At 41.6% G+C, this 60,948-nt stretch overlaps 1 protein-coding gene across 1 annotated transcript; it reads left to right on the top strand.

Moving 5' to 3' along the window:
• The first annotated feature begins 5,771 nt into the window (after window positions 1–5,771).
• Window positions 5,772–34,388, top strand: LOC139415756 (low affinity immunoglobulin gamma Fc region receptor III-A-like). Its single transcript, XM_071163835.1, has 9 exons — window positions 5,772–5,831; window positions 14,925–14,969; window positions 19,343–19,603; window positions 24,341–24,583; window positions 25,643–25,846; window positions 26,750–26,806; window positions 29,272–29,328; window positions 32,702–32,782; window positions 32,904–34,388. Exons 1-9 carry the CDS (start codon window positions 5,792–5,794, stop codon window positions 33,029–33,031), a joined length of 1,116 nt encoding a protein of 371 aa, XP_071019936.1. The 5' UTR covers window positions 5,772–5,791; the 3' UTR covers window positions 33,032–34,388.
• Window positions 34,389–60,948: the final 26,560 nt, after the last annotated feature.

Genomic DNA, 60,948 nt, shown 5'->3' with positions numbered 1-60,948 from the left:
TATTTCTCACATGTAGGACAGTAAGTGTCTGTGCATGGACTGTGCAGATGTATTTCTCACATGTAGGACAGTATGTAAGTGTCTGTACATGGACTGTGCAGATGTATTTCTCACATGTAGGACAGTATGCAAGTGTCTGTACCTGGACTGTGCAGATGTATTTCTCACATGTAGGACAGTATGTAAGTGTCTGTACATGGACTGTGCAGATGTATTTCTCACATGTAGGACAGTATGTAAGTGTCTGTACATGGACTGTGCAGATGTATTTCTCACATGTAGGACAGTATGTAAGTGTCTGTACCTGGACTGTGCAGATGTATTTCTCACATGTAGGACAGTATGTAAGTGTCTGTACATGGACTGTGCAGATGTATTTCTCACATGTAGGACAGTATGTAAGTGTCTGTACCTGGACTGTGCAGATGTATTTCTCACATGTAGGACAGTATGTAAGTGTCTGTACATGGACTGTGCAGATGTATTTCTCACATGTAGGACAGTATGTAAGTGTCTGTACCTGGACTGTGCAGATGTATTTCTCACATGTAGGACAGTATGTAAGTGTCTGTACCTGGACTGTGCAGATGTATTTCTCACATGTAGGACAGTATGTAAGTGTCTGTACCTGGACTGTGCAGATGTATTTCTCACATGTAGGACAGTATGTAAGTGTCTGTACATGGACTGTGCAGATGTATTTCTCACATGTAGGACAGTATGTAAGTGTCTGTACATGGACTGTGCAGATGTATTTCTCACATGTAGGACAGTATGTAAGTGTCTGTACATGGACTGTGCAGATGTATTTCTCACATGTAGGACAGTATGTAAGTGTCTGTACATGGACTGTGCAGATGTATTTCTCACATGTAGGACAGTATGTAAGTGTCTGTACATGGACTGTGCAGATGTATTTCTCACATGTAGGACATAGTGTTTGTTTTACAGTCCTTAATTGGGGGCAGAATTGGCATCTCATCCTCTTGCCTTCTCCAGCTGCAGCCTCAGGTGGATCAGGACAAGATACAGCCCCCTTATCTCAGCTCACTGGTCACCATAGCAACACCCACTCCTAGTATATTTCACTGGTCATCCCCAAACCCAACACCTCCTTTCGCCGCATTTCCTTCCAGTTCTCATATCTCCCTCACTAACTTCAAGCATCGGTTGTCATCAGCAGCTAACCAATCACTGCAGCTGTACACAGCCCATCTGTAAATAACCCATCCAACTACCTACCTCATCCCCATATAATTTTTTTTGGGGGGGGTTCTGTTCTTTTGCATACCAGTATTCTTACTTGCACAAAATCATCTGCACCTCTATCACTCCAGTGTTAATTGCTCAATTGTAATTACTTCACCACTATGGCCTATTTATTGCCTTACCTCCTTACTTAATTTTCACACACTGTATACAGATTTTCTATTGTGTTATTGACTGTACGTTTGTTTATCCCATGTGTAACTCTGTGTTGTTGTTTGTGTCGCACTGCTTTGCTTTATCTTGGCCAGGTCTCAGCTGTAAATTAGATCTTGTTCTCAACTGGCCTACCTGGTTAAATAAAGGTGAAATTAATCAAATAAAAAAACAGCTTTCAAGCTTTCAAAAGCGCTGCAGAGGCTGCTGTGTTGGGGCTCCCTTATTTGAATGGGTGGAGTTACAAGGGCCTTTCCGAGCTGCTCCAGGAACACCCTCCTCTTGTTTCGCTTATCAGGCATCCAGGTAGGGTTGGTATGAGGACACATCAATGACGTAATGGAAGATGACCAGGGGCCAGCAGCAGTCATCCTCCTGCAGCTGTTATTTCCAATCACCTTGTCCAGGTTGTCCACACCTCCTTTGTTGTGGTTATAATTCAGAATGATGGCTGATTTCTTGTCCTCACGATCACTGATCTCAGCAGTTTTGTGCAGTGTGGTCAAGAGGACCACATTCTTGTTCCTCTTTGGGAGGTAAGAAACTAGAGTGGTGGTGGTGGTGAAGGCAAACTTTGATGAGACGGCCTCTTATCCCTGTTTGTGAGAAGTGCAGGGGGGAGCTCAGGCTTGTTCTTTCTAACTGTGCCAACTATGGTGGTCTTCCTCTTCTGTAGATGCTGGCTGAGTTCAATCGGTAGCACACATAATCTCAATTTGTCATTGTGTGTGTGTGTGTGTGTATTTGTGGTTTTTGTGGTGTGTAAATGATTTTATAACAGCAGGGTCAAAATGATGAACAAAGGGGGTTTTCTCTGCTGTTAAACACAGTGGCAGGTCATGTTTTCCCCTTAAGACAACACAAGAGTTAAGCACACTGTGTTTGTCTACTGTTGTGACTTAGATGTCGATCAGATCAAATGACCAATATATGCAGAAATCCAGCTAATTCCAAAGGGTTCACATACTTTTTCTTGCCACTGTTGATAGATAGATATACACAGACAATAAATATATATAAAATATATACAGTACCAGTCAGAAGTTTGGACACACCGACACATTCAATGGTTTATCTTCATATATACTATTTTCTACAATATAGAATAAAGGTGAAGACATCAAAACAATGAAACAACACATGGAATCATGTAGTAACCAAGAAAGTGTTAACAAAATATATTTTATATTTGAGATTCTTCAAATATCCACCCACCTGTCTGAGAATACTTGTCACACACTGGTCTTAGTATTTTGTGTTTTCTTTATTATTTTGGTCAGGCCAGGGTGTGACATGGGTTTATTTATGTGCTGTGTTTTGTCTGGGGTTGTTTGTAGGTATAGGATTGTGGTTTAGAGTAGTACTCTAGTTAAGTCTATGGTTGCCTAGAGTGGTTCTCAATCAGAGGCAGGTGTTTATCGGTGTCTGTGATTGGGAACCATATGTAGGCAGCCATATTCTTTAGGTCTCTTGTGGGTGATTGTTCCTGTCTCTGTGTTTTCACCAGATAGGGCTGTTTTAGGTTTTCACATTTGTTGTTTTTGTTAGTCTGTTCATGTGTAGTGTCTTTATTAAAGAACCATGAATAGAAACCACGCTGCGTTTTGGTCTGCCTCTCCTTCACCACAAGAAAACCATTACAATACTGCTCATTGACTACAGCTCAGCATTCAATACCATGTTGCCCACAAAGCTCATCACTAAGCTAAGGATCCTGGGACTAAACGCCTCCATCTGCAACTGGATCCTGGACTTCCTGACGGGCCGCCCCAGGTGGTAAGGGTAGGCAACAACACATCTGCCATGCTGATCCTCAACACTGGGGCCCCTCAGTGTTGCATGCTTAGTCCCCTACTATACTCCCTGTTCACCCACTACTGCGTGGCCAAGCACGACTCCAACACCATCATTAAGTTTGCTGACTACACAACAGTGGTAGGCCTGATCACCGACAACGATGAGACAGCATACAGGGAGGAGGTCATAGACCTTGCAGAGTGGTGCCAGGACAGCAACCTCTCCCTCAATGTGAGCAAGACAAATGAGATGATCGTAGCCTTAGAGAAATGGAGGGCCGAACAGGCTCCCATTAACATTGATGGGGCTGCAGTGGAGCGGATCGAGAGCTTCAAGTTCCATGGTATCCACATCACCAACAAACTATCATGGTTCAAACACACCAAGACAGTCATGAAGAGAGCACGACAACACCTTTTCCCCCTCAGAAGACTGAAAAGATTTGTCATGGGTCCCCAGATCCTCAAAAAGTTCTACAGCTGCACCATCGAGAGCCTCCTGACCAGTTTCATCACCACCTGGTATGGCAACTGCTCGGCATCTCGACAGTATGGCACTACAGAGGGACCTATATACTAGGCGGTGTCAGAGGACAGCCCAAAAAATTGTTAAAGACTCCAGTCACCCAGTCATAAACTGTTCTCTCTGCTACCGCACGGCAAGAGGTACCGGAGTGCCAAGTCTAGGAAGAAAAGGCTCCTCGACAGCCTCCTACCCCCAAGCCTTAAGGCAGCTGAACAATTAATCAAATGGCCACCCAGACTATTTATATTACCATCCCACCCCCCCTTGTTTTTACACTGCTGCTACTCGCTGTATATTATCTATGCATAGTCACTTTACAAATGACCTTGACTAACCTGTACCCCCGCACATTGACTCGGTACCGGTACCCCCTGTATATAGCCTCCACATTGACTCTGTACTGGTACCCCCTGTATATAGCCTCCACATTGACTCGGTACCGGTACCCCCTGTATATAGCCTCCACATTGACTCTGTACCGGTACCCCCTGTATATAGCCTCCACATTGACTCTGTACCAGTACCCCCTGTATATAGCCTCCACATTGACTCTGTACCGGTACCCCCTGTATATAGCCTCCACATTGACTCTGTACCGGTACCCCCTGTATATCGCCTTGTTATTGTTGTCATTTTATTGTGTTACTTTTTGATTTGATTTGTTTTCACATTAGTTTATTTATTAAATATTTTCTTCACTCTATTTCTTGAACTGCATTGTTGGTTAAGGGCTTGTCAGTAAGCATTTCACAGTAAGGTCTTCAACTGTTGTATTCAGTGTATGTGACAAATAACATTTGAAGGGCTTGTCAGCATTTTACAGTAAGGTGTTGTATTGAGTATTCAGCGCACGTGACAAATACGATTTGATTTGATTTTGCCTTGATGTCAGCTTTGCACACTCTTGGCATTCTCTCAACCAGCTTCAACTGGAATGCTTTTCACTTTGCGATCCAACTCATCCTAAACCATCTCAATTGGGTTGAGGTTGGGTGATTGTGGAGGCCAGGTCATCTGATGCAGCAATCCATCACTCTCCGTCTTGGTTAAATAGCCCTTACACAGACTGGAGGAGTGTTGGGTCATTGTCCTATTGATAAACAAATGATAGTCCCAGTAAGTGCAAACCAGACAGTGTCACCAGCACAGCACCCCCACACCATCACACCTCCTCCTCCATGCTTCATGGTGGGAACCACACATACGGAGTAGGGATTAGAGGTCAATCCTCTCAGATCTACAGTAGTGACTGATAGTAGGGGTTAGGAGTCAATCCTCTCAGATCTACAGTAGTGACTGAAAGTAGGGGATAGAGGTCAATCCTCTCAGATCTACAGTAGTGACTGAAAGTAGGGGTTAGGAGTCAATCCTCTCAGATCTACAGTAGTGACTGATAGTAGGGGTTAGGAGTCAATCCTCTCAGATCTACAGTAGTGACTGAAAGTAGGGGATAGAGGTCAATCCTCTCAGATCTACAGTAGTGACTGATAGTAGGGGTTAGGAGTCAATCCTCTCAGATCTACAGTAGTGACTGAAAGTAGGGGATAGAGGTCAATCCTCTCAGATCTATAGTAGTGGCTGATAGTAGGGGACAGAGGTCAACCCTCTCAGATCTACAGTAGTGACTGATAGTAGGGGATAGAGGTCAATCCGCTCAGATCTACAGTAGTGTCTGATAGTAGGGGATAGAGGTCAATCCTCTCAGATCTACAGTAGTGTCTGACAGTAGGGGTTAGAGGTCAGTCCTCTCAGATCTACAGTAGTGTCTGACAGTAGGGGTTAGAGGTCAGTCCTCTCAGAATAACACAGTTGAGCACATGGAAATGGTTGGCATTAACGGATATGATTCTAGTCCAGGGGTGGGAGAAGTGGCAATGAAGAAATATACAGTGGTAGAGGAGGTATAGACAAAATAATCTACTCTCTCTTCCTCTGTTTCACCACGTCGTCAGCAGGGTCTTGTGTGTGTGGTCAAAACAGGAAAGAGGAGGATGGTCTATAAGTCTGTAACTGGAGATCACAGAGTCTCATTGAGAAGCAAGACAGGATGGAACAGGATGAACTCACACCACTCTGCTGGCAGATTTGTAAGTACTCTGTGTGTGTGTGTGTGTGTGTGTGTGTGTAGGTGTGTGTGTGTGTGTACGTGTGTGTGTGTGTACGTGTGTGTGTGTGTGTGTGTGTGTGTGTGTGTGTGTGTGTGTGTGTGTGTGTGCGTGTGTGCGTGTGTGTGTGTCGGCAGGTGAGATGGAACACATCTATCTTATGATTATCTGTATGGTTTAATACGTGCTAAAATCTGTTTAATATCTACAGTTGAAGTCAAAAGTTTATTTACACATGTTGGAGTCATTAAAACTTGTTTTTCAATCACACCACATTTCTTGTTAACAAACTATAGTTTTGGAAAGTCGGTTAGGACATCTGCTTTGTGCATGACACAAGTCATTTTCCCAACAATTGTTTGCAGTCAGATTATTTCACTTACAATTCACTGTATCACAAGTCCAGTGGGTCAGAAGTTTACATACACTAAGTTGAATGTGCCTTTAAACAGCTTGGACATTTCCAGAAAATTATGTCATGGCTTTACAGGCTTCTGACAGGCTAATTGACATCATTTGAGTCAATTTGACAGTGTACCTGTGGATGTATTTCAAGGCCTACCTTCAAACTCAGTGCCTCTTTGCTTGACATCATGGGAAAATCAAAAGAAATCAGCCAAGACCTCAGAAAAAATTGCAGACCTCCACACGTCTGGTTTATCCTTGGGAGCAATTTCCAAACCCCTGAAGGTACCACGTTCATCTGTACTAACAATAGCACACAAGTATAAATGTAACAGGATAGACTTTACGTCCGTCCCCTCGCCCCGACCTGGGCGCGAACCAGGGATGCTCTGCACACGTCAACAGTCACCCTCGAAGCATCGTTACCCATCGCTCCACAAAAGCCTTGGAATTTTTGTCTGCGTTGTCGTGACCGCTCTTTCCGGTGGATTCCTACGCACCAAACTAACAGAGGTTTTTGGAAATAAAATATATCTTTATGGAACAAAAGGAAATTTGTTGTCTAACTAGCTAGCCATTTCACATCTGTTACATAAACACCATGGGACCACCCAGCCGTCATACCGACTCGTTCTGTCTCCTAGAGATGAACGTACTTTAGTGCAAAAAGTGCAAATCAATCCCAGAACATCAGCAAAGGACCTTGTGAAGATGCTGGAGGAGACAGGAACAAAAGTATATATTTCCACAGAGTCCAATATCGACATCACCTGAAAGGCAATTCAGCAAGGAAGAAGCCACTTCTCCAAAAACGCCATAAAAAAAACAGACTACGGTCTGCAACTGCACATGGGGACGAAGATGGTCATTTTTAGAGAAATGGTCTGATGAAACAAAAATTGAAATGTTTCGCCATAATGACCATAGTTATGTTTGGAGGAAAAAGGTGGATGCTTGCAAGTCGAAGAGCAGCACCCCAACCGTGAGGCATGGGGGTGGCAGTATCATGTTGTGGGGGTGCTTTGCTCCAGGAGGGACTGTTCCACTTCACAAAATAGATGGCATCATGAGGCAGGAAAATGATGTGGATATTATTGAAGCACCATCTCCAGACATCAGTCAGGAAGTTAAAGCTTGGTCGCAAATGGGTCTTCCAAAAGGACATTGACTTCCAAAGTTGTGGCAAAATGGCTTAGGGACAACAAAGTCAAGGTATTGGAGTGGCCATAACAAAGCCCTGACCTCAATCCTATAGAAAATTTGTGGGCAGAACTGAAAAAGCGCTTGTGAGCACGGAGGCCTACAAACCTGACTGTCAGGAGGAATGGGCCAAAATTCACCCAACTTAATGTGGGAAGCTTGTGAAGGCTACCTGATAGATTTGACCCAAGTTAAACAATTTAAAGGCAACACCACCAAGTACAAATTGCGTGTATGTAAATTTCGGACCTATTGGGAATGTGAAGCTGAAAAAAATTATTCTCTCTTCTATTATTCTGACATTTCACATTCTTAAAGTAAAGTGGTGATCCTAACTGACCTAAAACAGGGCATTTTTTACTAGGATTAAATGTCAGGAATTGTGAAAAACTGAGTTTATATGTATTTGGCTAAGGTGTATGTAAACATCCGACTTCAAATGTATATAGTTTAATATCTATATAGTTTAATATCTATATAGTTTAATATCTATATAGTTTAATATCTATATAGTTGAAAATCTATATAGTTTAATATCTATATAGTTTAATATCTATATCGTTTAATATGTATATGTTTTATGTATATGTTTTAATATCTATATGTTTAAATATCTATATAGGTTAATATCTGCATGGTTTAATATCTAGATAGTTTAATATCTATATAGTTTAATAACTTGACGATCTTGGCTCTAACTAGAACAGCAAACGGCCCTGGGAAATGAATAATAACTTCAGCTAGGGAGCCAGCCAGTTAACGTTAGCTAGCTAGCTAGCTAACAGTACACTTTAGCTTAAGACATATAGCTAGCTAACAGTACACTTTAGCTTGAAATGAACCACTGTCTGTCAAAATTAGACACGTGTATAGTTGTCACGCCTGCTCCCTCGAGGGTGCCAGGCTGCCCAGCACTGCGCACTCCTGCCACCATCATTACGCACACCTGCTTCCCTCGTCACGTGCATCAGCGATTTTTTGCACTCACCTGGACTCAATCACCTGTGTCATTACCGCCCCTATATCTGTCTGTTCCCCAGAGCTGTTCCCTGCTTCAGCATTAATTGTTGTATGTCAAATCAAATCAAATGAAATTTTATTTGTCATATACACATGGTTAGCAGATGTTAATGCGAGTGTAGCGAAATGCTTGTGATTCTAGTTCCGACAATGCAGTAATAACCAACGAGTAATCTAGCTAACAATTCCAAAACTACTACCTTATACACACAAGTGTAAAGGGATAAAGAATATGTACATAAAGATATATGAATGAGTGATGGTACAGAGCGGCATAGGCAAGATGCAGTAAATGGTATCGAGTACAGTATATACATATGAGATGAGTATGTAAACAAAGTGGCATAGTTTAAAGTGGCTAGTGATACATGTTTTACAAAAAGATGCAGTAGATGATATAGAGTACAGTATATACGTATACATATGAGATAAATAATGTAGGGTATGTAAACATTATATTAAGTAGAATTGTTTAAAGTGGCTAGTGATATATTTTACATAAATTCCCATTATTAAAGTGGCTGGAGTTGAGTCAGTGTGTTGGCAGCAGCCACTCAATGTTAGTGGTGGCTGTTTAACAGTCTGATGGCCTTGAGATAGAAGCTGTTTTTCAGTCTCTCGGTCCCAGCTTTGATGCACCTGTACTGACCTCGCCTTCTGGATGATAGCGTGGTGAACAGGCAGTGGCTCGGGTGGTTGTTGTCCTTGATGATCTTTATGGCCTTCCTGTGACATCGGGTGGTGTAGGTGTCCTGGAGGGCAGGTAGTTTGCCCCCGGTGATGCGTTGTGCAGACCTCACTACCCTCTGGAGAGCCTTACGGTTGTAGGTGGAGCAGTTGCCGTACCAGGCGGTGATACGGCCCGACAGGATGCTCTCGATTGTGCATCTGTAGAAGTTTGTGAGTGCTTTTGGTGACAAGCCGAATTTCTTCAGCCTCCTGAGGTTGAAGAGGCGCTGCTGCGCCTTCTTCACGATGCTGTCTGTGTGGGTGGACCAATTCAGTTTGTCTGTGATGTGTACGCCGAGGAACTTAAAACTTGCTACCCTCTCCACTACTGTTCCATCGATGTGGATAGGGGGGTGTTCCCTCTGCTGTTTCCTGAAGTCCACAATCATCTCCTTAGTTTTGCTGACGTTGAGTGTGAGGTTATGTCTTTGTATTACCCAGTTCTGATGCTGTTCCTGTCCCATCCCTTATCTGTGGAAAATTAAACGTTCACTCTCCATACCTGCTTCTCATCTCCAGCATCGGTTCTTACAGATTGCTGAAGTCCATTACCCTCAGTGTAGTTATCCCCGTGTTCTGTGTTTGACTTTTGCCAGTTTGTTTTGTTCGTCAAGCCTATCAGCGTTTTCCCCCTTGCTTCTGTCTTGTCTAAGTTCCTGTTTTCTAGATTTCCCAGTTTTGACCATTCTGCCTGCCCTGACCCTGACCCTGAGCCTGCCTGCCTAGCGTCCTGTACCTTTGCCCCACTACTCTGGATTACTGAACTCTGCCTGCCTGCCATCCTGAACCTTTGCCCCACTACTCTAGATTACTGACCTCTGCCTTACTGACCTCTGCCTGCCTGCCATCCTGAACCTTTGCCCCACTACTCTGGATTACTGAGCTCTGCCTGCCTGCCATCCTGTACCTTTGTCCCACTACTCTGGATTACTGAGCTCTGCCTGCCTGCCATCCTGTACCTTTGCCCCACTACTCTGGATTACTGAGCTCTGCCTACCTGCCGTCCTGTACCTTTGCCACACTACTCTGGATTACTGCCCTCTTTCTGCCTGCCATCCTGTAACCTTTGCCCCACTACTATGGATTACTACCCTCTGCCTGCCTGCCATCCTGTACCTTTGCCACACTACTCTGGATTACTGCCCTCTGTCTGCCTGCCATCCTGTAGCTTTGTCCCACCACTCTGGATTACTGCCCTCTGTCTGCCTGCCATCCTGTACCTTTTCCCCACCACTCTGGATTTACTGCCCTCTGCCTGCCTGCCATCCTGTACCTTTGCCACACTACTCTGGATTACTGCCCTCTGTCTGCCCTTGACCTGTCCTTTTTCCTGCCCTTGTTCAAATATTAAACTTGTATTACTTCGTCACGGTCTGCACATGGGTCTTACCTTAAAACGTGATTAATAGTTAGCTAACAATCTTTTGTACATCTCGTTGTAATGTAAAATGTACCTTATTTTAGCGCCCCCAAAAAAACGTAATACTTCCAGGTCAACTGTAATACGAATACCATTGTAAAGCACAATTTCTTCCCTTTCCAGCAAAATCAATGACAAGACCACCATGATTGAAGAAGGCAATGAACTCCATCGGTTGTTTTTAAAAATGGCGGGTGTGACACTTCACAATTTAACATACAGCGTCAGAGGAGTCCGTTTTTTTCTATATTTCTCCAATACTATCGGGCCATTAACATATCAATCAATGCTTGAATAGAAACGCAGTTCACACCCCAGATTTCGATGCCAACACAGTCGCTACAGTCCAATTAGTTTTTATTGCAGCCTTGTTTGAATGCCGCGGTTGTGCAAATTTGAATGGAATAGGTTTAGTCAACAGTAATATCTGAAAATGTAGCGAGCTAACGCTAGACTATCTTATCATCATCGTGCATGGTGGACACGTCTCCCTATCAGGAATGTCATACCACGGTTGCCCTTAGTTTGAAGATGTAATCCGGAGACAGGTGTTTTCTCCATCTCCTTAGATATCATACTCAAATTCCACTGATTTCAAAACTTGATCCTCCAGAAAGTGGAAATCAACACTTATGCAGCTCCACTACACAATACTTTTTTTCCCTGCATTCGACAGGATTACCAACACAGACTGACGAGCTGAAATAGATAGAAGCCTTCTATATAGCAGACTAATCTGAACTCTTCTCTCGGCATGTACAGACCACTCATTATCCCAGCCAATCATGGCTAGTGGGAAGGCTGCTAACTTTTTCTGTTGCTTAACCAACTAGGCTCATAATTTAACAATTGTATTCATATTTCCAGACAGCATACACGTTTGTTAATAAGGCACATGAAAGTTCACATGTTCAAGAAGGCGTTTCTGCCAAAAAAAACGCATTTTCATAAAAACCATTTTTACAGTCCTGTGAAGTTGTGACCTGCGACATTTCCTGAATCGGGTCTGTTGAGGAAATTTCCTTTATTACCAAATAATGAGAGAGCAAACCACACACAAGTCAAATATATATTATAAAGTCCATCTTTAATTATATGAGCTTCACCATAGCCATGTGACTCTCAGATCAATTCAGCGTCTATAAATGAATTCTCTGAGAGTGCTTACAAAACAGTTCTTAGTATCATTTATAGCCAAGACTCACACCCATCTCAACTCACATGACGAAACACAGATCTCAGGAACAGTTCACAAAGAACCTTTTACTTGACAGAGGAGTATCCCATAGCCAGATAGCATTAGCTATAAATTATCGTTCAGTTTGGTCTCCTAAACGAAGTTCCTATCTCGTTCTTGGTACCACTTAGGACCAAACCATTACCTCATCCAATGGCATATATCAATTGTCAATTCTAGATACTCCCATCTCAAATACATCTCCTCCTGGACAAGATCACCGAGACAGTGAGCCTCTTAGGTCATATATTAGATCAAGATAAGGGCAACCTCAGAGGGGACATACAATAGTTACAGACACATTCCCATAAGAAGACAAGCCTCCATTCTGTCCTCCTCCCCTTCTGATATTCTTCATAGCATCACATGGTTTAATGCAGATACATTGACGTATGAAGACAAGCTTGACCTCTCCCCTCTCTGGGCTCGTAGTGACTAAGCCCTAGCAGAGAAGGGATAACTGCAAACTGCCAACAGTATTATCCAAAAGAAGACACCCTAATGACAAATATCTCACATAAGCAGTATTATGTAAATAAAACATCTCATTTATCAATGTTACCTAACTAATTCTGATTCATCCCCAACGGGATGAGAAAGCTCAGGACACATTTCATATAAGAAAGCTCAGGACACATTTTAGTTTTTGGGACAGATATTTAACCCCTTATTTTTGTTGGCACAAAACGATATTTGCAAAAATCGCTGAAGTTGGAGACTTGTATCTCCCTCACCAACTTCAAACATCTGCTATCTGAGCAGCTAACCGATCGCTGCAGCTGTACATAGTCTATCGGTAAACAGCCCACCCAATTTACCTACCTCATCCCCATACTGTTTATATTTATTTACTTTTCTGCTCTTTTGCACACCAATATCTCTACCTGTACATGACCATCTGATCATTTATCACTCCAGTGTTAATCTGCTAAATTGTAATTATTCGCCTACCTCCTCATGCCTTTTGCACACAATGTATATAGACTCTTTTTTTTCTACTGTGTTATTGACTTGTTAATTGTTTACTCCATGTGTAACTCTGTGTTGTCTGTTCACACTGCTATGCCTTATCTTGGCCAGGTCGCAGTTGTAAATGAGAACTTGTTCTCAACTAGCCTACCTGGTTAAATAAAGGTGAAATAAAAATAAATAAAAAAATATCCATGCTTCCATTAATTTGTATAGGTTACCTTCAGATGAAGGTTTAATATCTATATATATCTCCATACTACCATTCATTTGTATGAGTCTCCCCTTTCCATAGTGGGGTCATATTAGTTTGTAGCTGAGAGTCTCCTCTTTCCATGGTGGGGTCATATTAGTTTGTATCTGAGAGTCTCCTCTTTCCACAGTGGGGTCATATTAGTTTGTAGCTGAGAGTCTCCTCTTTCCATGGTGGGGTCATATTAGTTTGTAACTGAGTCTCCTCTTTCCATAGTGGGGTCATATTAGTTTGTAGCTGAGTCTCCTCTTTCCATGGTGGGGTCATATTAGTTTGTAGCTGAGTCTCCTCTTTCCATAGGGGGTCATATTAGTTTGTAGCTGAGATTCTCCCCTTTCCATAGTTGGGATAGTTGGTCATATTAGTCTGTAACTGAGTCTCCCCTTTCCACGAGACTTGTGGGAGTTGTAGAGTGCCATTCCACACAGATGTGGAAGTCCAACATAGTCTGATGCTGAGGATTGCAACACAGCCGATGCAAAAACACAGATCTCTTAAATTTACGGATTTTGATGGGAATTTTTGCAGTATGTTAATAAGATTCACACAAGAATGTGTTAATAGACTATTAAGGAAATTAATATCTGTGGTGCAGCTCAGTGTTTCCATTATGTACCATAGTGATAGTTCTCTCTGTGTGTTTCAGTGTTTCCATCATGAACCATAGTGATAGTTCTCTCTGTGTGTTTCAGTGTTTACATCATGTACCATAGTGATAGTTCTCTCTGTGTGTTTCAGTGTTTACATCATGTACCATGGTGATAGTTCTCTCTGTGTGTTTCAGTGTTTACATCATGCACCATAGTGATAGTTCTCTGTGTGTGTTTCAGTGTTTACATCATGTACCATAGTGATAGTTCTCTCTGTGTGGTTCAGTGTTTACATTATGTACCATAGTGATAGTTCTCTCTGTGTGTTTCAGTGTTTACATTATGTACCATAGTGATAGTTCTCTCTGTGTGTTTCAGTGTTTACATCATGTACCATAGTGATAGTTATCTCTGTGTGTTTCAGTGTTTACATTATGTACCATAGTGATAGTTCTCTCTGTGTGTTTCAGTGTTTACATTATGTACCATAGTGATAGTTCTCTCTGTGTGTTTCAGTGTTTACATTATGTACCATAGTGATAGTTCTCTCTGTGTGTTTCAGTGTTTACATCATGTACCATAGTGATAGTTCTCTCTGTGTGTTTCAGTGTTTCCATCATGTACCATAGTAATAGTTCTCTCTGTGTGTCAGTGTTTCCATCATGTACCATAGTGATAGTTCTCTCTGTGTGTTTCAGTGTTTACATCATGTACCATAGTGATAGTTCTCTCTGTGTGTTTCAGTGTTTACATTATGTACCATAGTGATAGTTCTCTCTGTGTGTTTCAGTGTTTACATCATGTACCATAGTGATAGTTCTCTCTGTGTGTTTCAGTGTTTACATCATGTACCATAGTGATAGTTCTCTCTGTGTGTTTCAGTGTTTACATCATGTACCATAGTGATAGTTCTCTCTGTGTGTTTCAGTGTTTACATCATGTACCATGGTGATAGTTCTCTCTGTGTGGTTCAGTGTTTACATTATGTACCATAGTGATAGTTCTCTCTGTGTGTTTCAGTGTTTACATTATGTACCATAGTGATAGTTCTCTCTGTGTGTTTCAGTGTTTCCATCATGTACCATAGTGATAGTTCTCTCTGTGTGTTTCAGTGTTTCCATCATGTACCATAGTGATAGTTCTCTCTGTGTGTGTTTCAGTGTTTACATCATGTACCATGGTGATAGTTCTCTCTGTGTGTTTCAGTGTTTACATCATGTACCATAGTGATAGTTCTCTCTGTGTGTTTCAGTGCTGTTGAGTACACTGGTATACTGTAGCCTCGGACAAGGTGGAGGTGAGTACATTTCTCTATATTCATCACCTGTTCTATAATAGTAACATTTCTCTGTATTCATCACCTGTTCTATAATAGTAACGTTTCTCTATATTCATCACCTGTTCTATAATAGTAACATTTCTCTATATTCATCACCTGTTCTATAATAGTAACATTTCTCTATATTCATCACCTGTTCCATAATAGTAACATTTCTCTATATTCATCACCTGTTCTATAATAGTAACATGTCTTCCTGTCTCTTCATTGGTTGTGACTTCATGTCAGTCTCCAGTCCTTATTCTCTTAGTAACGAAGGTGCCATAAAGAATCTCCACCTTTTCCAGCTGCTCTCACCTGCAACACATCACAGGGTAGAACATGGTACTCTGTGATGTGAGATACAGACTCAAATAGATACATGTTAACAATAACTATAACTATATAACTAACTATAACTAAATAACTATAACTATATAACTAACTATATAACTATAACTATATAACTAACTATATAACTAACTATATAACTAACTATATAACTATAACTATATAACTATAACTAACTATATAACTATAACTATATAACTATAACTATATAACTAACTATATAACTAACTATATAACTAACTATATAACTATAACTATATAACTAACTATATAACTATAACTATATAACTAACTATATAACTATAACTATATAACTAACTATATAACTAACTGTATAGATATAGATAACTATATAACTAACTATATAACTATATAACTATAACCATATAACTATAATTATATAACTAACTATATAACTATAGCTATATAACTAACTATATAACTATAACTATATAACTAACTATATAACTAACTATATAACTATAACTATATAACTATAACTATATAACTATAACTATATAATTAAATATATAACTATAACTATATAACTAACTATATAACTATAACTATATAACTATAACCATATAACTATAATTATATAACTAACTATATACCTATAACTATATAACTAACTATATAACTAACTATATAACTATAACTATATAACTAACTATATAACTATAACTATATAACTAACTATATAACTAACTATATAACTATAACTATATAACTAACTATATAACTATAACTATATAACTATAACTATATAACTATAACTATATAACTAACCATATAACTATAACTATATAACTATAACTATATAACTAACTATATAACTAACTATATAACTATAACTATATAACTATAACTATATAACTATAACTATATAACTAACTATATAACTAACTATATAACTATAACTATATAACTAACTATATAACTATAACTATATAACTATAACTAAATAACTATAACTATATAACTATAACTAAATAACTATAACTATATAACTATAACTAAATAACTATAACTATATAACTATAACTATATAACTAACTATATAACTAACTATATAACTATAACTATATAACTAACTATATAACTATAACTATATAACTATATAACTATAACTAAATAACTATAACTATATAACTATAACTATATAACTATAACTATATAACTATAACTATATAACTATAACTAAATAACTATAACTATATAACTATAACTATATAACTAACTATATAACTATAACTATATAACTAACTATATAACTAACTATATAACTAACTATATAACTATAACTATTTAACTAACTATATAACTATAACTATAACTATATAACTATAACTATATAAATATAACTATAACTATATAACTAACCAGATAACTATAACTATATAACTAACTATATAACTATAACTATATAACTAACTATATAACTATAACTATATAACTAACTATATAACTATAACCCTGTGGGAGTGAAACAATAGGGTAGTGATAGTCTCTAGATATAATCTAGAGTTAGATATATTGTCTCTATTATGAAAGACTAGGATATAATCTAGAGTTAGATATATTGTCTCTATTATGAAAGACTAGGATATAATCTAGAGTTAGATATATTGTCTCTATTATGAAAGACTAGGATATAATCTAGGGTTAGATATATTGTCTCTATTATGAGACTAGGATATGATCTAGAGTTAGATATATTGTCTCTATTATGAAAGACTAGGATATAATCTAGAGTTAGATATATTGTCTCTATTATGAAAGACTAGGATATAATCTAGAGTTAGATATATTGTCTCTATTATGAAAGACTAGGATAAAATCTGGAGCTAGATATATTGTCTCTATTATATTATGACAGACCAGCTAGATATATTGTCTCTATTATATTATGACAGACCAGCTAGATCTGCTGTCTCTATTATATTATGACAGACCAGCTAAATCTACTGTCTCTATTATATTATGACAGACCAGCTAGATCTATTGTCTCTATTACATTATGACAGACCAGCTATATCTACTGTCTCTATTATATTATGACAGACCAGCTAGGTCTACTGTCTATATTATATTATGACAGACCAGCTAGATCTACTGTCTCTAATATATAATGAAAGACCAGCTAGATCTACTGTCTCTATTATAAAATGACACTGAGTCTGTACATTGGTCTGTCTCTATGGACAGGTTATGGTCACTGAGTATGTATATTTGTCTGTCTCTATGGCAAGGCCAGGCTATGGTGCACACCTAGAATATTTTAGGTGTCAAATTTCAGTTGGGACTTTCATCTAATGATGTATATTTTAAATAGTAAATAAACTAAACTTTGCTGCTCTGCTACACCATCTCCTTCAGCAGGTAGCCTAGTGGTTAAAGTGTTGGGCCAGGAACCAGCAGGTAGCCTAGTGGTTAGAGCATTGGGCCAATAACCAGCAGGTAGCCTAGTGGTTAAAGTGTTGGTTCAATAACCAGCAGGTAGCTTAGTAGTTAAAGTGTTGGGCCAATAACCAGCAGGTAGCCTAGTGGTTAAAGTGTTGGGCCAGTAACCAGCAGGTAGCCTAGTGGTTAGAGTGTTGGGCCAGTAACCAGCAGGTAGCCTAGTGGTTAAAGTGTTGGGCCAATAACCAGCAGGTAGCCTAGTGGTTAAATTGTTGGGCCAATAACCAGCAGGTAGCCTAGTGGTTAGAGTGTTGGGCCAATAACCAGCAGGTAGCCTAGTGGTTAGAGTGTTGGGCCAGTAACCAGCAGGTAGCCTAGTGGTTAAAGTGTTGGGCCAGTAACCAGCAGGTAGCCCAGTGGTTAAAGTGTTGGGCCAATAACCAGCAGGTAGCCTAGTGGTTAAAGTGTTGGGCCAGTAACCAGCAGGTAGCCTAGTGGTTAAAGTGTTGGGCCAATAACCAGCAGGTAGCCCAGTGGTTAAAGTGTTGGGCCAGTAACCAGCAGGTAGCCCAGTGGTTAAAGTGTTGGGCCAATAACCAGCAGGTAGCCTAGTGGTTAGAGTGTTGGGCCAGTAACCAGCAGGTAGCCCAGTGGTTAAAGTGTTGGGCCAGTAACCAGCAGGTAGCCTAGTGGTTAAAGTGTTGGGCCAGTAACCAGCAGGTAGCCTAGTGGTTAAAGTGTTGGGCCAGTAACCAGCAGGTAGCCCAGTGGTTAAAGTGTTGGGCCAATAACCAGCAGGTAGCCCAGTGGTTAAAGTGTTGGGCCAATAACTGAAAAGTTGCTAGTTCAAATCCTTGAGCTGACAAGGTAAACATCTGTTGTTCTGCCACTGAACAAGGCAGTTATCCCTCTGTTTCTAGGCCATCATTGTAAATAAGAATTTGTTCTTAACTTTTTTGCCTAGCTACTAAAAAAGGTTAAATAAAAAAAATAGGACATTTGAGTGTTGACAAATATTATAATCAAAAATCTAGTTGGTGGGTTACATTTATACTGTGTCTTTCTAAATGGAAAATATGCTCTGTTAGAGACTCTATGGCCATTTCAAAACGCACAGATTAACCTCCGGTCAGACCAAGGTCAGTATAGTGTGTGTTGTGTTTGAGGGTTGTTTCTCTTAGGGTGAAATGGTCTCTACTTGGTCTCTACTGATCTGGATCTTTTCTCATATTAATGATAGAGTCTAGTAACGGTAAGAAGTAGAGAAGAAGTAGTAGATTGTTCTATGGTAAGAAGTAGAGAAGAAGTAGTAGATTGTTCCATGGTAAGAAGCAGAGAAGAAGTAGTAGATTGTTCTATGGTAAGAAGTAGAGAAGAAGTAGTAGATTGTTCTAATATGGTTGGCAGTATAATATTACACCTTCCTCTGCACCAACCCTTCTGCATCTCTGTGCCAATACAGGCACTACTGCTCTTGAGGGCCTTCATTTAATACTTTACTTTAGACAATGCAACTCTCTCTATCTCTCTCCCCTTATCACTCTATCTCTCTCCATCCCTCTCTCTCTCTCTTTCGTTCTTTGATCTCTCTCTTCCAGCCTCTCTGAATGTCAGTCCTGACAGATCTCAATTCTTTGAATTTGAGTCTGTCTCTCTGAGCTGTGAGGTTCAGGGGAACTCTGCTGGATGGAGCGTGGTGAGGAACACAGGGAGAGGAACCTTTTCAGAGTGTAATATTGACTGGGGAAAACCACAAGGGTCTTCATGCATTGTGTCACTAATACCATCAGACAGTGGAGTGTACTGGTGTGAGTCTGGGTCTGGAGAACACAGCAATGCTGTCAACATCACAGTACATGGTATGTCCACAAACACCATCTACTAACATTATTGTGTTTAGTGGTTCATCTGGTTTCAGATAGCTGATGTTATGTTTATATATGATGTTTATATATTATACACAGCTGGAGCTGTGATCCTGGAGAGACCTGTTTATACAGAACCAGTCAAAAGTTTGGACACACCTAGTCATTCCAGGGTTTTTCTTTATTTTTACTATTTTCTACATTGTAGAATAATAGTGAATACATCAAAACTATGAAATAACACATATGGAATCATGTAATAACCAAAAAAGTATTAACCTGTTGAATCTATGGGGGCGCTATTTCATTATTGGATAAAAAAACGTGCCCGTTTTAAGCGCAATATTTTGTCACGAAAAGATGCTCGACTATGCATATAATTTCCAGCTTTGGAAAGAAAACAGTCTAACGTTTCCAAAACTGCAAAGATATTATCTGTGAGTGCCACTGAACTCATTCTACAGGCGAAACCAAGATGAAACCTCAAACAGGAAATGAGCAGAATTTCTGAAGCTCTGTTTTCCAATGTCTCCTTATATGGCTGTGAATGCTCCAGGAACGAGCCTGCGCTTTCTGTCGTTTCTTCAAGATGTCTGCAGCATTGTGACGTATTTGTAGGAATATCATTGGAAGATTGGCCATAAGAGACTACATTTTCCAGGGGTCCGCCCGGTGTCCTTTGTCTAAATTGGTGCGCAATCTTCAGTTGCGGGCATTTTCTCCTGGGATTCAGGACAGAAAGCACACTTCCACGAATGATATATCATCGAAGAGATATGTGAAAAACACCTTGAGGATTGGTTCTAAACAACGTTTGCCATGTTTCAGTCGATATTATGGAGTTAATTTGGAAAAAAGTTTGGCGTTTTGATGACTGGATTTTCGGGTTTTTTTGGTAGCCAAACGTGACGCACCAAACGGAGCGATTTCTCCTAAACAAATAATCTTTCAGGAAAAACTGAACATTTGCTATCTAACAGAGTCTCCTCATTGAAAACATCTGAAGTTCTTCAAAGGTAAATTATTTTATTTGAATGCTTTTCTGGTTTTTGTGAAAATGTTGCCTGCTGATTGCTAATGCTAATGCTAACTCTAAATGCTATGCTAGCTAGCTACTGTTACACAAATGATTGTTTTCCTATGGTTGAGAAGCATATTTTGAAAATCTGAGATGACAGTGTTGTTAACAAAAGGCTAAGCTTGAGAGATGGCATATTTATTTCATTTCATTTGCGATTTTCATGAATAGTTAACATTGCGTTATGGTAATGAGCTTAGGTCTATAAATAGAAAACCAGATCTGGGTTTGCTCGTCGCAACTGGTTTCAAACAAATCAAAATATATTTTATATTGGAGATTCTTCAAAGTATTCACCCTTTGCTTTGATGAGAGCTTTCCACGCGCTTGGCATTCTCTCAACCACCTTCATAAGTTAAAACGTTAATTTGTGGAATTTCTTTCCTTCTTAAAACTTCTTAGGGCTGCAGGGGCAGTATTGAGTATCTTGGATGAAAGGTGCCCTGAGGTGCCCAGAGTAAACGGCCTGCTCCTCAGTCCCAGTTGCTAATATATGCATAGTATTAGTACATTTGGATAGAAAACTGTTTGAATGATGTCTGTGAGTATAACAGAACAGAAGTGGCAAATCTGAGGTTGGTCGATTTTCAACCCAGCCCCTATTGAATACACAGTGGTATATGGATCAAGTTGCACTTCCTAGGGCTTCCACTGGATGTCAACAGTCTTTAGAAACTTGAATGAGGCTTCTACTGTGATGTGGGGCTGTAGGAGAGCAGAATGAGTCAGGTGTCTGGCCGAGTGCCAAGTGCTGGTCAGGCGCAATTCACATGATAGCGACCTGCGTTCCATTGCTTCTCTAAGGACATAGGAATTCTCCGGTTGGAACTTTATTGAACATTTATGATAAAAACTTCCTAAAGATTGATTCTATAATTAGTTTGACATGTTTCTTCGGACTGTTATATAACTTTTGAACTTTTCGTCCGACGTTTGGCTTGACCTGCACGAGCGTTTGGATTTGTGTACTAAACACCATAACAATAGGATCTATTTGGACATAAATGATGGACATTATCGAAACAATCAAGCATTTATTGTGGACCTGGGATTCCTAGGAGTGCATTCTGATGAAGATCATTAAAGGTAAGGGAATATTTATAATGTTTATAATGTTTATAATAATTTCTGATTTTTGATTCCAACATGGCGGATATTTTTTTTTTCTGAGCGCTGTCTCATATTATTGCATGGTTTGCTTTTTCCATAAAGTTTTTAAAAAAATCTGACACAGCGGTTGCATTAAGGATATCTATATTTCCAACAATTGTATTTTCATCAACATTTATAATGAGTATTTTTGTAAAATATCACCGGATGTTTTTGGAAATACTGAACATGAAGTCATATGAGTGTCATCTGATGAAGATCATCAAAGGTTAGTGATTAATTTTTATCTCTATTTGTGCTTTTTGTGACTCCTCTCTTTGGCTGGAAATATGGCTGTGTTTATTCTGTGGCTTGGTGGTGATCTAACATAATCGTTTGTGGTGCTTTCTGCTGTAAAGCATTTTTTAAATCAGACACTGTGGCTGGATTAACGAGAATTCTATCTTTAAAATGGTGTAAAATACTTGTATGCTTGAGGAATTTTCATTATGAGATTTTTGGTGTTTTGAATTTGAATTTGAATTGAATTTGATTTTGGCGCCCTGCACTTTCACTGGCTGTTGTCATATTGATCCCGTTAACGGGATTGCAGCCCTAAATTTTTTTAATGAATTTTAGCCAATCCATTGTGTTGTGACAAGGTAGTGGTGGTATACAGAAGATAGCCCTATTTGGTAAAAGACCAAGTCCATATTATGGCAAGAACAGCTCAAATAAGCAAAGAGAAACGACAGTCCATCAATACTTTAAGACATGAAGGTCAGTCAAATCTGGAAAATTTCAAGAACTTTGAAAGTTTCTTCAAGTGTAGTCGCAAAAACCATCAAGCGCTATCTTGAAACTGGCTCTCATGAGGACCACCAGAGGAATGGAAGACCCAGAGTTACCTCTGCTGCAGAGGATAAGTTAATTAGAGTTAGCTGCACCTCAGATTGCAGCCTAAAAAAATGCTTCACGGAGTTCAAGTAACTGTTCAGAGGAGATTGCGTGAATCAGGCCTTCATGGTCAAATTGCTGCAAAGAAACCACTACTAAAGGACACAAATAAGAGGAAGAGACTTGCTTGGGCCAAGAAACACGATCAATGGACATTAGACAGGTGGAAATCTGTCCTTTGGGTCCAAATTTGATATTGTTGGTTCCAATCGCCATGTCTTTGTGAGACGCGGAGTAGGTGAACGGATGATCTCGGTATGTGTGGTTCCCACCATGGAGCATGGAGGCGGAGGTGCGATGGTGTTGGTGTGCTTTGCTGCTGGCACTGTCAGTGATTTATTTAGAATTCGAGGCACACTTAACCTGCATGGCTACCACAGCATTCTGCAGCAATTTGCCATCCCATCTAGTTTGTGCTTAGTGGGACTATCATTTGTTTTTCAACAGGACAATGACCCAAAATACACCTCCAGGCTGTGTAAGAGCTATTTGACCAAGAAGGAGAGTGATGGAGTGCTGCATCAGATGACCTGGCCTCCACAATCACCCGACCTCAACCCAATTGAGATGGTTTGGGATGAGTTGGACCGCAGAGTAAAGGAAAAGCAGCCAAAAAGTGCTCAGCATATGTGGGAACTCCTTCAAGAGTTGGGGGGTTCCTGAGTGGCACAGCGGTCTAAGGCTTGGCATCTCAGTGAAAGAGGTGTCACTACAGTCCCTGGTTCAAATCCAAGCTGTATCACATCTGGCCCTGATTGGCAGTACCTTAGGGTGTCGCACAATTGGCCCAGCATCGTCCGGGTTTTGCCGGGGTAGGCCATCATTATAAATAAGAATATGTTCTTAACTGACTTGCCTAGTTAAATAAAGGTTAAATAAAATAAATAAATAAAAAAAGACTGTTGAAAAAGCATTCCAGGTGAAGCTGGTTGAGAGAATGCCAAGAGCTGTCATCAAGGCAAAGGCTAAAGGGTGAAAAATATATTTTAATTTTTTTAACACTTTTTTGGGTTACTACATGATTCCACATCTGTTATTTCATAGTTTTGATGTCTTCACTATTATTTTACAATATAGAAAATAGTAAAAATAAAGAAAAACCCTTGAATGAGTAGGTGTGTCCAAACATTTGACTGGAACTGTGCATGATGTTTATATATTATATACAGCTGGAGCTGTGATCCTGGAGAGACCTGTTTATATATGATGTTTATATATTATATACAGCTGGAGCTGTGATCCTGGAGAGCCCTGTTTATATATTACATACAGCTGGAGCTGTGATCCTGGAGAGACCTGTTTATATATGATGTTTATATATTATATACAGCTGGAGCTGTGATCCTGGAGAGACCTGTTTATATATTATATACAGCTGGAGCTGTGATCCTGGAGAGACCTGTTTATATATGATGTTTATATATTGTATACAGCTGGAGCTGTGATCCTGGAGAGACCTGTTTATATATGATGTTTATATATTATTTACAGCTGGAGCTGTGATCCTGGAGAGACCTGTTTATATATGATGTTTATATATTATATACAGCTGGAGCTGTGATCCTGGAGAGACCTGTTTATATATGATGTTTATATATTATATACAGTTGGAGCTGTGATCCTGGAGAGCCCTGCCCTTCCTGTGACTAAGGGAGATTCTGTGACTCTGCGCTGCAGATATCAGGGAACTCCCTCTGACCTCACAGCTGATTTCTACAAAGATGGATCCCTGATCAGGACTGAGACTACAGGAGAGATGACCATCCCTGCAGTATCCAAGTCAGATGAAGGACTCTACAAGTGTAACAACTCTGAAGGAGAATCACCAGAGAGCTGGATGACTGTGACAGGTGAGACATCACATTCATTTCTATTTATTTATTTTTTATTTAACCTTTTATTTAACTAGGCAAGTCAGTAAAGAACTAATTCTTATTTACAATGATTGTCTACCAAAAAGCATTAGGCCTTTTGCGGGGACGGGGGCACCCTTACCTGCTGATCTATAAATTATGTCTCTGTAATCTAGCATGGGTAGGATGGTCATCTGAATCAGGGTTAGTTTGGCAGCTGGGGTGAAAGAGGAGCGATTACGATAGAGGAAACTAAGTCTAGACTGCAGCTGTGATGTGTGCTGAGAGAAGGACAGTGCACCATCTAGCTTCCCAAGTACTTGTTTGTGTTCTTATAATCCCTGCATGGTCATTAGAATTGTTAGTAGCTGATGATATTCTTCAATAACACAGACCCCAAAGCAAATCAAAGGGAGAAAAACAGTTTTTTTCAAATATTTTTTTACCAGTATTTAACTTGGCAAGTCAGTTTAAGAACAACTTCTTATTTTCAATGACGGCCTAGGAACAGTGGGTTAATTGCCTTGTTCAGAACGACAGATTTGTACCATGTCAGCTCAAGGATTTGATCTTGCAACCTTTCGGTTACTGGTCCAACGCTCTAACCACTAGGTTAGATGGTCACCCTGCCCTGTCCCCAGTGATGCTCAGTGGGGTTAGGAGCTAGTGATGCTCAGTGGGGTTAGGAACTAGTGATGCTCAGTGGGGTTAGGAGCTAGTGATGCTCTCCGGTGATTCTCTCATGTGTACAAAGGGACAGGATGTAGTATATAACTAGCCTGTGGTTGACCAATTAGAATTCCTTGAAAATAAAATTGTGCCAGTGGCCAAATAACAAGTATCCTATTTCAGGTTGAATATGTAGACAAATTCCTCCCATGTCTCTGCATTAATCCCTTATTACAAAAAAAACTACTGTGTTGACCTCTCACCCTCTCGTCATCTCTGCATTGTGTATTAATCTTTGGAATATTCTTATAGAAGTAATAAATATGTAATAATAAATAATATTAATCAGATCACAGTTTGTAACTTTTTACTGTGATGTTTTTCAAGATGGGGGCTCTGGCTCATCCTCCTCTCCCACCCCTCTCATCCTCCCTCTGTTTGTGTCTGGGTTGGTGGCTGCTCTCTCCATCTCTCTGATCATTCTACTGGTCCTGTTCTGCAAGAGGAACAAAGATGTAGCAGCTGAACCAAGAGATGTTACGTATGCTGACGTCAGAATCACACAGGACCCAGAAACCAGGAGAAGGAGAGGTAAATATACAAAGAGACTCTTGTACAAATAACCTTGTGGGGACACAAAATTCAGTCCCATTCAAAATCGTATTTTGTCTAACCCTAACCTTAACCCCGAAACCTAACCCTAACCCTAAAATAAATCCTAGCTCCTAAACCTAACCTTCCCCCCAAAACCTAACCCTAACTCTAAAATTAACCCTAGCTCCTAACCCTAACCCTAGCTCCTAACCCTAAAACAAACTCTAGCTCATAACCCTAACCCTAACCCTAGCTCCTAACCCTAACCCTAACCCATATCCTAGCTCCTAACCCTAACCCTAAAACTAACCCTAGCTCTTAACCCAAACCCTAGCTCCTATCCCTAACCCTAAAACGAACTCTAGCTCATAACCCTAACCCTAACCCTAGCTCCTAACCCTAACCCTAACCCATATCCTAGCTCCTAACCCTAACCCTAAAACTAACCCTAGCTCCTAACCCTAACCCTAACACTAGATTCAAACCCTAACCCTAACACTAACCCTAGCTCCTAACCCTAACCCTAACACTAGATTCTAACCCTAACCCTAAACCTAACCCTAGCTCCTAAACCTAACCCTAGATCCTAACCCTAACCCTAATCCTAGCTCCTAACTATAACCCTAACCCTAAAATTGCATAGAAACAGCTTCTGAAATTGGGGGAACCAACAAAATGTCCTTATTTGGTCAAATTTGTGTTTGTTTACATTTCTTGTGGGGACTTCTGGTCTTCAATTATAGATAAACACGTCCACACACATACAAACATAAAATCACACACGTTCAACAAACACACACACACACACACACACACACACACACACACACACACACACACACACACACACACACAGTACAATGTCTTTATGTCTTTAACCCGTTGTCTCGTCTCCTCCAGAGAAGTCTCCAGGAGCTGATCCAGTCTACTCTGCAGTGAAAACCTCCAACACCACAGGTATTGTAGTACTGTATAACACCATAACACCACAGGTACTGTAATACTGTATAACACTATAATACCACAGGTACTGTAATACTGTATAACACTATAACACCACAGGTACTGTAGTACTGTATAACACTATAACACCACAGGTACTGTAATACTGTATAACACTATAACACCACAGGTACTGTAATACTGTATAACACTATAACACCACAGGTACTGTAGTACTGTATAACACTATAACACCACGGGTACTGTAATACTGTATAACACCACAGGTACTGTAGGACTGTATAACACTATAACACCACAAGTACTGTAATACTGTATAACACTATAACACCACAGGTACTGTAGTACTGCATACCACTATAACACCACAGGTACTGTAGTACTGTATAACACCACAGGTACTGTAGTACTGAATAACACTATAACACCACAGGTACTGTAATACTGTATAACACTATAACACCACAGGTACTGTAGTACTGTATAACACCACAGGTACTGTAATACTGTATAACACTATAACACCACAGGTACTGTAGTACTGTATAACACTATGACACCACAGTTACTGTCATACTGTATAACATTCCAACACCACAGGTACTGTAATACTGTATAACACTATAACACCACAGGTACTGTAATACTGTATAACACTATAACACCACAGGTACTGTAATACTGTATAACACTATAACACCACAGGTACTGTAATACTATAAAACCCTAACCCTAAAACTATCCCTAAAACTATCCCTAGCTCCTAACCCTAACCCACTAACACTAGCTCCTAACCCTAACCTTAAAACTAACCCTAACCCTAACCCCAGCACTAACCCTAAAACTAACCCTAGCTCCTAACCCTAACCCTAAAACTAACCCTAGCGCCTAGCCCTAACCCTAAAACTAACCCTAACCCTAACTCTAGTTCCTAACCCTAACAGTACAACTAACACTAGCTCTTTACTTACTTACTTCTACCCCCTCCTTTTTCGAAAATTCTGTTAAAAATCGCGCAACTTTTCAGCATCCTGCTACTCATGCCAGGAATATAGTATATGCATATGATTAGTATGTGTGGATAGAAAACACTCTGAAGTTTATAAAACTGGTTAAATCACGGCTGTGACTATAACAGATTGTGTGTTTCATTGAAAAACGCAAGAAAAACTGCTCTCTGAAAGCTAAAAATAATTTCCATAAGTCACTTCCACGAGTTGTTAAAAGAGAACAGAATTTAATATCGACCTGCCTGCAATTCATACAAATTCCACACGATGTCGCCATTGTCGTCATTTTCAATTGAATTAATTGTTGGAAAATCCATCTATCTGGCATCCATTTTCCCAGTCTTCACCCGGATGTAGTTGATGAAGACATTATCAGCCATTGTTTTGCAAGTGAAGACCTATTGAAAATACATCGCCCTGTAATCATTTTGATAGATTATAAACGTTTACTAATACCTAAAGTTGGATTACAAAAGGATTTCGAAGTGTTTTGTGAAAGTTTATCGTCGACTTTTTTAATTTAAAAAAATTACGCAGCGTTTAAAAACGATGTTTTTTTCTGAATGACACAGCTTCCATACAAAGCTATTTTGGGTATATATGGACCGATTTAAACGAAAAAAAGACCCAATAGTGATGTTTATGGGGCATATAGGAGTGCCAAGAAAGAAGCTCGTCAAAGGTAATGAATGTTTTATATTTTATTTCTGCGTTTTGGGTAGCGCCGGCTACCGCAAAATCTGTTGTTTACGTGTCGTGCTGGCATTTTGGGGGGTGCATGCTATCAGATAATAGCTTCTCATGCTTTCGCCGAAAAGCATTTTAAAAATCTGACTTGCTGGCTAGGTTCACAACGAGTGTAGCTTTAATTCAATACCCTGCTTGTGAATTTTGATCAAAGATTGAGTTGTAACGAGTACATTTAGCATTTAGCGTAGCGCATTTGCATTTCCAGGGGCATACTTGAGACGTCTGCGTCTCAAGTATGGTCAAGAAGTTAATTAACCCAAACCCTAGCTCCTATCCCTAACCCTAAAACTAACCTTAGCTCCTAACCCTAACCCTAGATCCTAACCCTAACCCTAACCCTAGATCCTAACCCTAACCCTAGCTCCTAAACCTAACCCTAGATCCTAACCCTAACCCTAATCCTAGCTCCTAACCCTAACCCTAACCCTAAAATTGCATAGAAACAGCTTCTGACCTTGGGGGAACCAACAAAATGTCCTTATTTAGTCAAATTTGTGTTTGTTTACATTTCTTGTGGGGACTTCTGGTCTTCAATTATAGATAAACACGTCCACACACATACAAACATAAAATCACACACGTTCAACAAACACACACACACACACACACACACACACACACACACACACACACACACACACACACACACACACAGTACAATGTCTTTATGTCTTTAACCCGATGTCTTGTCTCCTCCAGAGAATTCTCCAGGAGCTGATACAGTCTACTCTGCAGTGAAGACCTCCAACACCACAGGTACTGTAGTAATGTATAACACTATAACACCACAGGTACTGTAATACTGTATAACACTAACACCACAGGTACTGTAATACTGTATAACACTATAACACCACAGGTACTGTAAAACCTTATAACACTATAACACCACAGGTACTGTAATACTGTATAACACCACCGGTACTGTAGTACTGTATAACACTATAACACCACAGGTACTGTAATACTGTATAACACTATAACACCACAGGTACTGTAATACTGTATAACACTATAACACCACAGGTACTGTAGTACTGTATAACACTATAACACCACAGGTACTGCAATACTGTATAACACTATAACACCACAGGTACTGTAATACTGTATAACATTATAACACCACAGGTACTGTAATACTGTATAACACTATAACACCACAGGTACTGTAATACTGTATAACACTATAACACCACAGGTACTGTAATACTGTATAACACTATAACACCACAGGTACTGTAGTACTGTATAACACTATAACACCACAGGTACTGTAGTACTGTATAACACCACAGGTACTGTAGTACTGAATAACACTATAACACCACAGGTACTGTAATACTTTATAACACTATAACACCACAGGTACTGCAATACTGTATAACACTATAACACCACAGGTACTGTAATACTGTATAACACTATACCACCACAGGTACTGTAATACTGTATATAACACTATACCACCACAGATACTGTAATACAGTATAACACTCCAACATACAGCTCATGTATTATGACTGATTAAAGCTGGTATTTTAAGTGTCTTTAGATCTCAAATCAAATCAAACTTTATTCGTCACCTGCGCCTAATACCTCAAGTGTAGACCTGACTGTGAAATGCTTACTTTCAAGCCCTTAACCAACAGTGCAGTTCAAGAAGAGTTAAGAAAAAGTTTACCAGCTAAATACATAGTAATAATAAATAGTAACACAAAAATAACAACAATAACGAGGTTATATACAGTGGGCACCGGTACCGACTCAGTGTGCAAGGGTACTACTTGAGGTAATCTGTACATTCCGGTAGGGGTGAAGTGACTATGCATATATATAATAAACAGCAAGTAGCAGCAGTGGAAAAAGGGAGGGGGGGGGGGGGGGGGGGTCAATGTAAATTGTCTGGTTGTTATTTTATTTATTGTTCACACAGGCTTAGTAGCTTTTGAGGAGCCTTTTGGTCCAAGACATGGTGCTCCGGTACAGCCAGCCGTGTGGTAGCAGAGACAACAGACTATAACTTGGGGGACTGGAATCTCTGACAATTTTATGGGCTTTCCTCTGACACCGCCTAGTATATAGTGTTCCATGAACGCCCTCCAGACTCTCGAAGTGAACTGGGGACCTAGATCAGACACTATATCCTCAGGCACCCCGTAGTGCCGGAAGACGTGAGTAAACAGGGCCTCCGCAGTTTGTAGGGCTTTAGGGAGACCGGGCAGAGGGAGGAGACGACAGGACTTAGAAAAACGATCCACAACGACCAGGATCGTGGTGTTTCCCTGTGAAGGAGGAAGATCAGTTAGAAAATCCACTGACAGGTGTGACCAAGGTCGTTGTGGAACGGGTAGGGGATGTAGCTTACCTCTAGGCAGGTGTCTAGGAGCCTTACACTGGGCACACAGAGCAGGAGAAAACATAAACCCTTACGTCTTTAGCCAAGGTGGGCCACCAGTACTTCCAAGTCAGACAGCGCACCGTCCGACTGATCCCCGGATGACCAGAGGACGGTGATGTGTGGGCCCAATAGATCAACTGGTCACGGACAGCAGATGGAACGTACAGACGCCCGACGGGACACTGGAGGGGAGCGGGCTCTGTACGCAACGCCTGCTCAATGTCCGCGTCCAGCTCCCACATGACCGGCGCTATCAGGCAGGAGGCCGGGAGAATAGGAGTCCGATCCATGGGCCGCTCCTCTGTGTCATATAGCCTGGACAGTGCGTCTGCCTTCACATTCTGGGAACCTGGTCTGTAGGACACAAACACAAAACGGGTAAAGAACAAGGAGAGGGGCCGACTTCGGAAGAAGTCGTGACATATAGGTCCTGTGATGTACTGGGCTGTTCGCACTACCCTCTGTAGCGCCTTACGGTCAGATCCCGAGCAGTTGCCATACCAGGCGGTGATGCAACAGGTCAGGATGCACTCAATGGTGCAGCTGTAGGACCTTTTGAGAATCTGGGGACCTATGCCAAATCTTTTCAGTCTCCTGAGGGGGAAAAGGTTTTGTCGTGCTCTCTTCACGACTGTCTTGGTATGTTTGGACGATAATAGTTTGTTGGTGATGTGGACACCAAGGAACTTGAAACTCTCGACACGCTCATCTACAGCCCCGTCGTTGTTAATGGGGGCCTGTTCGGCCCGCCTTTTTCTGTAGTCCATGATCAGCTCCTTTTTCTTGCTCACATTGAGGGAGAGGTTGTTGAGGATCAGCGTGGCAGACGTGTTGTTGCCTACCCTTACCACCTGGTGGAGGCCCGTCAGGAAGTTCAGGATCCAGGGGTAGAGGGAGGTGTTTAGTCCTTAGCTTTTTGATAAGCTTTGAGGGCACTATGGTGTTGAACGCTCAGCTGTAGTCAATGAACAACATTCTTATATAGGTTATTATCTTATTGTCCAGGTGGGAAAGGAAAGTGTAAAGTGCGATTGAGATTGCTGTGGACCTGTTGGGGCGGTATGCATATTGGAGTGAGTCTAGAGTGTCCGAGAGGATGCTGTTGATGTATGTACATCATGCTACAAACCTCTCTCAGGTGAATTTACATCAGCACCAAATCAGGTCCAGTCTGTGACTATCCTCTCTCAGCTGGTCCAGTCTGTGTTAATGTGACTATCCTCATTCAGCTGGTCCAGTCTGTGTTAATGTGACTATCCTCTCTCAGCTGGTCCAGTCTGTGTTAATATCCTCTCTCAGCTGGTCCAGTCTGTGTTAATATGACTATCCTCTCTCAGCTGGTCCAGTCTGTGTTAATGTGACTATCCTCTCTCAGCTGGTCCAGGTGTTTAGTTCCAGGTGGATCTGGTCCAGTCTCTGTTAATATCCTCTCTCTCCTGTGTTTCGTTCCAGGTGGATCTGGTCCAGTCTCTGTTAATATCCTCTCTCTCCTGTGTTTCGTTCCAGGTGGATCTGGTCCAGTCTGTGTTAATATCCTCTCTCTCTCTCTCTCTCCTGTGTTTAGTTCCAGGTGGATCTGGTCCAGTCTGTGTTAATATCCTCTCTCTCCTGTGTTTAGTTCCAGGTGGATCTGGTCCAGTCTCTGTTAATATCCTCTCTCTCCTGTGTTTCGTTCCAGGTGGATCTGGTCCAGTCTGTGTTAATATCCTCTCTCTCTCCTGTGTTTAGTTCCAGGTGGATCTGGTCCAGGTGATGTGACCTATGCTGACATCAACCACACAGAGAAGAGACAACACAACAGGACGAGAGGTAGGAAGAAGGGAGAGACCAACAACACTCCCCTAAATAATGTCGTCTTTCTGAAGTAAATATGTTTTTACCCTGTTTTTAACATGTCACTAGTTGTAAACTGTTTACGTGTTTCTTTCAGAGAACGTCGTTCCAGACCCTGTCTACTCAGCGATGAAGACAGACAGACAGAGACACAGGTCAGAAGGTCATTCCAGACCCTGTGTACTCAGCAGTGAAGACAGACAGACAATGTTTGATCCAAGTTAAACCATTTAAAGGCAATGCTACCAAATACTAATTGAGTGTATGTAAACTTCTAACAAACTGGGTGTCACGACTTCCGCAGAAGCAACGTTCGGTTGTCGAAGTCACCGGCTTTCTAGCCGCCACCGAACTACGTTTCATTGTCCATTTGTTTTGTCTTGATTGGACACACCTGGTTCCCATTACATCATCATTTATTCCCTATTTAACCCTCTGGTTCCAACATGGTTTTGTGCGTGATTGTTCTTTGTTAAGTGTTCGCTATTTCTGTGAGCTGGAGTATTTTGTGATTTATTCGAGTAAAGTCATTTTCTTACTCAGCTCTGTGTCCTGCGCCTGACTCTGTCCTACCTTCTACACACTGACACTTGACACGGGGAATGTGATGAAAGAAATAAAACCTGAAATAAATCATTCTGTCTACTAATATTCTGACATTTCACATTCTTAAAATAAAGTGGTGATCCTGACTGACCTAAGACAGGGAATGTTTACTAGGATTAAATATCAGGAGTTGAGAAAAACTGAGTTTAAATGTATTTGTGCTAAGGTGTCTCTAAACTTCCGACTTCAACTGTATATTATGAATGATGTAGAATGTTCAGTTTGTTATGAATTATGTAGCTTGTTGTGTTTGTTATGAATGATGTAGCACGTTGTGTTTGTTATAAATAATGTGGCATGTTGTGTTTGTTGTGAATGATATTGTGTGTGTTATGATAGATGTAGCAAGTTTTGCTTGATTTTGTGTTTGTTATAACGTTGTGTTTGATATGAATGATGTGGCATGTTGTGTTTGTTATGAATGATCCATTGTGATATGTTTGTTATGAATGATGTAGCGTGTTGTGTTATGAATGATGTAGCATGTTGTGTTTGTTATGAATGATGTAGCATGTTGTGTTTGTCATGAATGATGTAGCATGTTGTGTTTGTTATGAATGATGTAGCATGTTGTGTTTGTTATGAATGATGTAGCATGTTGTGTTTGTCATGAATGATGTAGCATGTTGTGTTTGTCATGAATGATGTAGCATGTTGTGTTTGTCATGAATGATGTAGCATGTTGTGTTTGTTATGAATGATGTAGCATGTTGTGTTATGAATGATGTAGCATGTTGTGTTTGTTATGATTTATGTAGCATGTTGTGTTTGATATGAGTTATATTGTATAATGCAATGTGTTTGTTAAACACTGAGACCTGTGTGTCTAACTTCACATTAAACTCTGAGACCTTGTTAAGGTTTTCTTCCGGTGAAAGAGAGGAGGACCAAAATGCAGCATGGTTATTTCGATACATGTTTAATAAAAGATAAACACGAACAATACAAAACAATAAACGTAACGTGAAAACCTAAACAGCCTATTCTGGTGCAAACTAACACAGAGACAGGAACAATCACCCACGAAACACTCAAAGAATATGGATGCCTAAATATGGTTCCCAATCAGAGACATCGATAAACACCTGCCTCTGATTGAGAACCACTCCAGGCAAACATAGACTTTTCTAGACTACCCCGCTAACCACAATCCCATTACCTACAAAAAACCCAAGACAAAACACACCACATAAATAAACCCATGTCACACCCTGGCCTGACCAAAATAATAAAGAAAACACAAAATACTTAGACCAGGACGTGACAGACCTGTTGGGGTGTATAAATGTATCTAACTACACATTAAACACTGAGACCTGTTGGGGTGTATAAATATATCTGACTACACATTAAACACTGAGACCTGTTGGGGTGTATAAATGTATCTAACTACACATTAAACACTGAGACCTGTTGGGGTGTATAAATGTATCTAACTACACATTAAACACTGAGACCTGTTGGGGTGTATAAATGTATCTAACTACACATTAAACACTGAGACCTGTTGGGGTGTAGAAATGTATCTAACTACACATTAAACACTGAGACCTGTTGGGGTGTATAAATGTATCTAACTACACATTAAACACTGAGACCTGTTGGGGTGTATAAATTCATCTAACTACACATTAAACACTGAGACCTGTTGGGTGTATAAATGTATCTAACTACACATTAAACACTGAGACCTGTTGGGGTGTATAAATATATCTGACTACACATTAAACACTGAGACCTGTTGGGGTGTATAAATGTATCTAACTACACATTAAACACTGAGACCTGTTGGGTGTATAAATGTATCTAACTACACATTAAACACTGAGACCTGTTGGGGTGTATAAATGTATCTAACTACACATTAAACACTGAGACCTGTTGGGGTGTATAAATTCATCTAACTACACATTAAACACTGAGACCTGTTGGGTGTATAAATGTATCTAACTACACATTAAACACTGAGACCTGTTGGGGTGTATAAATATATCTGACTACACATTAAACACTGAGACCTGTTGGGGTGTATAAATGTATCTAACTACACATTAAACACTGAGACCTGTTGGGGTGTATAAATGTATCTAACTACACATTAAACACTGAGACCTGTTGGGGTGTATACATTCATCTAACTACACATTGACCTGTTGGGTGTATAAATGTATCTAACTACACATTAAACACTGAGACCTGTTGGGGTGTATAAATATATCTGACTACACATTAAACACTGAGACCTGTTGGGGTGTATAAATGTATCTAACTACACATTAAACACTGAGACATGTTGGGGTCTATAACTGTTCCTGTGGTGTTGGAGGTCTTCATTGTAGTAGACTGGATCAGCTCCTCTGTCCCTCACTCATCTCTCTCTCCTCTCTCTTTACCTAGTGACCCTGTTCATCAGAACGTCATGGTGTTGGAGGTCTTCATTGTAGTAGACAGGATCAGCTCCTCTGTCCCTCACTCATCTCTCTCTCCTCTCTCTTTACCTAGTGACCCTGTTCATCAGAACGTCATGGTGTTGGAGGTCTTCATTGTAGTAGACTGGATCAGCTCCTCTGTCCCCCACTCATCTCTCTCTCCTCTCTCTTTACCTCGTGACCCTGTTCATCAGAACGTCATGGTGTTGGAGGTCTTCATTGTAGTAGACTGGATCAGCTCCTCTGTCCCTCACTCATCTCTCTCTCCTCTCTCTTTACCTCGTGACCCTGTTCATCAGAACGTCATGGTGGATGGAAAAAGATGCTCTCTTCAGCAGCGGTGAATAACCACAACCCTGTCAGTCCATCTCTTTACTTCTCCTTTCTCTTATCTTCTCTTTCCCTCCTCCCCTTTTCCCACCAACGGACTTATCTTTAGACGCTGCAGTCTTGACCGCCATCAACAGCTTCAGCAACAGAGAGGTGTGAAGTTTCCACAACAGAATTAGAGTTGGTTTATCATGAGAACATACAGACAACACTGACTGGAACTATCAACAACAAGAGTTGGTTTATCATGAGAACATACAGACAACACTGACTGGAACCAGCTGACAGTATCAGTTGTAAAGGCTTCATTACTACTAACAGAAGGAAAGTTGTAGTGTTGTGTCCATGATGAATGTTGTAAAGACTTCATTACTACTAACAGAAGGAAAGTTGTAGTGTTTTGTCCATGATGAATGATGTAAAGACTTCAATGTGTTTTATATTGAGCTGGTCTGTTAAATTCTCTTTGTTCATGTGAAATTGGAAAGTGTATTTTTCTATAATGTCGTTGTGGGTGTTTATCTTGAGCAACACCGTTGTATGGCTGCCAACTTGTCAAATAAAGCTTCCTAAAATGTGTTAGAAAATGTGTCAGTTTGTCACTTTCATGAGTTTGTAGTAATAACATGTTCCACTATTGAAGACATTGTCTCTAATCTAGTGGAGTAATAACATGTTCCACTACTGAAGACATTGTCTCTAATCTAGTGGAGTAATAACATGTTCCACTACTGAAGACATTGTCTCTAATCTAGTGGAGTAATAACATGTTCCACTATTGAAGACATTGTCTCTAATCTAGTGGAGTAATAACATGTTCCACTACTGAAGACATTGTCTCTGATCTAGTGGAGTAATAACATGTTCCACTACTGAAGACATTGTCTCTAATCTAGTGGAGTAATAACATGTTCCACTACTGAAGACATTGTCTCTAATCTAGTGGAGTAATAACATGTTCCACTACTGGAGATCTGGGTTTTGCCTTTACATTTCTAGAAAATGAACGACTAAGGAAGTATGTTTCACTTCTCTTTGTGACTTATCTAACCCTAAACCCCGGCCTGGTCTGATTGGTCTGTTTCTCAAGCATTCCCGAAGTCTTGTGATATTGTGCCTCTGGGTTTAGAAATGAAACCTTCCTCCACATTGTTTGAAGCAACATAGCTACTATGGTAGGTCAAAGCTGTATGCTGGATAACCTTGGTAGAGCATGGGTTTAGAAGGCATTGTGGTGCTCATATGAATTTCCTTTTGTGGTGTGGTGATCATATTAATTTTTCTTCCTTTTTCTGCTGAAGACGAATTCCTACTTCTCACTTAAAACATTGTTTTTTATTTGTAGTTAGATACAGTGCCTTCATACCCCTTAATATATTAATTAATTATTAATTATTATAATTATTAATAATTATAATACTTATAATTATTATTATTAATTATTAATAATGCCTTCATAATAGACTTATTCTGCATTTTGTTTTGTCACAGCCTGAATTCAAAATGTATTAACCTTTCTGGGCTGACATCCCGTTAACGGGATTATATTACAACAGTAATGTCCCACCTCGCCAACAGCCAGTGAAAGTGCAGGGTGCCAAGTTCAAAACATCAAAAATCTCATAATTAAAATTCCTCAAACATTCAAGTATTATACACCATTTTAAAGATACACTTGTTGTTAATCTCACCATAGTGTGCAATTTAAAATATGCTTTACAGCGAAATCACCACAAACGATTATGCTTGGTCACCAGCAAGCAACAGATAAACTCAGCCATTTTCCTAGCAAAAGATAGCATTCACAATAGAGATAAAATGAATCACTAACCTTTGATGATCTTCATCAGATGACACTCATAGGACTTCATGTTACACAATACATGTATGTTTTGTTCGATAAAGTGCATATTTATATCAAAAAATCTAATTTTACATTGGCGCGTGACATTCTCTAGTTCCAAAACCATCCAGTGATTTTGCATAGCCACATCGATTCAACAGAAATACTCATCATAAATGTAGATGATAATACAAGTTATACACATGGAATTATTGATATACCTCTCCTTAATGCAACCGCTGTGTCAGATTTTTTTTTAACTTTACGGAAAAAATAAACCAAGCAATAATCTGAGACGGCGCTCAGAACAATAGGCGCCATTTTGGAGTAAAACTTAACCACAAATTACATTATAAATATTCCCTGACCTTTGATGATCTTAATCAGAATGCACTCCCAGGAATCCCAGGTCCACAATAAATGTTTATTTTGTTCGATAATGTCCGTTATTTATGTCCAAATACCTCCTTTTGTTTGCGCGTTTGGTATACATATCCAAACGCTCGTCCTGGTTGAGCGTGACTTTGGACAAAAAATTCAAGAAGTTATATTACAGGTCAAAGAAACATTTCAAACTAAGCACAGAATCAATCATTAGGATGTTTTTAACATATAGCTTCAATAAAGTTCCAACCGGAGTATTCCTTTGTGTCTTGAGGATGAAAGGAACGGAAGTGATACCATGAGGAATGCACGTGACCAAAAAAATGGCTGACTGCCAGACACCTGAGAGATTCTGCTCTCATTCACTCCCACAACAGAGTAGAAGTCTCATTCAAATGTCTATGGACGGTTGACATCTAGTGGAAGCCCTAGGAAGTGCAACATCATTAATATCTCAAGTGGATTTCAATGGGAACTGCCTTGAATTCATAGCAGCCTCAGATTTCTCACTTCCTGTTTTGATTTTTCCTCTGGTTTTGGCCTGCCATATGAGTTCTGTTATACTCACAGACATTATTCTAACAGTTTTTGAAACTTTAGAGTGTTTTCTATCCAATACAACCAATTAAAGCTCATTCATCGAAAATTCTAAATACTGCCCCATACCCAAGAGAGGTTGAATATGTGCTGACGTGGTATTAACATGTCTTCCACTATATTTGCTGTAACTAGCTGCAGTGTTGATAACTGTAGCTGGGATTGAACCATGTTGTAGAGTGTTGATAACTGTATCTCTGATTGAACCATGTTGTAATGTGTTGATAACTGTAGCTCTGATTGAACCATGTTTAAAGTGTTGATAACTGTATCTCTGATTGAACCATGTTGTAAAGTGTTGATAACTGTATCTCTGATTGAACCATGTTGTAAAGTGTTGATAACTGTATCTCTGATTGAACCATGTTGTAGAGTGTTGATAACTGTAGCTCTGATTGAACCATGTTGTAAAGTGTTGATAACTGTATCTCTGATTGAACCATGTTTAAAGTGTTGATAACTGTAGCTCTGATTGAACCATGTTGTAAAGTGTTGATAACTGTATCTCTGATTGAACCATGTTTAAAGTGTTGATAACTGTATATCTGATTGAACCATGTTGTAAAGTGTTGATAACTGTCTGTTTAGGGGAAACCAGGGTACCCAGGAAGAACCACTAAGACCAGTTAGGTGAGTTTCTACCTTACAACACAACAGCTGCAGGGTCACAATATGGTATTCTGAACACAGTGTGTACTATATTGTATTACCTCTTAGTAGTAGTAGAAAGTAGGATGGATTAGAGTCAACTACCACAATATGGTATTCTGAACACAGTGTGTACTATATTATATTACCTCTTAGTAGAAGTAGAAAATAGGATGGATTAACTACCACAGTATGGTATTCTGAACACAGTGTGTACTATATTATGTTACCTCTAAGTAGAAGTAGAGTGAATGGTATCGATAAATAGTAAATTAGCCCTGGTATTGATTGGAGAGAGCTGGACATGAACAGGAGCCTCAGTGGAAATAATTTGATAGGATTCTAAGTAGCACAATATTGACTAGTAAATCATCTGATATGATTTACATTTCTAAGTGGTTCTGTATTGGATAAGTAAATACATGGCCACACTGATGAACTACTTCTGTGTTGAACAGGTGATCGTGTTGAAGAAGAGTGAGGCTGAGATCACCTGATCACCATAACAACCATCAGAATGGAACTCATGGAATTCTAATAAAGAACCGTGAGTCACAATGCTGTATGTTGTTACATTGTAGCTCCACCTGCTGGAACAATAGTGGCATTTGATCAAATGTGATCTATTAACTGATACATGTATTATTCTGATTGGAATGTGTTTTAATATCATGTGTGTTGTATTATTCATTCAGCAGCTGCCCTTTAACATCAGTCATATACTGGTCATATACTGTGTAGCATTATGGTTGATACATTGTTTTGTGCAAAACCATTATTTGTTAATTAATCATCCTGGTAAGATATTTATTTTGTCTTTGAGGCATATAGAATGAAATAAATTATTTTCCACAATCATGTAGCCTGTTTTTTATCTGTTCTGAATGACATCACAACCACTTCATTTTTAATTTCATTGACTTCCCTTTATGTATCTTCTAAATACTCCATTCCAGGTTTCCCCTACAGCCCCCAGGGCATTCTAAAAACTCCATTCCAGGTTCCCCCTACAGCCCCCAGGGCCTTGAGTATCTTCTAAATACTCCATTCCAGGTTCCCCTACAGCCCCCAGGGCCTTGAGTATCTTCTAAATACTCCATTCCAGGTTCCCCCTACAGCCCCCAGGGCCTTGAGTATCTTCTAAATGCTCCATTCCAGGTTCCCCCTACAGCCCCCAGGGCCTTGAGTATCTTCTAAATACTCCATTCCAGGTTTCCCCTACAGCCCCCAGGGCCTTGAGTATCTTCTAAATACTCCATTCCAGGTTCACCCTACAGGGAGAACCTTCACCCCAGGGAGAATATCTATAATATCTACAGCCCCCAGGGAGTATATATAATATCTACAGCCCCCAGGGAGAATATCTATAATATCTACAGCCCCCAGGGAGTATATATATAATATCTACAGCCCCCAGGGAGTATATCTATAATATCTACAGCCCCCAGGGAGTATATCTATAATATATACAGCCCCCAGGGAGTTTTCCTGAATCATTAGTTAGGTATCATGCAGCAACATGTTGATAACTCTGCCTTCCTCTCTGATTAAATTAGTGTAATTTCTGCCATACTGCTCACACCTGTCTAGCTAGTCAACAACTGACAGTGAAAGTCACATTCATTTAATATGATCAGTGTTCTTGGGTCATTTCACATCGTAAATTGTTACTAGTTTAAATATTTACTACAGCCTAGTTGTTGTCACATTTATTTCACTATTCACATTAGTGCTCGTATGTGTTTTAGGACATTTGACATGAAGTTAATGTCCAAATCAGAACACTGGATGGATCTAGATATCGCGAGACGACATGATGTTAACGTCCATATCAGAACACTGGATGGATCTAGATATCGCGAGACGACATGAAGTTTAATGTCCATATCAGAACACTAGATGGAGCTAGATATCCCGAGATGATATTCAACTAGAAGTACTGTAAGTGAAAGTGAAAGTAAAGTGTGAAACTCCACCTCCCTTTTTCTCCGTTATTTCTGGAACAGACGCAGTGTTACATTCTGTTCGTTGCCAAATTAGTCTTTCAACTGTTTTGGTTTATTTTTCTAAACTCCTAATAGTTTTATTGACCAGTTACAAACAGCTTTACCTTGGAGTCAGACTTGTTTTGTTAGTGAAATGAAGACCTTTCCGACCTCTGCGGTCTGGTGTTTTGGGATTCTGTTCATCAGTGTATCATTGATAACGACAGGTAGGACACAACATTATTCCTTCATTATTTAGACTGTAGGATATTTTATTATCTGAACATAATATTAACAAGAAAGAAACGGGGAGAATTCAAGTGCAGGATCAAAACCGAGTGCAGGAAATGTACGATGTCTTGACGTCACTGTGTTGTTGTCTGATCAGACCGGGCAGTTTGGGTGTGGTGGTGCTTTAGGGTGGTGTCCGCGGCAGACACTGCAGTTAGGGTAATCTCCATCTCCATCAGACTGGACAGTTTGGGGTGTGGTGGTGCTATAGGGTGTGGTGGTGCTATAGGGTGGTGTCCGTGGAAGACAGGACAGTTTGGGGTGTGATGGTGCTATAGGTTGGTGGTGCTGTAGGGTGGTGGTGGTGTAGGGTGGTGGTGCTGTAGGGTGGTGCTATAGGGTGGTGGTGCTGTAGGATGGTGGTGCTGTAGGGTGGTGGTGCTATAGGGTGGTGTCCGTGGAAGACAGGACAGTTTGTGGTGTGGTGGTGCTGTAGGGTGGTGGTGCTATAGGGTGGTGTCCGTGGAAGACAGGACAGTTTGTGGTGTGTTGGTGCTATAGGTTGGTGGTGCTGTAGGGTGGTGGTGCTGTAGGGTGGTGGTGCTGTAGGGTGGTGCTATAGGGTGGTGGTGCTGTAGGGTGGTGGTGCTGTAGGGTGGTGGTGCTATAGGGTGGTGTCCGTGGAAGACAGGACAGTTTGTGGTGTGTTGGTGCTATAGGTTGGTGGTGCTGTAGGGTGGTGGTGGTGCTATAGGGTGGTGGTGCTATAGGGTGGTGGTGTTGTAGGGTGGTGGTGCTGTAGGGTGGTGCTATAGGGTGGTGGTGCTGTAGGGTGGTGCTATAGGGTGGTGGTGCTGTAGGGTGGTGGTGCTATAGGGTGGTGGTGCAGTAAGGTGGTGGTGCTGTAGAGTGGTGGTGCTGTAGGGTGGTGGTGCTATAGGGTGGTGGTGCAGTAGGGTGGTGGTGCTGTAGGGTGGTGGTACTGTAGGGTGGTGGTGCTATAAGGTGGTGGTGTAGGGTGGTGGTGCTGTAGGGTGGTGCTGTAGGGAGGTGCTGTAGGGTGGTGGTGCTGTGATGTGCTGGTGCTATAGGGTGGTGTTGCTATAGGGTGGTGCTGTAGGGTGGTGGTGCTGTAGGGTGGTGGTGCTATAGGGTGGTGGTGCTATAGGGTGGTGGTGTAGTAGGGTGGTGGTGCTGTAGGGTGGTGGTGCTGTAGGGTGGTGATGCTATAAGGTGGTGGTATAGGGCGGTGGGGCTGTAGGGTGGTGCTGTAGGGTGGTGGTGCTATAGGGTGGTGGTGCTGTAGGGTGGTGGTGCTGTAGGTTGGTGGTGCTGTAGGGTGGTGGTGCTATAGGGTGTTGGTGTAGGGTGGTTTTGCTGTGGTGTGGTGGTGCTTTAGCGTGATGGTGCTATAGGGTGGTGCTGTAGGGTGGTGGTGCTGTAGGGTGGTGGTGCTATAGGCTGGTGGTGCTATAGGGTGGTAGTGCAGTAGGTTGGTGGTGCTGTAGGGTGGTGGTGCTATAGGGTGGTGGTGTAGTAGGGTGGTGTTGCTTTAGGGTGGTGGTGCTGTAGGGTGGTGGTGCTATAGGGTGGTGGTGTAGGGTGGTGGTGCTGTAGGGTGGTGCTGTAGGGTGTGGTGCTGTACGGTGGTGGTGCTGTAGGGTGGTGGTGCTGTAGGGTGGTGGTGCTGTAGGGTGGTGGTGCTATAGGGTGGTGGTGCTGTAGGGTGGTGGTGCTGTAGGGTGGTGCTGTAGGGTGGTGGTGGTATAAGGTGGTGGTGCTATAGGGAGGTGCTGTAGGGTGGTGGAGCTGTATAGGTTGGTGGTGCTGTAGGGTGGTGGTGCTGTATAGTGGTGGTGCTGTAGGGTGGTGGAGCTGTAGGGTGGTGGTGCTATAGGGTGGTGGTTCTGTAGGGTGGTGGTGCTGTATGGTGGTGGTGCTATAGGGTGTTGGTGCTGTAGGGTGGTGGAGCTGTAGGGTGGTGCTGTAGGATGGTGGTGGTATAAGTTGGTGGTGCTATAGGGTGGTGCTGTAGGGTGGTGGTGCTGTAGGGTGGTGCTGTAGGGTGGTGGTGGTGCTGTAGGGTGGTGGTGCTGTAGGGTGGTGGAGCTGTATAGGGTGGTGGTGCTGTAGGGTGGTGGTGCTATAGGGTGGTGGTTCTGTATGGTGGTGGTGGTGTAGGGTGGTGGTGCTGTAGGGTGGTGGTGTAGGGTGGTGGTGCTGTAGGGTGGTGCTATAGGGTGATGCTGCTGTATTGTGGCGGTGCTATAGGGTGGTGGTTCTATAGGGTGGTGGTGCTGTAGGGTGGTAGTGGTGTAGGGTGGTGGTGCTATAGAGTGGTGTCCGTGGAAGACAGGACAGTTTGGGGTGTGGTGCTGTAGGGTGGTGGTGCTGTAGGGTGGTGGTGCTATAGGGTGGTGTCCGTGGCAGACAGGGCAGTTTGGGGTGTGGTGCTGTAGGGTGGTGGTGCTGTAGGGTGGTGGTGGTGCTGTAGGGTGGTGTCCTTGGCAGACAGGACAGTTTGGGGTGTGGTGGTGCTGTAGGGTGGTGGTGCTGTAGGGTGGTGGTGCTGTAGGGTGTCCGTGGCAGACAAACACTATTTACACAATACTAAGATAAGGCAGTGCCTTTTTAGTAGCAGGTTAGGAGAACTTACGATGTAGGTTTGGATAATTAGTTAAGGTTAGGAAAACTAAGGGCCTTGAGTATCTGCTAAATGCTCCGTTCCAGGTTCCCCTACAGCCCCCAGGGCCTTGAGTATCTGCTAAATGCTCCGTTCCAGGTTCCCCTACAGCCCCCAGGGCCTTGAGTATCTGCTAAATGCTCCGTTCCAGGTTCCCCTACAGCCCCCAGGGCCTTGAGTGTCTTCTACATGCTTCATTCCAGGTTCTCCCTACAGCCCCCAGGGAGTATATATATAATATCTACAGCCCCCAGGGAGTATATCTACAAAATCTACAGCCCCCAGGGAGTATATATATAATATCTACAGCCCCCAGGGAGTATATATATAATATCTACAGCCCCCAGGGAGTATATATATAATATCTACAGCCCCCAGGGAGAATATCTATAATATCTACAGCCCCCAGGGAGTATATATATAATATCTACAGCCCCCAGGGAGTATATATATAATATCTACAGCCCCCAGGGAGAATATCTACAATATCTACAGCCCCCAGGGAGTATATCTATAATATATACAGCCCCCAGGGAGTATTCCTGAATCATTTGTTAGGTATCATGCAGCAACATGGTGATAACTCTGCCTTTCTCTCTGATTAAATTAGTGTAATTTCTGCCATACTACTCACACCTATCTAGCAAGTTAACAACTGACAGTGAAAGTCACATTCATTTTATATGATCAATGTTCTTGGGTCATTTCACATCGTAAGTTGTTACTAATTGAAATGGTGGTTCTATAGGGTGGTGGTGCTATATAGTGGTGTCCGTGGAAGACAGGGCAGTTTGGGGTGTGTTGCTGTAGGGTGGTGGTGCTGTAGGGTGGGGGTGCTATAGGGTGGTGTCCGTGGCAGACAGGGCAGTTTGGAGTGTGGTGCTGTAGGGTGTGGTGCTGTAGGGTGGTGGTGCTGTAGGGTGGTGTCCGTGGCAGACAGGACAGTTTGGGGTGTGGTGATGCTGTAGGGTGGTGGTGCTGTAGGGTGGTGTCCGTGGCAGACAAACACTATTTACACAATACTAAGATAAGGCAGTGCCTTTTTAGTAGCAGGTTAGGAGAACTTACGATGTAGGTTAGGATAATTAGTTAAGGTTAGGAAATTGGTCAGGGTTAACGAAAATGCTCTTCTAACGTAGCTGTATCGAAGTGTCATAAAGTAGAGGGTGTTAAATTGTTAGACTACAGGAAGTGTCATAAAGTAGAGGGTGTTAAATTGTTAGTCTACAGGAAGTGTCATAAAGTAGAGGGTGTTAAATTGTTAGACTACAGGAAGTGTCATGAAGTAGAGGGTGTTAAATTGTTAGACTACAGGAAGTGTCATAAAGTAGAGGGTGTTAAATTGTTAGACTACAGGAAGTGTCATAAAGTAGAGGGTGTTGAATTGTTAGACTACAGGAAGTGTCATAAAGTAGAGGGTGTTGAATTGTTAGACTAAAGGAAGTGTAGCCATGTTTATGACTAGCAAGAGGAGACGTTTTACACCGAGGTAAAGACAGATTCAGGTCTGAATTGACGAGATACAAAGAATTCAGATCGTAAAACGTTTTCTCTTTATAGTCATAAATATGGCTGAAGCCAAGGAAGTATAGACTCACCAGGTCTAAATAATGAAGGTTAGATTTGGGAACAAAGGGTTATGTTTAAAATTAGCTAAAATGTGTGTAATTTCTGCCATACTGCTCATGTAATGGATGTGAAACGGCTAGCTTAGTTAGCGGTGCGCGCTAAATAGCGTTTCAATCGGTGACGTCACTTGCTCTGAGACCTTGAAGTAGTGGTTCCCCTTGCTCTGCAAGGGCCGTGGCTTTTGAGGAGCGATGGGTAACGATGCTTCGTGGGTGACTGTTGTTGATGTGTGCAGAGGGTCCCTGGTTCGCGCCCGGGTATGGGCGAGGGGACGGTCTAAAGTTATACTGTTACACTAACGCCTGTCTAGCTAGTCCACAATTGACAGTGAAAGTCATACTCATGTTATATGTGACTCAGCACCTGAATTCGGTCTCATGTAGCAACATTTGAAGTTTTTTTTTACATTGGTAAAAAAGTAATCTCTTATGTCTTGATTACAATGAGGTACAGTTGAAGTCGGAAGTTTACATACAGTTAGGTTGGAGTCATTAAAACTTGTTTTTCAACCACTCCACAAATTTCTTTTTAACAAACTAAAGTTTTGGCAAGTCGGTTAGGACATCTACTTTATGCATGACACAAGTAATTTTTTCCAACAATTGTTTACAGACAGATTATTTCACTTATAATTCACTGTATCACTATTCCAGTGGATCAGAAGTCTACATACACTAAGATGACTGTGCCTTTAAACAGCTTGGAAAATTCCAGAAAATGATGTCATGGCTTTAGAAGCTTCTGATAGGCTAATTGACATCATTTGAGTCAACCTAACTGATAGAACTAACAACCTAACTCATAGAACTAACAACCAGTCTGCTTCTCTAACAACCTAACTGATATAACTAACAACCAGTCTGCTTCTGTAACAACCTAGCTGATAGAACTAACAACCAGTCTGCCTCTCTAACAACCTAACCGATAGAACTAACAACCAGTCTGCTTCTCTAACAACCTAACTGATAGAACTAACAACCAGTCTGCTTCTCTAACAACCTAACTGATAGAACTAACAACCAGTCTGCCTCTCTAACAACCTAACTGATATAACTAACAACCAGTCTGCTTCTCTAACAACCTAACCGATAGAACTAACAACCAGTCTGCTTCTCTAACAACCTAACTGATAGAACTAACAACCAGTCTGCCTCTCTAACAACCTAACTGATATAACTAACAACCAGTCTGCTTCTCTAACAACCTAACCGATAGAACTAACAAACAGTCTGCTTCTCTAACAACCTAACTGATAGAACTAACAACCATTCTGCTTCTCTAACAACCTAACCGATAGAACTAACAACCAGTCTGCTTCTCTAACAACCTAACTCATAGAACTAACAAACAGTCTGCTTCTCTAACAACCTAACTGACAGAACTAACAACCAGTCTGCCTCTCTAACAACCTAACAATATAACTAACAACCAGTCTGCTTCTCTAACAACCTAATTGATAGAACTAACAACCAGTCTGCTTCTCTAGCAACCTAACTGATATAACTAACAACCTAACTGATAGAACTAACAACCAGTCTGCTTCTCTAGCAACCTAACTGATATAACTAACAACCAGTCTGCTTCTGTAACAACCTAGCTGATAGAACTAACAACCAGTCTGCCTCTCTAACAACCTAACCGATAGAACTAACAACCAGTCTGCTTCTCTAACAACCTAACTGATAGAACTAACAACCAGTCTGCTTCTCTAACAACCTAACTGAGAGAACTAACAACCAGTCTGCTTCTCTAACAACCTAACTGAATGAACTAACAACCAGGTGCAGTGGAAGGTATGAATTTATGAATATCAATGAAAACATGTCATTTTTACCATTAAATGCATGCTTGTTTTCTTTGGCAACCATGGTATTAGCGGGATGAACGCCACCTCTCAGTACATTATCTGGAACTATTAAACTCTGGCTCTGTACATTATCTGGAACTAATCAACTCTGGCTCTGTACATTATCTGGAACTAATCAACTCTGGCTCTGTACATTATCTGGAACTATTCAACTCTGGCTCTGTACATTATCTAGAACTAATCAACTCTGGCTCTGTACATTATCTGGAACTAATCAAGCAGTACCAAGTCCTCCATTATCTCCAGATAATGTACCAAGTCCTCTATTATTTCCAGGTAATGTACCAAGTCCTCCATTATTTCCAGATAATGTACTTAGTCCTATTTTTTTTCTCCAGATCATGTACATAGTCCTCCATTATCTCCAGATAATGTACCCAGTCCTCCATTATTTCCAGATAATGTACCAAGTCTTCCATTGTCTCCAGATAATGTACCAAGTCATCCATTAACTCCAGATAATGTACAAAGTCATCCATTATCTCCGGATAATGTACCAAGTCCTCCATTATTTTCAGATAATGCACCAAGTCCTCCAATATCCCCAGATAATGTATCAAGTCCTCCATTATTTCCAGATAATGTATCAAGCCCTCCATTATTTCCAGATAATGTACTGAGTCCTCTTTTTTTTAGATAATGTACCAAGGTCTCCAGTATCTCCAGATAATGTAACAATTTCCCCATTATCCCCAGATAATGTATCAATTCATCCATTATCTCCAGATACTGTACCGAGCCATCCATTATCTCCAATTACTGTATCAAGTCCTCCATTATTTCCAGATAATGTACCATGTCCTTCATTATTTCCAGATAATGTACCAAGTCCTCCATTTTTTACAGATAATGTACCAAGCCATCCATTATCTCCAGATACTGTACCAAGTCCTCCATTATTTCCAGAAATGTTCCAATTCCTCAGTTTTCCAGATAATGTACGAAGTCATCCATTATCTCCAGATAATGTACCAAGTCCTCCATTATCTCCAGATAATGTACCAAGTCCTCAGTTTTCCAGATAATGTACGAAGTCATCCATTATCTCCAGATAATATACCAAGTCCTCCATTATCTCCAGATAATGTTCAAAGCGTCAGTGTTTATCCCTTACAGGTATGTGTGTATGTAAATGTGTCCATGTTTCTCTGGGTCTATCTGCCCTTTCCTTGCTCTGTTCTGTCCTCTCCTTTCTGCCTCCGTCTCTGTCTGCTGCTGCAGCCACCTTATGACAAACTCTCTCTCCATCTGTAGTCTTGGATGTGAAAGGGTTTCTCCTGACAGCACCTCTATCTGTAGTCTTGAATGTGAAAGTGTTTCTCCTGACAGCACCTCTATCTGTAGTCTTGGATGTGAAAGTGTTTCTCCTGTCAGCACCTCTATCTGTAGTCTTGGATGTGAAAGGGTTTCTTCTGTCAGCACCTCTATCTGTAGTCTTGGATGTGAAAGTGTTTCTTCTGTCAGCACCTCTATCTGTAGTCTTGGATGTGAAAGTGTTTCTCCTGTCAGCACCTCTATCTGTAGTCTTGGATGTGAAAGTGTTTCTCCTGACAGCACCTCTATCTGTAGTCTTGGATGTGAAAGTGTTTATTCTGTCAGCACCTCTATCTGTAGTCTTGGATGTGAAAGTGTTTCTCCTGTCAGCACCTCTATCTGTAGTCTTGGATGTGAAAGGGTTTCTCCTGTCAGCACCTCTATCTGTGGTCTTGGATGTGAAAGTGCTTCTCCTGTCAGCACCTCTATCTGTAGTCTTGGATGTGAAAGTGTTTCTCCTGTCAGCACCTCTATCTGTAGTCTTGGATGTGAAAGTGTTTCTCCTGTCAGCACCTCTATCTGTAGTCTTGGATGTGAAAGGGTTTCTCCTGTCAGCACCTCTATCTGTAGTCTTGGATGTGAAAGTGTTTCTTCTGTCAGCACCTCTATCTGTAGTCTTGGATGTGAAAGTGTTTCTCCTGTCAGCACCTCTATCTGTAGTCTTGGATGTGAAAGGGTTTCTTCTGTCAGCACCTCTATCTGTAGTCTTGGATGTGAAAGTGTTTCTCCTGTCAGCACCTCTATCTGTAGTCTTGGATGTGAAAGTGTTTCTCCTGTCAGCACCTCTATCTGTAGTCTTGGATGTGAAAGTGTTTCTCCTGTCAGCACCTCTATCTGTAGTCTTGGATGTGAAAGGGTTTCTCCTGTCAGCACCTCTATCTGTAGTCTTGGATGTGAAAGTGTTTCTTCTGTCAGCACCTCTATCTGTAGTCTTGGATGTGAAAGTGTTTCTCCTGTCAGCACCTCTATCTGTAGTCTTGGATGTGAAAGGGTTTCTTCTGTCAGCACCTCTATCTGTAGTCTTGGATGTAAAAGTGTTTCTCCTGTCAGCACCTCTATCTGTAGTCTTGGATGTGAAAGTGTTTCTCCTGTCAGCACCTCTATCTGTAGTCTTGGATGTGAAAGTGCTTCTCCTGACAGCACCTCTATCTGTAGTCTTGGATGTGAAAGTGTTTCTCCTGTCAGCACCTCTATCTGTAGTCTTGGATGTGAAAGTGTTTCTCCTGTCAGCACCTCTATCTGTAGTCTTGGATGTGAAAGGGTTTCTCCTGTCAGCACCTCTATCTGTAGTCTTGGATGTGAAAGGGTTTCTCCTGTCAGCACCTCTATCTGTAGTCTTGGATGTGAAAGTGTTTATTCTGTCAGCACCTCTATCTGTAGTCTTGGATGTGAAAGTGTTTCTCCTGTCAGCACCTCTATCTGTAGTCTTGGATGTGAAAGTGTGTCTCCTGTCAGCACCTCTATCTGTAGTCTTGGATGTGAAAGTGTTTATTCTGTCAGCACCTCTATCTGTAGTCTTGGATGTGAAAGTGTTTCTCCTGTCAGCACCTCTATCTGTAGTCTTGGATGTGAAAGTGTTTCTCCTGTCAGCACCTCTATCTGTAGTCTTGGATGTGAAAGGGTTTCTCCTGTCAGCACCTCTATCTGTAGTCTTGGATGTGAAAGGGTTTCTCCTGTCAGCACCTCTATCTGTAGTCTTGGATGTGAAAGTGTTTCTCCTGTCAGCACCTCTATCTGTAGTCTTGGATGTGAAAGTGTTTCTCCTGTCAGCACCTCTATCTGTAGTCTTGGATGTGAAAGTGTTTCTCCTGTCAGCACCTCTATCTGTAGTCTTGGATGTGAAAGGGTTTCTTCTGTCAGCACCTCTATCTGTAGTCTTGGATGTGAAAGTGTTTCTCCTGTCAGCACCTCTATCTGTAGTCTTGGATGTGAAAGGGTTTCTCCTGTCAGCACCTCTATCTGTAGTCTTGGATGTGAAAGTGTTTCTCCTGTCAGCACCTCTATCTGTAGTCTTGGATGTGAAAGTGTTTCTCCTGTCAGCACCTCTATCTGTAGTCTTGGATGTGAAAGTGTTTCTCCTGTCAGCACCTCTATCTGTAGTCTTGGATGTGAAAGTGTTTCTCCTGTCAGCACCTCTATCTGTAGTCTTGGATGTGAAAGTGTTTCTCCTGTCAGCACCTCTATCTGTAGTCTTGGATGTGAAAGGGTTTCTCCTGTCAGCACCTCTATCTGTAGTCTTGGATGTGAAAGTGTTTCTTCTGTCAGCACCTCTATCTGTAGTCTTGGATGTGAAAGTGTTTCTCCTGTCAGCACCTCTATCTGTAGTCTTGGATGTGAAAGGGTTTCTCCTGTCAGCACCTCTATCTGTAGTCTTGGATGTGAAAGGGTTTCTCCTGTCAGCACCTCTATCTGTAGTCTTGGATGTGAAAGGGTTTCTCCTGTCAGCACCTCTATCTGTAGTCTTGGATGTGAAAGGGTTTCTCCTGTCAGCACCTCTATCTGTAGTCTTGGATGTGAAAGTGTTTATTCTGTCAGCACCTCTATCTGTAGTCTTGGATGTGAAAGTGTTTCTCCTGACAGCACCTCTATCTGTAGTCTTGGATGTGAAAGTGTTTATTCTGTCAGCACCTCTATCTGTAGTCTTGGATGTGAAAGGGTTTCTCCTGTCAGCACCTCTATCTGTAGTCTTGGATGTGAAAGGGTTTCTCCTGTCAGCACCTCTATCTGTAGTCTTGGATGTGAAAGTGTTTCTCCTGTCAGCACCTCTATCTGTAGTCTTGGATGTGAAAGTGTTTCTCCTGTCAGCACCTCTATCTGTAGTCTTGGATGTGAAAGTGTTTCTCCTGTCAGCACCTCTATCTGTAGTCTTGGATGTGAAAGGGTTTCTCCTGTCAGCACCTCTATCTGTAGTCTTGGATGTAAAAGTGTTTCTCCTGTCAGCACCTCTATCTGTAGTCTTGGATGTGAAAGGGTTTCTCCTGTCAGCACCTCTATCTGTAGTCTTGGATGTGAAAGTGTTTCTCCTGACAGCACCTCTATCTGTAGTCTTGGATGTGAAAGTGTTTATTCTGTCAGCACCTCTATCTGTAGTCTTGGATGTGAAAGGGTTTCTCCTGTCAGCACCTCTATCTGTAGTCTTGGATGTGAAAGGGTTTCTCCTGTCAGCACCTCTATCTGTAGTCTTGGATGTGAAAGTGTTTCTCCTGTCAGCACCTCTATCTGTAGTCTTGGATGTGAAAGTGTTTCTCCTGTCAGCACCTCTATCTGTAGTCTTGGATGTGAAAGTGTTTCTCCTGTCAGCACCTCTATCTGTAGTCTTGGATGTGAAAGTGTTTCTCCTGTCAGCACCTCTATCTGTAGTCTTGGATGTGAAAGGGTTTCTCCTGTCAGCACCTCTATCTGTAGTCTTGGATGTGAAAGTGTTTCTCCTGACAGCACCTCTATCTGTAGTCTTGGATGTGAAAGTGTTTATTCTGTCAGCACCTCTATCTGTAGTCTTGGATGTGAAAGGGTTTCTCCTGTCAGCACCTCTATCTGTAGTCTTGGATGTGAAAGGGTTTCTCCTGTCAGCACCTCTATCTGTAGTCTTGGATGTGAAAGGGTTTCTCCTGACAGCACCTCTATCTGTAGTCTTGGATGTGAAAGTGTTTATTCTGTCAGCACCTCTATCTGTAGTCTTGGATGTGAAAGGGTTTCTCCTGTCAGCACCTCTATCTGTAGTCTTGGATGTGAAAGTGTTTCTCCTGTCAGCACCTCTATCTGTAGTCTTGGATGTGAAAGGGTTTCTCCTGTCAGCACCTCTATCTGTAGTCTTGGATGTGAAAGGGTTTCTCCTGTCAGCACCTCTATCTGTAGTCTTGGATGTGAAAGTGTTTCTCCTGTCAGCACCTCTATCTGTAGTCTTGGATGTGAAAGTGTTTCTCCTGACAGCACCTCTATCTGTAGTCTTGGATGTGAAAGTGTTTCTCCTGTCAGCACCTCTATCTGTAGTCTTGGATGTGAAAGTGTTTCTCCTGTCAGCACCTCTATCTGTAGTCTTGGATGTGAAAGTGTTTCTCCTGTCAGCACCTCTATCTGTAGTCTTGGATGTGAAAGGGTTTCTCCTGTCAGCACCTCTATCTGTAGTCTTGGATGTGAAAGTGTTTCTCCTGTCAGCACCTCTATCTGTAGTCTTGGATGTGAAAGGGTTTCTCCTGTCAGCACCTCTATCTGTAGTCTTGGATGTGAAAGTGTTTCTCCTGTCAGCACCTCTATCTGTAGTCTTGGATGTGAAAGTGTTTCTCCTGTCAGCACCTCTATCTGTAGTCTTGGATGTGAAAGGGTTTCTCCTGTCAGCACCTCTATCTGTAGTCTTGGATGTGAAAGGGTTTCTCCTGTCAGCACCTCTATCTGTAGTCTTGGATGTGAAAGTGTTTCTCCTGTCAGCACCTCTATCTGTAGTCTTGGATGTGAAAGTGTTTCTCCTGTCAGCACCTCTATCTGTAGTCTTGGATGTGAAAGTGTTTCTCCTGTCAGCACCTCTATCTGTAGTCTTGGATGTGAAAGTGTTTCTCCTGTCAGCACCTCTATCTGTAGTCTTGGATGTGAAAGGGTTTCTCCTGTCAGCACCTCTATCTGTAGTCTTGGATGTGAAAGTGTTTCTCCTGTCAGCACCTCTATCTGTAGTCTTGGATGTGAAAGTGTTTCTCCTGTCAGCACCTCTATCTGTAGTCTTGGATGTGAAAGTGTTTCTCCTGTCAGCACCTCTATCTGTAGTCTTGGATGTGAAAGTGTTTCTCCTGTCAGCACCTATATCTGTAGTCTTGGATGTGAAAGTGTTTCTCCTGTCAGCACCTCTATCTGTAGTCTTGGATGTGAAAGTGTTTCTCCTGTCAGCACCTCTATCTGTAGTCTTGGATGTGAAAGGGTTTCTCCTGTCAGCACCTCTATCTGTAGTCTTGGATGTGAAAGTGTTTCTCCTGTCAGCACCTCTATCTGTAGTCTTGGATGTGAAAGTGTTTCTCCTGTCAGCACCTCTATCTGTAGTCTTGGATGTGAAAGTGTTTCTCCTGTCAGCACCTCTATCTGTAGTCTTGGATGTGAAAGGGTTTCTCCTGTCAGCACCTCTATCTGTAGTCTTGGATGTGAAAGTGTTTCTCCTGTCAGCACCTCTATCTGTAGTCTTGGATGTGAAAGTGTTTCTCCTGTCAGCACCTCTATCTGTAGTCTTGGATGTGAAAGTGTTTCTCCTGTCAGCACCTCTATCTGTAGTCTTGGATGTGAAAGTGTTTCTCCTGTCAGCACCTCTATCTGTAGTCTTGGATGTGAAAGTGTTTCTCCTGTCAGCACCTCTATCTGTAGTCTTGGATGTGAAAGTGTTTCTCCTGTCAGCACCTCTATCTGTAGTCTTGGATGTGAAAGTGTTTCTCCTGTCAGCACCTCTATCTGTAGTCTTGGATGTGAAAGTGTTTCTCCTGTCAGCACCTCTATCTGTAGTCTTGGATGTGAAAGGGTTTCTCCTGTCAGCACCTCTATCTGTAGTCTTGGATGTGAAAGTGTTTCTCCTGTCAGCACCTCTATCTGTAGTCTTGGATGTGAAAGTGTTTCTCCTGTCAGCACCTCTATCTGTAGTCTTGGATGTGAAAGTGTTTCTCCTGTCAGCACCTCTATCTGTAGTCTTGGATGTGAAAGTGTTTCTCCTGTCAGCACCTCTATCTGTAGTCTTGGATGTGAAAGTGTTTCTCCTGTCAGCACCTCTATCTGTAGTCTTGGATGTGAAAGTGTTTCTCCTGTCAGCACCTCTATCTGTAGTCTTGGATGTGAAAGTGTTTCTCCTGTCAGCACCTCTATCTGTAGTCTTGGATGTGAAAGTGTTTCTCCTGTCAGCACCTCTATCTGTAGTCTTGGATGTGAAAGTGTTTCTCCTGTCAGCACCTCTATCTGTAGTCTTGGATGTGAAAGTGTTTCTCCTGTCAGCACCTCTATCTGTAGTCTTGGATGTGAAAGTGTTTCTCCTGACAGCACCTCTATCTGTAGTCTTGGATGTGAAAGTGTTTCTCCTGTCAGCACCTCTATCTGTAGTCTTGGATGTGAAAGTGTTTCTCCTGTCAGCACCTCTATCTGTAGTCTTGGATGTGAAAGTGTTTCTCCTGTCAGCACCTCTATCTGTAGTCTTGGATGTGAAAGTGTTTCTCCTGTCAGCACCTCTATCTGTAGTCTTGGATGTGAAAGGGTTTCTCCTGTCAGCACCTCTATCTGTAGTCTTGGATGTGAAAGTGTTTCTCCTGTCAGCAACTCTATCTGTAGTCTTGGATGTGAAAGGGTTTCTCCTGTCAGCACCTCTATCTGTAGTCTTGGATGTGAAAGGGTTTCTCCTGTCAGCACCTCTATCTGTAGTCTTGGATGTGAAAGTGTTTCTCCTGTCAGCACCTCTATCTGTAGTCTTGGATGTGAAAGGGTTTCTCCTGTCAGCACCTCTATCTGTAGTCTTGGATGTGAAAGTGTTTCTCCTGTCAGCACCTCTATCTGTAGTCTTGGATGTGAAAGGGTTTCTCCTGTCAGCACCTCTATCTGTAGTCTTGGATGTGAAAGTGTTTCTCCTGTCAGCACCTCTATCTGTAGTCTTGGATGTGAAAGTGTTTCTCCTGACAGCACCTCTATCTGTAGTCTTGGATGTGAAAGTGTTTCTCCTGTCAGCACCTCTATCTGTAGTCTTGGATGTGAAAGTGTTTCTCCTGTCAGCACCTCTATCTGTAGTCTTGGATGTGAAAGTGTTTCTCCTGTCAGCACCTCTATCTGTAGTCTTGGATGTGAAAGGGTTTCTCCTGTCAGCACCTCTATCTGTAGTCTTGGATGTGAAAGTGTTTCTCCTGTCAGCACCTCTATCTGTAGTCTTGGATGTGAAAGGGTTTCTCCTGTCAGCACCTCTATCTGTAGTCTTGGATGTGAAAGTGTTTCTCCTGTCAGCACCTCTATCTGTAGTCTTGGATGTGAAAGTGTTTCTCCTGTCAGCACCTCTATCTGTAGTCTTGGATGTGAAAGTGTTTCTAAAGTCAGCACCTCTATCTGTAGTCTTGGATGTGAAAGTGTTTCTCCTGTCAGCACCTCTATCTGTAGTCTTGGATGTGAAAGTGTTTATTCTGTCAGCACCTCTATCTGTAGTCTTGGATGTGAAAGTGTTTCTCCTGTCAGCACCTCTATCTGTAGTCTTGGATGTGAAAGTGTTTCTCCTGTCAGCACCTCTATCTGTAGTCTTGGATGTGAAAGGGTTTCTCCTGTCAGCACCTCTATCTGTAGTCTTGGATGTGAAAGTGTTTCTCCTGTCAGCACCTCTATCTGTAGTCTTGGATGTGAAAGTGTTTCTCCTGTCAGCACCTCTATCTGTAGTCTTGGATGTGAAAGGGTTTCTCCTGTCAGCACCTCTATCTGTAGTCTTGGATGTGAAAGGGTTTCTCCTGTCAGCACCTCTATCTGTAGTCTTGGATGTGAAAGTGTTTCTCCTGTCAGCACCTCTATCTGTAGTCTTGGATGTGAAAGGGTTTCTCCTGTCAGCACCTCTATCTGTAGTCTTGGATGTGAAAGTGTTTCTCCTGTCAGCACCTCTATCTGTAGTCTTGGATGTGAAAGTGTTTCTCCTGTCAGAACCTCTATCTGTAGTCTTGGATGTGAAAGTGTTTCTCCTGTCAGCACCTCTATCTGTAGTCTTGGATGTGAAAGGGTTTCTCCTGTCAGCACCTCTATCTGTAGTCTTGGATGTGAAAGTGTTTCTCCTGTCAGCACCTCTATCTGTAGTCTTGGATGTGAAAGTGTTTCTCCTGTCAGCACCTCTATCTGTAGTCTTGGATGTGAAAGTGTTTCTCCTGTCAGCACCTCTATCTGTAGTCTTGGATGTGAAAGTGTTTCTCCTGTCAGCACCTCTATCTGTAGTCTTGGATGTGAAAGTGTTTCTCCTGTCAGCACCTCTATCTGTAGTCTTGGATGTGAAAGTGTTTATTCTGTCAGCACCTCTATCTGTAGTCTTGGATGTGAAAGGGTTTCTCCTGTCAGCACCTCTATCTGTAGTCTTGGATGTGAAAGTGTTTCTCCTGTCAGCACCTCTATCTGTAGTCTTGGATGTGAAAGTGTTTCTCCTGTCAGCACCTCTATCTGTAGTCTTGGATGTGAAAGTGTTTCTCCTGTCAGCACCTCTATCTGTAGTCTTGGATGTGAAAGGGTTTCTCCTGTCAGCACCTCTATCTGTAGTCTTGGATGTGAAAGTGTTTCTCCTGTCAGCACCTCTATCTGTAGTCTTGGATGTGAAAGTGTTTCTCCTGTCAGCACCTCTATCTGTAGTCTTGGATGTGAAAGTGTTTATTCTGTCAGCACCTCTATCTGTAGTCTTGGATGTGAAAGGGTTTCTCCTGTCAGCACCTCTATCTGTAGTCTTGGATGTGAAAGTGTTTCTCCTGTCAGCACCTCTATCTGTAGTCTTGGATGTGAAAGTGTTTCTCCTGTCAGCACCTCTATCTGTAGTCTTGGATGTGAAAGTGTTTCTCCTGTCAGCACCTCTATCTGTAGTCTTGGATGTGAAAGTGTTTCTCCTGTCAGCACCTCTATCTGTAGTCTTGGATGTGAAAGTGTTTCTCCTGTCAGCACCTCTATCTGTAGTCTTGGATGTGAAAGGGTTTCTCCTGTCAGCACCTCTATCTGTAGTCTTGGATGTGAAAGGGTTTCTCCTGTCAGCACCTCTATCTGTAGTCTTGGATGTGAAAGTGTTTCTCCTGTCAGCACCTCTATCTGTAGTCTTGGATGTGAAAGGGTTTCTCCTGTCAGCACCTCTATCTGTAGTCTTGGATGTGAAAGGGTTTCTCCTGTCAGCACCTCTATCTGTAGTCTTGGATGTGAAAGTGTTTCTCCTGTCAGCACCTCTATCTGTAGTCTTGGATGTGAAAGTGTTTCTCCTGTCAGCACCTCTATCTGTAGTCTTGGATGTGAAAGTGTTTCTCCTGTCAGCACCTCTATCTGTAGTCTTGGATGTGAAAGGGTTTCTCCTGTCAGCACCTCTATCTGTAGTCTTGGATGTGAAAGTGTTTCTCCTGTCAGCACCTCTATCTGTAGTCTTGGATGTGAAAGTGTTTCTCCTGACAGCACCTCTATCTGTAGTCTTGGATGTGAAAGGGTTTCTCCTGTCAGCACCTCTATCTGTAGTCTTGGATGTGAAAGTGTTTCTCCTGTCAGCACCTCTATCTGTAGTCTTGGATGTGAAAGGGTTTCTCCTGTCAGCACCTCTATCTGTAGTCTTGGATGTGAAAGGGTTTCTCCTGTCAGCACCTCTATCTGTAGTCTTGGATGTGAAAGTGTTTCTCCTGACAGCACCTCTATCTGTAGTCTTGGATGTGAAAGTGTTTCTCCTGTCAGCACCTCTATCTGTAGTCTTGGATGTGAAAGGGTTTCTCCTGACAGCACCTCTATCTGTAGTCTTGGATGTGAAAGTGTTTCTCCTGACAGCACCTCTATCTGTAGTCTTGGATGTGAAAGTGTTTCTCCTGACAGCACCTCTATCTGTAGTCTTGGATGTGAAAGTGTTTCTCCTGTCAGCACCTCTATCTGTAGTCTTGGATGTGAAAGGGTTTCTCCTGTCAGCACCTCTATCTGTAGTCTTGGATGTGAAAGTGTTTCTCCTGTCAGCACCTCTATCTGTAGTCTTGGATGTGAAAGGGTTTCTCCTGTCAGCACCTCTATCTGTAGTCTTGGATGTGAAAGGGTTTCTCCTGTCAGCACCTCTATCTGTAGTCTTGGATGTGAAAGTGTTTCTCCTGTCAGCACCTCTATCTGTAGTCTTGGATGTGAAAGGGTTTCTCCTGTCAGCACCTCTATCTGTAGTCTTGGATGTGAAAGGGTTTCTCCTGTCAGCACCTCTATCTGTAGTCTTGGATGTGAAAGTGTTTCTCCTGTCAGCACCTCTATCTGTAGTCTTGGATGTGAAAGGGTTTCTCCTGTCAGCACCTCTATCTGTAGTCTTGGATGTGAAAGGGTTTCTCCTGTCAGCACCTCTATCTGTAGTCTTGGATGTGAAAGGGTTTCTCCTGTCAGCACCTCTATCTGTAGTCTTGGATGTGAAAGGGTTTCTCCTGTCAGCACCTCTATCTGTGGTCTTGGATGTGAAAGGGTTTCTCCTGTCAGCACCTCTATCTGTAGTCTTGGATGTGAAAGTGTTTCTCCTGTCAGCACCTCTATCTGTAGTCTTGGATGTGAAAGGGTTTCTCCTGTCAGCACCTCTATCTGTAGTCTTGGATGTGAAAGTGTTTCTCCTGTCAGCACCTCTATCTGTAGTCTTGGATGTGAAAGGGTTTCTCCTGTCAGCACCTCTATCTGTAGTCTTGGATGTGAAAGTGTTTCTCCTGTCAGCACCTCTATCTGTAGTCTTGGATGTGAAAGGGTTTCTCCTGTCAGCACCTCTATCTGTAGTCTTGGATGTGAAAGTGTTTCTTCTGTCAGCACCTCTATCTGTAGTCTTGGATGTGAAAGGGTTTCTCCTGTCAGCACCTCTATCTGTAGTCTTGGATGTGAAAGGGTTTCTCCTGTCAGCACCTCTATCTGTAGTCTTGGATGTGAAAGTGTTTCTTCTGTCAGCACCTCTATCTGTAGTCTTGGATGTGAAAGGGTTTCTCCTGTCAGCACCTCTATCTGTAGTCTTGGATGTGAAAGTGTTTCTCCTGTCAGCACCTCTATCTGTAGTCTTGGATGTGAAAGTGTTTCTCCTGTCAGCACCTCTATCTGTAGTCTTGGATGTGAAAGGGTTTCTCCTGTCAGCACCTCTATCTGTAGTCTTGGATGTGAAAGGGTTTCTCCTGTCAGCACCTCTATCTGTAGTCTTGGATGTGAAAGGGTTTCTCCTGTCAGCACCTCTATCTGTAGTCTTGGATGTGAAAGTGTTTCTCCTGTCAGCACCTCTATCTGTAGTCTTGGATGTGAAAGGGTTTCTCCTGTCAGCACCTCTATCTGTAGTCTTGGATGTGAAAGGGTTTCTCCTGTCAGCACCTCTATCTGTAGTCTTGGATGTGAAAGGGTTTCTCCTGTCAGCACCTCTATCTGTAGTCTTGGATGTGAAAGTGTTTCTCCTGTCAGCACCTCTATCTGTAGTCTTGGATGTGAAAGGGTTTCTCCTGTCAGCACCTCTATCTGTAGTCTTGGATGTGAAAGGGTTTCTCCTGTCAGCACCTCTATCTGTAGTCTTGGATGTGAAAGGGTTTCTCCTGTCAGCACCTCTATCTGTAGTCTTGGATGTGAAAGTGTTTCTTCTGTCAGCACCTCTATCTGTAGTCTTGGATGTGAAAGGGTTTCTCCTGTCAGCACCTCTATCTGTAGTCTTGGATGTGAAAGTGTTTCTCCTGTCAGCACCTCTATCTGTAGTCTTGGATGTGAAAGTGTTTCTCCTGTCAACACCTCTATCTGTAGTCTTGGATGTGAAAGGGTTTCTCCTGTCAGCACCTCTATCTGTAGTCTTGGATGTGAAAGGGTTTCTCCTGTCAGCACCTCTATCTGTAGTCTTGGATGTGAAAGGGTTTCTCCTGTCAGCACCTCTATCTGTAGTCTTGGATGTGAAAGTGTTTCTCCTGTCAGCACCTCTATCTGTAGT

This window comes from Oncorhynchus clarkii, chromosome 9 (genome assembly GCF_045791955.1).
Source record: "Oncorhynchus clarkii lewisi isolate Uvic-CL-2024 chromosome 9, UVic_Ocla_1.0, whole genome shotgun sequence".
In the NCBI taxonomy this organism is placed as follows: domain Eukaryota; kingdom Metazoa; phylum Chordata; class Actinopteri; order Salmoniformes; family Salmonidae; genus Oncorhynchus; species Oncorhynchus clarkii.
Note: the sequence above shows the minus strand (reverse complement) of the source record. Positions and strands in the feature narration are given on the sequence as shown.

Excerpts from the sequence above, each read along its gene's own strand:
- LOC139415756 (XM_071163835.1), top strand. The coding sequence starts at position 5,792 with ATGGAACAGGATGAACTCACACCACTCTGCTGGCAGATTT. Across the intron at positions 5,832-14,924 it reads ACCACTCTGCTGGCAGATTT|TGCTGTTGAGTACACTGGTA; the intron begins GTAAGTACTCTG and ends TGTGTGTTTCAG. Across the intron at positions 26,807-29,271 it reads GAAAACCTCCAACACCACAG|AGAATTCTCCAGGAGCTGAT; the intron begins GTATTGTAGTAC and ends TGTCTCCTCCAG.